Source organism: Rhinatrema bivittatum, unplaced genomic scaffold, assembly GCF_901001135.1.
Source record: "Rhinatrema bivittatum unplaced genomic scaffold, aRhiBiv1.1, whole genome shotgun sequence".
Classification (NCBI taxonomy): Eukaryota; Metazoa; Chordata; class Amphibia; order Gymnophiona; family Rhinatrematidae; genus Rhinatrema; species Rhinatrema bivittatum.
Genome location: NW_021820258.1, coordinates 1 through 53,567, shown reverse-complemented (window position 1 = coordinate 53,567; position 53,567 = coordinate 1). Strand labels below are relative to the sequence as shown.

General features: G+C 47.3%; 1 protein-coding gene across 1 annotated transcript; it reads left to right on the top strand.

Annotated features, from left to right (window-relative positions):
* Positions 1–19,349: 19,349 nt before the first annotated feature.
* On the top strand, positions 19,350–51,199 carry LOC115081297 (elongation factor 1-alpha 2-like). The gene is given in 8 exon segments (XM_029585789.1): positions 19,350–19,509; positions 20,546–20,754; positions 26,794–26,973; positions 28,262–28,558; positions 41,333–41,483; positions 42,536–42,792; positions 50,926–51,114; positions 51,116–51,199. Coding segments are annotated over 7 exon segments (1,287 nt in total). The 5' UTR covers positions 19,350–19,509; positions 20,546–20,610; the 3' UTR covers positions 51,185–51,199.
* The last annotated feature ends 2,368 nt before the right edge of the window (positions 51,200–53,567 follow it).

Sequence of the window (53,567 nt, the reverse complement as noted above, 5' to 3'; positions counted from 1 at the left end):
AGAGCTGGTCTAAATGTTTTTATCTTCTGCCTGCAGACATACAAACCAGCCTGCTGGCGGTCGGTTATCAGGTGAACTGGCTTTAAACCACTGTCCTGCGCTTCACTGGTCGGCTGATGCTATTTCTTTAGCCTACGCTACCTATTCTTACCCAATCGGGAAGGGCTGGGTAGATATATGCTGATTGCTCTATATGTTGGCTGTCCCCATAGCGTCTCTTAAAATTTCGGTTTTTTGTGAGAGTAAAGGCTCGTTGGTCTCCCAGGATTGGGTGGGGGGGGGGGGGGAGAGATGCGAAGGGTAGGCTGCGGATGAATGGGATGTACGAATGGAGGAGTGCTTGGATGGTAGTGAGGCTGGACAGTCGCTGGACTGCCCAGTGAGTAAGCCTGGGTTGAGAGGTTGATTTTCCTACAAAATGAAGATTTGCAGGCTACTTTATATAGGACCGGCATTTGGCCTGGGACATGGTTGCCGTTTCAGTTTTTATGCTATATATGCCCTGTCTCTGTTTTCTTGATTTGTATGATGTACGATACTGTTGTGCCCTATGTGTTGGCACATCTTCTCAATAAAAATGATTTTGTTAAAAAAAATAAAATAAAATAAAGCCTATATTACAAAGTTAGCTAAGGCAGGGCAGGATCTTCTCTCACCAGCCTCTTACTGACCAATCTCCCTGTTGTGATCTGAAGATCTGTGCTAAAATCTTAGCAGATAGGCTAAGCCTGGTCATTCCATCTATTGTGTCTTCTAATCAGGTAGGTTTTGTTAAGGGGACAGCCGCTTGCTCCAATACCGTAAAACTTACTTTAGCTATGTCCATTTGCAAATCTAACAGGTTTCAGGCTGTTGCAATAGGCTTTGGCTCAGAAAAGGCCTTTGATTGGGTCTCCTGGCCTTATACATTTTCAGTTCTGAAAAGGTACGGGATAGGGATGACTTTTTTAAGGTATTTTGCACTGCTGTATCATTCCCCTATTTCTAATATCATAGCTAATGGTCATAAGTTGAAAGACCTTTGCATTTCCAGAGGTGAGACAGGGTAACCCTCTCGCTACTCTATTGTATATTCTCTCAATAGACTCCTTGCTGAGGATAATTGAAATGGATGACACAATACTGGGATTGAGCAAGGGTGGGCAGATGTTTTAAAATAGTGGCTTTCACTGATGATGTCCTGGTGTTCCTCACGGAGCCCCGGGAGTTGACTGGGAAAGTCTTGAGAGACCAATTGGACCTTGGTGCATCAGTTCCTTCCGTCGGGGCCGGCTGCTGCGTTCCTCAGTGGCATTCCCCAGCTGCAGCGCAGGCTGACACACGCCACGTCATGACTCCTCCCACCGTGCCACGTCATGACTCCTCCCACCGCGCCACGTCATTGCTTCTCCCGGAAGTCCCTGCGTTAGCGCGGGAAAGAGGGCTATTTAAACGCCACTCTTCAGCACAGCATTTGCCTCGGCTACAGGCTTGCTCTCAGATTGCTGGTGACCTGTCTCGCTGATCCGGATTGGACCTTGGACCTTCTCTTGCTTGTTACCTGCCTCACTGACCCAGATTGGACCTTGGACCTTCTCTTGCTTGTTACCTGCCTCACTGACCTGAATTGGACCTTGCTTGTTACGTGCCTCATTGACCTGGATTGTACTTTGGACTTTCCTCTGCTGGATACCTGCCGCTAGGACCGTATTGTCATCTGGACCTTCTTCATCGACTACCAACCCAGGGGTACTGAATTACGCCCTTGACTGGGTTTCTGGCTGTGGTCCAAGGGCAAGTCCAGGTAAGGCTGTTACACTATCTTGGATCCACTAATTAGACTGTGACAGCGGGCTTAAAAATCAATCAAGATAAATCTGAGGTGTTAGATATTTTAGGCTCCTTAAGAGGCCAATGGGTAGGCAACTTCCCAATACAATGTGTAGAAGGGGAAATGAGGTATTTAGGGATAAAGATCCCTTCAGATATTGTCAGAATTTATTATGTTAATATCAAACTGCCTGTTTTTTTATTTATTTATTTTTAATTTAAGGTTTTTTTATACCGGCATTCATGAAGCGCTCACATCATGTCGGTTTACATAAAAAACATATTTAAAGGCTTTTATATCCTGATTGCCGTTTGCACATCTTATCAGTTTACAAAGAATACAGCGCTTCTAGAATGGAGCATAACAGTTACAAAGAATACAGCGCTTCTAGAATGGAGCGTAACAGTTACAAAGAATACAGCGCTTCTAGAATGGAGCGTAGCAGTTACAAAGAATACAGCGCTTCTAGAATGGAGCGTAACAGTTACAAAGAATACAGCGCTTCTAGAATGGAGCATAGCAGTTACAAAGAATACAGCGCTTCTAGAATGGAGCATAGCAGTTACAAAGAATACAGCGCTTCTAGAATGGAGCGTAACAGTTACAAAGAATACAGCGCTTCTAGAATGGAGCATAGCAGTTACAAAGAATACAGCGCTTCTAGAATGGAGCGTAACAGTTACAAAGAATACAGCGCTTCTAGAATGGAGCGTAGCAGTTACAAAGAATACAGCGCTTCTAGAATGGAGCATAACAGTTACAAAGAATACAGCGCTTCTAGAATGGAGCGTAGCAGTTACAAAGAATACAGCGCTTCTAGAATGGAGCATAGCAGTTACAAAGAATACAGCGCTTCTAGAATGGAGCGTAACAGTTACAAAGAATACAGCGCTTCTAGAATGGAGCATAGCAGTTACAAAGAATACAGCGCTTCTAGAATGGAGCATAACAGTTACAAAGAATACAGCGCTTCTAGAATGGAGCATAGCAGTTACAAAGAATACAGCGCTTCTAGAATGGAGCGTAGCAGTTACAAAGAATACAGCGCTTCTAGAATGGAGCATAACAGTTACAAAGAATACAGCGCTTCTAGAATGGAGCGTAGCAGTTACAAAGAATACAGCGCTTCTAGAATGGAGCGTAGCAGTTACAAAGAATACAGCGCTTCTAGAATGGAGCATAGCAGTTACAAAGAATACAGCGCTTCTAGAATGGAGCGTAGCAGTTACAAAGAATACAGCGCTTCTAGAATGGAGCGTAACAGTTACAAAGAATACAGCGCTTCTAGAATGGAGCATAGCAGTTACAAAGAATACAGCGCTTCTAGAATGGAGCGTAGCAGTTACAAAGAATACATCGCTTCTAGAATGGAGCATAACAGTTACAAAGAATACAGCGCTTCTAGAATGGAGCATAGCAGTTACAAAGAATACAGCGCTTCTAGAATGGAGCATAACAGTTACAAAGAATACAGCGCTTCTAGAATGGAGCATAACAGTTACAAAGAATACAGCGCTTCTAGAATGGAGCATAACAGTTACAAAGAATACAGCGCTTATAGAATGGAGCATAACAGTTACAAGCATCATATTGGTTTACAAAGAACATAGCGCTTATAGTACGAAGCATAACAGTTACGTGGAGCAAATTGGTATCATCTAGGTGTAGTATAAGTAAGAAGTATTTAAATCAATCAAATTATAAACTATATACAACTCATCGGTTTACAAAGAACATTGAGCTTATTATACTGAGGTATAACAGTTCCATGGAGCGGTTGGAATCATATGGAGATAGAATCAAAATAGGTAAATAAATCAAACAGAATGGAAACTAGGTTCAGGAGGGTAGACAGGACATGATAGGGGGGCCAGAAATGTAGATTGGTTAAAAGCTAATTTCATGAAATTAGGGAGGTGGAAGAGTAAGATTCACATGTAAGGGAATTACAATATGGCGGAAAATCAAAGGGAGTAGGTGATATGTGGATTTGAGATGGATTCGCAGGGGGGAATAAGGAGGGTGGTGTTAGTCGAATGCTTGTTTAAAGAGCCATGTTTTTAATTTTTTTTTTAATTTCTGTATGATTGGCTCTATGCGGAGGTCAGGGGGCATTGTGTGTTCCACATTGAAGGACCTGCTATGGAGAATGCTCGGGCCCTTGTGGAGGAGAGGTGTGTGAGTTTGGGAGAAGGTATATATAAGATTCCTTGGTAAGCTGATCTGGTGGGTCTGTTAGATTTATGAAAGCGGATAAGGCTTTTGAGGGAAAGGCTTTTGTATTGAATTCTCGAAGTGATTGGGAGCCAATGGAGGTCTCTCAGAATGGGAGGAATATGGTCTTTTTTGTGTGTATTTGTGAGAATTCTGGCTGTGGCGTTCTGTCGCAGCTGAAGGGGTTTGATGGAGGAGGTGGGGAAACCAAGGAGGAGGGAGTTACAATAGTCAATTTTGGAGAAAATGACGGTTTGAAGAACCATTCGAAAATCGGAGATATGAAGAAGTCTCATTTTCTTTAGTACATGTAGTTTGAAGTAGCAATCTTTTAAGATGGATTTAATGAATGGTTTTAAGTTCAATTGATTGTCATTTGTAACGCCTAGGTTACGTGCATGTAGGGAGATGGGTTTAAGGGAGGGTGAGGAGATGGAGTAAGTGTGGTTGTTAGGGGATATGACGAGGATTTCTGTTTTGCCAGGGTTAAGTGCAAGGTTCATGTTGGTGAGGAGATGGTTGATGGAGGTGAGGCAATTGACCCATGTCTTTAAGGTCGTAGGTAAAGAGTCAGAAAAGGGGATGAGTATTTGGACATCGTCCGCGTAAATGTAGTGGATGATGCCTAGGTTAGTTAGAAGTTTGCAGAGAGGTAACATGTAGATGTTGAAGAGGGTAGAAGATAGTGAGGAGCCTTGGGAAACACCACAGGTAATGTTGATAGGTAATGTTGATAGGTAATGTTGATGAAGATGGAGAGTTCTCTTCAAAAATGGCAATTTCTTCTGCTTTCTTTGGCCTGGATTCATCATTCTTTCACAGAATGATGAATCCTGAGAAAACGGGGGGCGGGGGGGGCTAATGGGGGGTGGGCATGCAAAAGCCCGCAGCCTTCGCACCATGGCGGTGCGCCAGTTGCCGGATTTTGCACCGAATAGCACCACCGTGAAAGGTAGTGCTATTCGGTGTGCTACTGCCGACGATAATGTTACTAACCTTATCGCCGGCAGTGAAGACACCACTGACTCCGCCCCCTCCCCACCCCGACTCCTCCCCTCCCCGCCCCGACTCCTCCCCTCCCCCTAATTTCCATGATATTGCATGCGAAAAGACCATTTTCGCATGCGATAAGCCTTTAGAAAATAACCCCGTTTAATAGGTAAAATCTATCTCCTCAAAATGATGGAAGTCCCCAAATGGTTGCATGTTCTTCAAATGCTCCCTGTTTGGCTCAGTAAGACAGATATGGTAGAGATTAATAAGAAGATTAGACATTTTCTATGGCCAGCTAAAAAAGCAAGAATTTCTTTAGATTTTCTGATGAGTGATTCCAGGAGGGGTGGACTGACATGTCCAAATTTTAGAACATATAATGCAGCATGTGTGCTACAACTTCTTCATGACTGGTTGTTTCAAACTTCTAGATACTCTGCATATGAGTTGATACAAAGTTGGTTGGGCCCCTTTTCTTTGAACTTGTGATTCAAATTCCAGAGAAAGATGTCCTGGGCGATATTAAAGATCACCTTCTTCTGTGTTCATGTCAGAAAGTCTGGGGGTTCCTGTGTAAGTTTTTATCGAGAGAAGGAATCATTTCTTCCTTTATTTCTATTCAGGCAAACCCTCAGTTCCCCCCAGGCTGGAAGAATCAGGTCTTTACCAGATGGAACTCAAGCTCGCTATTTCCTTTGTGGGTGACTCCCAGATTAAAGAGTTTCCAAGAACTACAAGCTAAGTATGAGATACCACATAAGGGGGCAGATTTTAAAAGCCCTGCGAGCGTAAATCCAGCCGGATTTGTTCACGCTGGGTTGCACGAACAAATCTACGCCCGCGCATAACTTTAAAAATCTACCCCAAAGAGTTTTATGCATTTCTACAGGTGAGACATTATCTTTGTGAATTGCTTCAAAAGAATTCTGAGTTTCATAAACCAGGGGTACTAGAGAAAGTTCTGGTGGGGAGTAGGAAAGAGGAACCTTCTTGTGCTAGATTCAATTGGGGGTGTAAACAGGAGACTATCTGGCACAGATTACTAAGCAATGGAAGAAATGGTCAGCCTTTACATTCTCTGAGGAAGAGCTGAGACAGTGTTTTAAGAAAATACATAAACTATCTGAAAATGTAATCCTAAGAGACACTCAATTTAAATTTCTCTCTCAAATGGAGGTGAGCTTTTCATGCATCATTAAGTAAAACACCCATTTGTCAGAAGTGTGTTTTGGAGATAAGAGATTATTTTCATAGTTTTTGGCAATGCCCCAAGATACGGGAGTTTTGACTCCAGATTCAGAACCTTGTTGAGTCTATCTGGAAATTTCGGTTACCCCAAATTTTGGCTTTTTGGCACTTATGATAATGTTTCTTGTTATGTAGATCGGATGGCCTCGGAAGGCCTTGCAGTCTGTTGTGAGGCACGGGTATTTGTGTGCCCTTGGGTCTCAGCTCGACCCCAGATGGATCCAGGACCGAACCGAGGGTTGGCGACGTGTCCCCGCATGGAAGAACACGGTCTTACCCTCTGCCGGGCCTGCAAGCTCCCAGAGCCAACAACAGGATGATGTTGGAAGGAGAATGGTCCTCCGACCGTTCCAAGCCCTTTCGGACCTGCCGCTTGGATCGGCATGGAGCAGCAGGCCGGCCTGAGAATGAGGGCAGATGGAGGCCTTGACACGAAGACATGACACCAAGGTTGATGCGACGGCATCACAGACAAGGGCTAATGCGAAGACATGACACCAAGGTTGAAGCAAAGTCATGACACCAAGGCTGATGCGACGCATCAGAGACAAGACAAGGAACTTGACGAAGTCCTGACAAGACGAGAAGCTGGGAAGGTAGACATTGGCACTATCTCTCAGGGTGCCCTACTCAGCCCACCTTCATGGGTGGACCCAATGGGCTGGTCACAGACCACCCTGTCCCACTGCGTGCCCTACACAGCCCGAGGAGGCTGGCCATGGACCACGTGGAGAGCGGGACAAGCACAGGAGAGGATCTAGTCGAGGTAGGACTTCGACGACGAAGCCGATGTCATCCGAAGCACCACAAAGGCTGGCAGGACAGGACGGTTCAGGAGCACAGGACATCAGTCCACTGCCGGCATCTCCCAAGACGGAGAAGCGTCACCTGGAGATCCACGGCCGGCAGAACAGAAGGCTCCAGAGCAAGAACAAACACCAAGGAGGGCTGGAACACCAGGAAGTGAGACATCAGGAGATGAGACACCAGGATACCTGGACGGGGACCTCAGGCAACGAAGACTTGGCATGACGCAGCAAGACGAGACGAGGAGCTCCATGACGAACACAAGGACCTGTCAGAGTGCTGGAAGGGAGAATCCTCCAGGACGGAAGTAACTCCAATGCAAGGCCCAGACGTAGTGCAAAGACAGCCCTTTTATAGGGCTGATACAGGAAATAGTCACAAGGTGGGGCCAGGGCATATCTGGCCATGGGCCCTTTAAATCTTGAAGAAAGGCACGGCTGCGCACCTAGGAGCAGGAAGGAAGCTGTGCAGGACCGTGGACAGCGGTCCTGCACCGACGTTAGCGACACAGCAGCTGGGCTGGGCCTGGAGACACGCCCCGATGACGGCAGCGGCTCCAGCCGCTGCAGGAGGCCCCGAGGGTGGCTCCAGCCGCCAATCCAGCTCGGGGCTTGCGGCCTCCAGCCGCAAAGATGGCAGAGACGTCGGCGGCAGCTCCAGCCGCGTAGAAGGCAGGGAAGTCCGCGGCTCCGGCCGCGATGAAGGCAGAACAAGATGGGCGGCCTCCGGGCCGTAAAAGGAAACGAGTCCGCGGCTCCGGCCGCGGGGGAAGGCCTGACTTCGGCGGCGTCCGGCCGCATCGGGCAGCAGCATGGGAAACAAGGTGAGTGCCTGCTTGCGGGGAATAGCTCTGCGGGCAGGGTTCATAACATTTCTCCTGCACTGGGGTCTGGGGTTTTCCTAGATAAAGTTTTTCATTGTGGCAAAGAAACCTATATTGTGCTCCTGGATACTAAGTGACAGTCCTAAACTAGCCAATGGAAAGCAAGGATGAATAAACTTCTCACTTTTGAGATATTTATTGGCAAAAAATACTTATCTATTTATTTATTTGCTTTTATTATTTTGTATACCAATATTCTGATATCAATCATAATGGTTCACAACGTCAATATAAATAAACTTACAAACAATAAATATAAAAGCTACAATAATACAATTAAAATTAGTCCTAACCTAAAAATAAAATTAAAAATACAAATCATTTAATAAAACAATAAATATAATCATAATTAAAAAAAAATTAACCTCTCAAAGCTCAGCCCTTAATAAACTACGACTCCCTTAAGTTAAATCATCTCCAAACGCTTGGGTAAATAACCATGTTTTTAGATCTTTTTTGAATGTCTGATAATTTGACTGTAATCTTAAATGAATAGGAAGGGAAATTTCATAACTTGGGCCCAGCTAAAGATATCGCTCTTTCCCTGACTTTACTCAAATGGGCAGACCTAACCGAATGAATAGCTAACAAACCTTTATTCACTGATCGTAGATTGCGCTGAGGAGTATGAATCCGCAAAGAAGTATTTAACCATTCTATATTCTCACTGTTTATTGATTTGTGTATTAAGCAAAGGACTTTGTACTCAATTCTATATTTTATCAGTAACCAGTGCAAATCTTTTAAGGTAGGTGTAATATGATCATATTTTTTAACACCAGTTAGAATTCTTGCAGCTTAGAAGACATCAAAACTTGTAAAACTCTTCTAAAATCATTAAATATAAAAGCGGTTTAAGTCTTTTTAAAATATGGAGTTTCTTAAAACCAAATCTGATCACATTCCTTATAGTTATTTTCATATTTAGTTCACTGTCCAAAATGACCCCTAAACCCCGAACAGAATTAGTTAACCTAAAGTCAGAAGAACCAGGTCGAAGAGAAGCCCCGGTAGTGATAAACTGTTTTTAATCTGTAAAGACTGTAAACTCTGATTGGCAGATTATTTGCTGTCCTGGCTACTTTGACTTTCAGATAAAATAGATATTCCCACCTCAGGGAGCTGTGTTCCCCTAAATCCTAAAACATATAAGGCAATGGTTATCTTACAAGCAATACTTATTTGGGTAAGTCTAACATGTTAAAGCTTAGATTTAAAGATACAACAAACTGCTCTACCCTCTGGATAACTTAATGGTAAGATAACCATAAGGTATTATTATATAGGCGGATAGATGGAGAATTTTCCTGCTGGGGAATAGAGGAGGGGGGGATATCAGACAAGAGTTGGTTAAACCTATCTTTGCTCATGTTATTCATGCGGTTGTATTCATTATATATCTTATACATTTCATGTCTTTCTTTTAATCATTTTAAACTTTACAGAAAGTCAACAAACTTAGGGCCTCATTTTCCAAGGAGTTACCGCGGGTGATAATTCCGCAAATCGCGCTAACAGCCGTTTACGCGATTTGCGAATGCAAATTTTTAATTTTGTATTCAGGGGGCGGAGCAAATGTAAAGTAGGGAGGATTTATCGTGTGCCGCGAAACAGCCGCAGTATTAGCGCGACTCCTAACGCGGCCAATAACTACACCTCTTTGGCCGGTAAAGGTTTATTGCGGTTCACGATGTTTCCGTATCCTGGGGTGGGGAGAGAGAGAGAGAGAGCAATTCACATATAAGACAAATCATGTGGTATACTGTATAGTATGCTTCTTCTATGATATCCATGAAAGAAATGATCATCAGCATCCAAAGGTTTTTGTTGACATAAATTGCAATCGCATGCGCAAGGTTCCAATGTCTCTTGAACTAGAAGATAATTGCTGGACTGAACTACCTGGTCTCAGATATTTTGAGCTCGAGAATTTGCAATGTGTAGATGAGTTGAAAAAACCGGATGAACGTCTTGTAAAGACCGCCAATTTTTTTGAATAATCTTACTTGCAGCTGCTGCTAATGGTGAATGTCTCATAACCATAGTATGGTTAGAATCCTCAGATGCTGGTTCCAAAAAAAGGTTGTCTCGGTTATTATACAATGCTCTACGATATGCATTGCATACACAGGAAGGCGGATAGCTCCTGTCCAGGAAACGGACAGCCATGTCCCTGGCACGATCTTTGAATTCCTGTCTTTCAGTGTACAGCCACCTAAGTCGAAAGAATTGGCTGACTGGCAAGTTTCTTTTGAAATTTGTTGGGTGTGCACTGTCGAAACGCAATAAATTTTTGCATTCCGTAGGTTTATGGAAAATACTAGTTTTTAACAAGTTATGATGTTTACTAATCAGTATGTCTAAGAAAACAATTTCAGATTCGTGATAAGAAATCGTGAACCGGAGACACGTTCAAAGAGAATTTAACAATTGAAAAAAATCGAGTAAGATTGAAACTGAGCCTTGCCATATGACGAATATGGCAAGACTCGAATATGGAATATGGAATATGCGAAACATGGCACCGTGTTGGGCATGAATTCATTTCGACTAATGGGGAAGTAGTGCACTTTTTAAAAATAATTTATTGTGAAATGCTTTAAAAAAATCCTTAAAAAATTGGACCAATGATTAAAACCGTACCCCTTTGATTTATTGATGGAGCATATTTAATGCTCTAAAAGATATTAAAATCTGGGGTTTATATGATGATCCCATAGAAGAAAATCATTTATGTGTTATTTTTGGTGAATACGTGTTTGTTGTATTTTATTACTTTTTCGTATTATCCACTAAGGCTTTTTCTATACTATTGTACGTTCCATTGGCCTCTACAATGTCTCATATACAATGGGAAAGCACTTTAAGTTTTTCTCAAGATCATTTGAATGAAGCTCTCAAGGGAGTGTCCTTGTTTTCTGATAATTCTCTTGAGGAGTTGGCTCCTAGCAGGTCTGAAATGGTGGCCTTAAAGAAGCAATTGGTCCACACTGATTTACATAGTGCAACTTTAATTGAATATTTGAAGCATTAACATATACCTAGAGGTCTTCGCATTGTAAAATAACCTAAAGTATATACTGAAGTTCCTGAATTTCTTGAGAAATGGTCCTTTATTTTGAATAAATGCTCTATGGACCTTATGCTTTTAATTGTTGAACAAGCGCAGAAAAATTCAGAGGAACTACGTATTAAGACACAAGAAATGATGGAAACTCAAAAAGGATACGGTCCTTGATACTTTTGATACTAGTCTTCAGGAGTTTCAGAAAACAATGGACAAATTTAAAGCAGAGGTTAAAATGATGAAGATTACTAAATTTAGAAGAGATGAGGCTGATTATAAAAGGGGCCAATCTATTCATGGTTGGTTCCTAAAAATCCACAAGGTGGAAAACATGTGACATTCAACCTCTCAGACAGTTCATCGGGAAGCGATGAAGAATTACCATCGGGGGACTACTATCAACCAACCCAGAAGAGGGTATGGATCTCGGAACAGAAGACAGGGTATGCAAAATCAACCATCTTCCGAGTGGGAGAAACCCAAGACGAGATCACAGCATCAGTCGGATTACTCCATCGAATGGGAGAAACTGGAAACGAGATCTCAACATCAGCTAGATTATCCTCCACCATAGATAAATCTCATAAACAAATGAACTCAATGTCCAGGACAGCTGTTTTCAATATTTCTGGACTTCCATTGTCAGAGCAAGAAGAAGAGATTCTTTACAAAGGGCTTAATTTTGTTCCCTCGTCCAAACACGATCTTTTCTTGTTTCGCTGTAACTTCTTTCAGTTCATTCGGCAACTTCACTGTGCAGCATTTTTTGATAGTATGCTTGAACACATGAATAAACAAGCACAAGAGGTGTCATTAGTAAAAAATAAATCTACATGGTGTCCACCGGTGTCGGGTGACTCAACAATTGTTACTTTTCAAAAACTGGACTTGCGAGATATGGAAGTATTAGAAAATAAAAAACAACATATATATTTCAATCTATCTCATGAAGAATTTTCTACTCTACAGGAGATGGGCTGACGAAGAGACATTGGGCCTCATTTTCTAAAGTATCGCAGGCCTGCGGGACTTTAGAAAAATGTGGTAATGAGGGGCGGGGGGCCGAAACGGGGGGGGCGGTCCTGCACTAGCCGGCAGTGATCGCACCTCTGCGGTGCGATCGCTGCCGGCATCGTGCCCAATAACTACACCATAAAAGGTGTAGTTATTGGGTGCGAAATAGGCAGTGAAAAGGCTTCTTACCTTTTCGCTGTCTGCGCCTTCTTCGCAGGGTCGGCCCCAGTGATGCCCCGACTCCTCCTCTTCTGGGGCTGACTTTGCCCCAATGACGCTAGCGCACGTTTGCACTAGCAGCGCAGCACTAGCGTTAGAAAATGAGGCCCATTGTGATTAAATCGGCCGATAAGGGCGGCGTGGTTGTAGTCCTTAGCGAATCTCAATACTCGCAGGAAATCCTATGCCAACTCTTTGATGCTCGATTTTATCAACCTATTTCCAAAGATCCAACATCATCAATTATGGAAGAGGTGGCGCATTTGGCTAAAGAAGGGTTTGAAGAAGGATTTCTAACTAAGGCCGAACATGATTTTCTGACTAAGAAGCATCCACGAGTACCAGTACTGTATATAATATATAAAATCCATAAGTCTTTGGATAACCCGCCGGGACGTCCGATAGTCTCGGCGAATGATTCAGTACTGGAACTAGTCTCGATTTCGCTGGACAAAATACTGCACTCTTAATTCCACTGGCACCATCGTTTATCAAAGATTCTTCCACCATGATTCAGTTTCTTGATTCCTTAGAAATAGATCTGAATTCAGTCCTAGTCACTCTGGATAATCAGTCAGGGGTAGATTTTAATAAAGTACGCCCGTGCGTAGTTTTGTTCGCGCACCAGGTGTGAACAAGAGTACGCCGGATTTTAATAGATACGCGCGTAACCGCGCATATCCTTTAAAATCCAGGGTCGGCGCGCGAAAGGCTGTGCAAAATCGGCAGCCTGCGCGCGCCGAGCCACGCAGCCTGCCTCCATTCCCTCCGAGGCCACTCTGAAATCGAAACGGCCTCGGAGGGAAGTTTCCTTCCCCCCCCCCCGCACCTTCCCCTCCCTTCCCCTACCTAACCCACCCCCCAGCCCTATCTAACCCCCTACCTTTATTCGAAAAGTTACACCTGCCTCAGGCAGGCGTAACTCGCGCACGCTGGCCAGCTGGCCGGCGCATGATTCCCCGGCCCGGGAGCAGTTTCGGAGGCATCGGTCACGCCCCCAAAACGCCCCTGGGCCGGAACCATGCCAGCGGCTCTGCCCCTGGACGACGTGCCGCTGCGACACATCCCCCGACATGCCCCCCCAGAAAAGCCCCGGGACTTACATGTGTCCTGGGGCTTGCGTGTGCCACCAAGCCTATTCAACATAGGCTCGGCGTGCAGGGGGAACTTGGGGCAGGTTTTCAGGGGATCCGCGCGTATCTTACGCGCGGACCCCTTTGAAAATCTGCCCCTCATTGTATACTGTTATTCTGCAAGATGAAGCTTTGCTAGCAGTGAAGAAAGTTCTATCACAGAGGTCACCTCCACAACGTATTCCCACAGAATATGTTTTGAAATTATTGATGCTAGCATTAAGCAAGAATTATTTTGCATATAATGGCCAATGTTTTTATAAAATTTGCGGCACCGCAATGGGTGCTGCAATGGGCCCAGATGTGGCCAATATTTTTGTGGAAGACTTCGAGGAAACATATTTACATAACACTCCTTGGTCATCTCAGCTCATGTGTTGGAAGAGCTATATAGACGATGTATTCGTCTATATAGCACTTTTTTTCAATAGTTAAATTCTCTATCAACCAGTCTCTGGTTCACGATTTCTTATCACGCATCTGAAATTGTTTTCTTGGATATATTGATTAGTAAATATCATAACTTATTAAAAACCAGTATTTTCCATAAATCTACAGAACGCAATAATTTATTGGGTTTCGACAGTGCACACCCAACAACATTCAAAAGAAACTTGCCAGTCAGCCAATTCTTTCAACTTAGGCGGTTGTGCACTGAAAGACAGATATTCAAAGATTGTGCCAGGGACAAGGCTGCCCATTTCCTGGACAGGGGCTATCCACCTTCCTGTGTACGCAATGCATATCGTAGAGCGTTGTATAATAACCGAGATAACCTTTTTTTGGAACCAGCATCTGAGGATTCTAACCATCGTACTATGGTTATGAGACATTCACCATTAGCAGCAGCTGCAAGTAAGATTATTCGAAAACATTGGCGGTCTTTACAAGACGTTCATCCAGTTTTTTCATCTCATCTACACATTGCAAATTCTCAAACTCAAAATATCTGAGACCAGGTAGTTCGGTCCAGCAATTATCTTCCAGTTCAAGAGACACTGGAACTTTGCGCATGCGATTGCAATTTATGTCAACAAAAACTTTTGAATGCTGATGATCATTTCTTTCATGGATATAAAACTGTACCACCTTCAGAATTCACATATAAGACGAATCATGTGGTACACTGTATAAATTGCTATATGTGGTATACTTGTAAATTGATATATGTAGGAATGACACAGCGGAGCTTTCGAGTCCGAATGACAGAACACAAATCTCGCTTGAAAACACGAAAGGTGGAAGCCCCATTGGTTGAACATTTTCTGCAATTCGATCTTCAGATTCAAGATTGTAAGTGGACAATTTTGAAGAAAGTGTTACCTCATTGGCGAGGTGGAGATAGAGCTACTCATCTCTTTCAACAAGAGCAAAAATGGATTTTTAAGCTTCGTACTGTGGTCCCTCGAGGACTTAATAAAGAAATTGAATGGATGGCGTTTCGTTGAAAGTGTCTTTTCATTTTTTCTTAAAAGTCCTTCAAGTGATTTCTCATTAATGATTGTTTTGGACTTAGTAAGTTCTCTTTCAGGTAGTTCTGTGAATGCATCTTTCATATCCCTGCGCATGGAGTCGCCATGCTTACGTCAACACGTAAGTTCTCTGTCAGGTAATCTCTGACAGCCCTTTAAATTCTCCCTGGTAGAGCGTATCGTAGTTATGTCATCACGTACAAAATTCAAAAATTGACTCGTCAACTTAGTAAAAACGTTGAGTTTGTAGCGGTTAAAAATGCTTTCTGAAGAAACAAGCAGCCACGTCAATTCATATACATTTTTTCCTATTATAAACCTTGTTTACATTATTGAGACATTAAAACATACGTCTATTGTCAAACACTTCAAAAAATCCCTAAAAACACATTTATTTCAATCTGCTTTCCATATATCACACACTAAATAACATAACTACTTCTCCATCACACAGGGCACAAAATTATTATATATTGATTTATTTTTTATGTAAACTATTCATTGTTTTAGATTTTTATTTTTATTGTATATTTTTGTAATTTTGAGCTTTTATAATTTGATAATCTTTATGTTCTTTTAAATTTAAATCTTTATTTACATTTGTTTTTTTATTTAGTTATGTAAACCGTTTTGATTAAACACTGTTTGTAAAGATGGTATACAAACACTTTTAAATAAAATAAATAAATAATAAAATACAGAAAAATTTCAGGACTGAAAAGAAAAGAAAGAACTTTTTGGACTCTGAAATATGCTGATTCCAGTCCCTGAAGCAGCAGCTCTGCGAAACATGGTACCGTGTTGGGCATGAATTCATTTTGACTAATGGGGAAGTAGTGCACTTTTTAAAAATAATTTTTTGTGACATGCTTTAAAAAAATTCTTAAAAAATTGGACCAATGATTAAAACCGCACCTCTTTGATTTATTGATGGAGCATATTTAATACTCTAAAAGATATTAAAATCTGGGGTTTATATGATGGTCCCATAGAAGAATATCATTTATGTGTTATTTTTGGTGAATACATTTTTGTTGTATTTTATTACTAGCTAACATGGAATAGACTTAGTTTTTGGGTACTTGCCAGGTTCTTATCGCCTGGATTGGCCACTTTTGGAAACAGGATGCTGGGCTTGATGGACCCTTGGTCTGACCCAGTATGGCAGGTTCTTATGTTCTTATGAGTCAGGGTTATTGATACAGGTGAGGCACAGCTGGTGGAGGTTCCTTGGTGTTAATACAGGAAGATACAGAGACAAAGAGGTAGAGTTAATAAACATGTGGATAAAGGTGAACCGGTAGATGTAGTGTACTTGGATTTTCAGAAGGCGTTTGACAAAGTTCCTCATGAGAGGCTTCTAGGAAAAGTAAAAAGTCATGGGATAGGTGGCGATGTCCTTTCGTGGATTGCAAACTGGCTAAAAGACAGGAAACAGAGAGTAGATTTAAATGGGCAATTTTCTCAGTGGAAGGGAGTGGACAGTGGAGTGCCTCAGGGATCTGAATTGGAACCCTTACTTTTCAATATATTTATAAATGATCTGGAAAGAAATACTACGAGTGAGGTAATCAAATTTGCAGATGATACAAAATTGTTCAGATTAGTTAAATCACAAGCAGATTGTGATAAATTGCAGGAAGACCTTGTGAGACCGGAAAATTGGGCATCGAAATGGCAGATGAAATTTAATTGGATAAGTGCAAGCTGATGCATATAGGGAAAAATAACCCATGCTATAGTTACACAATGCTAGGTTCCATATTAGGTGCTACCACCCAAGAAAGAGATCTAGGCGTCATAGTGGATAATACATTGAAATCGTCGGTTCAGTGTGCTGCGGCAGTCAAAAAAAGCAAACAGAATGTTAGGAATTAATAGGAAGGGTATGGTGAATAAAACGGAAAATGTCATAATGCCTTTGTATCGCTCCATGGTGAGACCGCACCTTGAATACTGTGTACAATTCTGGTCGCTGCATCTCAAAAAAGATATAATTGCGAAGGAGAAGGTACATAGAAGGGTGACCAAAATGATAAGGGGAATGGAACAGCTCCCCTATGAGGAAAGACTAAAGAGGTTAGGACTTTTCAGCTTGGAGAAGAGAAGGCTCAGGAGGGATATGATAGAGGTGTTTAAAATCATGAGAGGTCTAGAACGGGTAGATGTGAATCGGTTATTTACTCTTTCAGATAATAGAAAGACTAGGGGGCACTCCATGAAGTTAGCATGTGGCACATTTAAAACTAATCGGAGAAAGTTCTTTTTCACTCAACGCACAATTAAACTCTGGAATTTGTTGCCAGAGGATGTGGTTAGTGCAGTTAGTATAGCTGTGTTTAAAAAAGGATTGGATACGTTCTTGGAAGAGAAGTCCATTACCTGCTATTAATTATGTTGACTTAGAAAATAGCCACTGCTATATTACTAGCAACAGTAACATGGAATAGACTTAGTTTTTGGGTACCTGCCAGATTTTTATCGCCTGGATTGGCCACTGTTGGAAACAGGATGTTGGGCTTGATGGACCCTTGGTCTGACCCAGCATGGCATGTTCTTATGTTCTTATGAGTCAGGGTTATTGATACAGGTGAGGCACAGCTGGTGGAGGTTCCTTGGTGTTAATACAGGAAGATACAGAGACAGAGAGGCAGAGCCAGGGTTATTGATATAGGTGAGGCAGAGCTGGAAGAGGTTCCTTGGCATTAATACAGGAAGGTACAGAAACAGAGAGACAGAGTCAGGGTTATTGATACAGGTGAGGCACAGCTGGAAGAGGTTCCTTGGCATTAATACAGGAAGGTACAGAAACAGAGAGGCAGAGGCAGGGTTTTTGCTACAGGTGAGGCACAGCTGGTGGAGGTGTTAATAACAGGAAAATAGAGAGAGAGAGAGGCAGAGCCAGGGTTATTGAAACAGGTGAGGCACAGCTGGAAGAGGTTCCTTGATGTTAATACAGGAAAGTACAGAGACAGAGAGGGAGAGTTAGGGTTATTGATAGAGTTGGGGCAATGCTGGTTTTGTCCCCTTTGAGTAACAATAGGAATGTACAGAAATAGAGAAGTATAGTCAGAATTATTGTTAGAGGTGGGGCATAGTTTGTGGAAGCTCTATGGAGTTAATAACAGGAAGGCTCAGAGACCAGAGGCAGAGTCATGGTTACTGACAGAGGTGGGGCACAGCTGGTGGAGATTCCTTGGTGTTAATACAGGAAGGTACAGAGACAGCGAGGCAGAGTCAGGGTTATTGATGCAGGTGATGCACAGTTGGTAGAGGCTCTTTGGATTTAATAGGAGGAAGGTACAGAGACAGAGACGCAGAGCCAGGGTTATTGACAGAGATGGGGCATAGTTTATGGAGGCTCTTGGAGTTAATGACAGGATAGCACAGAGACAGAGAGGCAGAGTTATTGTTCCAGGTGAGTTAAAGCTGGTGGAGGCTCTTTGGAGTTAGCACAGGAAGGTCCAGAGCCAGAGAGGCAGAGCCAGGGTTATTGACAGAGGGGAGGCACAGCTGCTGGGGGCTCGCTGAAATGTTCCTGATCTCACTTTGATGTCAGAAGTTTATTTTTAGTTTCTGGCTTCAGTCTTGAAGCCTCACTGTAACTGAGAAGAGTATTTGCCCTCTCTCCTCTCAGGCTGCGTTTATACCGCTCCTGGAAGTCGGAAGCTTGCCAGATAGGAGGTTTGTGGTCTCCTCTCAGTCCTGCCCGCTTCGCCTGTTTGGGCCTCCTTATCGTAGTAGCAGGGGGGGTGCAGAGCTGTGCCCGTGCCCCTCGCTCCCCAGTAAGCTCTTCTGTCCGGGGATAAGAGAGGCCGCGATGCTCGGTAGCTTGGAGTGATTGCCCCTGCCTCCCCTGTCAGAAAAGCAGGCGGAGCGCCTCCGGTCTCTGTCCCAGAGGTTGGCAGGGATGCAGTGAGTGGAGAGTCGCGGAAATCATTAGCTGTGATGATTTCCAGAACATCAGCTTATGATGGCAATGACCTTTCACTCGAGCAGCCTGCCCCAAGCTAAGCCGGGTCCTTTCGTGGCCGGAGAAAGAACGAATTGCACTGCCGCTGGCAGCAACGCGTCTTAAACGCCCGCTGCAAAATAAAGCTTTCTCGCAAGTGCGCCGGAATTGGACGTTTTCTGCAATGGAGTCGCGGTTTTCCCGAAATGGACGGCACCAGGGTTTCCTTGCACGGGCCCCGCTTTCCGAACGCGCCTCCATTTCTCGGAAACGGGAGCTGGGTCGGGAGGGGAGGGGAGGAGAGGGCAGGGGGAGCCCTAGACATGAAATAAGAGAAGAAGGGGGTAGCAGGCAGGCACCTGCCGTGCTGCTCGGGGGCCCCCCCAGAGGGCCCCCAGAGGGCGGAGGGCTGGCGCTCGGCTCCCGGGCTGTAGGACAGGAGCGCGCCCTCCGGCTCCGGGCTCCCGCACGGGGGGGGGACGGGGCAGGCTGCGCTCAGCGCTCAGCGCTCCTCTCAGCAGCGCCGCCGGACCTCCCTCACCCCCCTCCCTCCCCCCCGCCCGCTCCGTACCGCATTGCCGTGGTGCAGGGGGTGACTGCATTGCGCTGGGGCCGTCAGTAGGTGGACCCCCTCCCAGGGAAATAAAACAACCCGAGCTGCAGCTTGAAGCCCCTGCTGTCTGCGAGCACAGCCCAGGTAAGAGCTCCGGCCACCCTGGCACTGCCCGCCCGCCCCGGTGCTTGGCATCGGGGGACGAGCGCCGCTGCCAGGCTGCTCCCTGGGAACGCCGGGGTCGGCTCCGGGGATGGCGGAGCTTGCAGCGCCTTTGCAGAGAGGCTGCTCCCGGGCTCTGCGCTCCGCTCGCTGCCCGCCCAGGCCCCCCCCCCGACCTCCCCGGGCTTCTCGGCTCCTTTCCCCCCGTGGGGGTGGCCCACGTGCAAGGTCCCTGGAAGCGCAGCGGGGCTATTTTGGGCTTCTTCCTTTTCGGGACTGGGCACCCCAGACAGAGCCGTGCATCGGGCCCCTCAGGGGAGTAGCACTGAGGATTTGGGTGGATGCCATGAAAAAACTTTTTGTTTGGGGGGTGGGGGGCGTTGGCTTCCAGCTCGGTCAGAACCGGCCCCTTTACCCTTCATTTGCAGCCACATGGGCTTCCTAACTCCTGCTTCATATCCCCTCCCAGCTCACCAGCGCTGTTACTGCAGGGATCCTCCTGGCCACGGAGCCTGCTCACCACTAGTTGTCGCTGTTCAGCAAGGGCTGGGCTTCCCCTCTCTCGGGGGGTGGGGGGGCTGTGAAAATCGCCTTGGCACTGACAGCGCCCCCAACCCCCACTGGTCCAGGAAGCAAAGCCCCGATCTGGGGGTGGAAGCCAGCAGCTGGTAGGGGGCTCTGGACCTCAACTTAGCAGAGGCATCGCCTGGTGCCGGAGCCTGCCCTAATCTCCCAGACGTGACTGTGGCAGCCCCCACCTCACAGCATCCCCTTTAGCTATAAAGCCCTCTCAGTACAGCTGATACTTACAGTGAAAGCCAAGGCGCATGGACATTTCTTTAAAAGTGTTTACAGATCACGTGGAAGTGCGACCCTTTCTAGAGAGGACCCGAAGCCATCGCAGCCCTTCATTTCAAGAGGGTTAAAGGAAGGATTTCTTTTGGGCCTTTATAGTCTCTGGTGTATTTTTTTTGTTTTTTTATCTCTTACATCGTCTTCTCTTTCATCCCCATCACAGCCTTCGCAAACCTCTTGCATCGTCTTAGCTCTTGTCATCCCCAGAAAGGAAACAGCTGGGAGAGGATGGGGAAGGAGAAGACGCACATCAACATTGTGGTCATTGGCCATGTGGACTCCGGCAAGTCCACCACCACTGGGCACCTCATCTACAAGTGTGGAGGGATAGACAAGAGGACCATCGAGAAGTTTGAGAAGGAGGCAGCCGAGGTGAGTCCTCTCCTCACACTACCCTGGCAGTGCAGGAGGCTTTGCTCTTCTTTTGTGTGCAGCTAGAAAATGCCCCAAGAAGTACCTCCCATTCCACATCTGAAAATCAGCTTGGCCAAGGCTTAGGTTTTCTTGTGTCCTTTTCCCTGACAGTTTCATTCACTGCTCCCTTCCCTCAGCCTAAGGGAATATGGGCTTCCCCGCAGTGGAACATGGTCCTGGGGGTGACCATTGGGTGCACAAGGCTTCAGAAATGGAGAGAGCATGATGGGATAGTCGTCAGGGCTTCGTACCACCAAGCTGGAGACCTGGACGGGACAGTGGGCTGGGGTTTCTTTTTCTGGTGTTGCTAGGGCTGTAGTGCTATTGAAAGACTGGGTAGACCTGGCAGGGTGGGCCGGTCTTTATCTGCTATCATTTGCTGAGTTACTACGGGTTCTGGCAGGGGGGAGGGACAGCCAAGCACTGCTCTGATGGTGGTCCCTGGTGCTTGGCCATTTGGCCCATAAGCTTGGGAAGGCCAGCACTCACTGACCGATGCATGAGAGATCCAAGAATCAAATGGGAGGGAGTAAGGACTGAAAGATGCCTTGCAGTGCAGGCTAAACAGAAGAAAATCATAAACTGCAGCCTAGAGCTGTTGGAAAGCCCCATCCGAATGCCTTTACAGTGACCGGCGCCTGATAACGCCATCCTGTCAGCTTGCACTCATGAACCAGTGGGACCTCTGACCTGTGTTGTCTCATAGGAACATAGAAAACGAGTGAAGACAGAGGCAGCAACGGCCTCTGCAGGCTGCCCATCACCATCTCCTACCTCTCCGCACCTTTCCCTGCCTTCTCAATCCTTTTCCTATCCTTGCCCTTCATCTCTGTCCTTGGCAGACCCAAAATTCATGGCATTGATGTTCCCCACCTCCTCTGCAGACCCTGAGCTCTTCAACTTTGCTTCCTACAGAAAAAACCAGGTCCCCTTCCATGTTAAAACCAGACTTCCTCATACTCCTCTAAGTTTAGATTTTAAGCACAGTCTCTCTCTCCATGCAGGCCCCCTGTCCTGAGGGATTCATCACTCTGGGCAGCTCACGCTCATGCTCTCTTGCAAGGACCGTGCAGTTGTGCCAGGTCTGGAGCTGTAACCACTACCTTGAGCAGGTTACCCCCAGTGCCTGCTTGGAATAACAGTGCAGTCCTGCCGTGTTTGGGGTGTAACTGTTGTCCTGTACAGGTTACCCCCATTCCTGCTTGGAATAACAGTGCGGTCCTGCCGTGTTTGGGGTGTAACTGTGGTCCTGTACAGGTTACCCCAATGCCTGCTTGGAATAAGAGTGCGGTCCTGCCGTGTTTGGGGTGTAACTGTTGTCCTGTACAGGTTACCCCAATGCCTGCTTGGAATAAGAGTGCGGTCCTGCCGTGTTTGGGGTGTAACTGTTGTCCTGTACAGGTTACCCCAATGCCTGCTTGGAATAACAGTGCGGTCCTGCCGTGTTTGGGGTGTAACTGTTGTCCTGTACAGGTTACCCCAATGCCTGCTTGGAATAACAGTGCGGTCCTGCCGTGTTTGGGGTGTAGCTGTTGTCCTGTACAGGTTACCCCCAATGCCTGCTTGGAATAATAGTGCGGTCCTGCCGTGTTTGGGGTGTAACTGTGGTCCTGTACAGGTTACCTCAGTGCCTGCTTGGAATAACAGTGCGGTCCTGCCGTGTTTGGGGTGTAACTGTTGTCCTGTACAGGTTACCCCAGTGCCTGCTTGGAATAACAGTGCGGTCCTGCCGTGTTTGGGGTGTAACTGTTGTCCTGTACAGGTTACCCCAGTACCTGCTTGGAATAAGAGTGCGGTCCTGCCGTGTTTGGGGCGTAACTGTTGTCCTGTACAGGTTACCCCCAATGCCTGCTTGGAATAACAGTGCGGTCCTGCCGTGTTTGGGGCGTAACTGTTGTCCTGTACAGGTTACCCCCAATGCCTGCTTGGAATAACAGTGCGGTCCTGCCGTGTTTGGGGCGTAACTGTTGTCCTGTACAGGTTACCCCCAATGCCTGCTTGGAATAACAGTGCGGTCCTGCCGTGTTTGGGGCGTAACTGTTGTCCTGTACAGGTTACCCCCAATGCCTGCTTGGAATAACAGTGCGGTCCTGCCGTGTTTGGGGCGTAACTGTTGTCCTGTACAGGTTACCCCCAATGCCTGCTTGAAATAACAGTGCGGTCCTGCCGTGTTTGGGGCGTAACTGTTGTCCTGTACAGGTTACCCCCAATGCCTGCTTGGAATAACAGTGCGGTCCTGCCGTGTTTGGGGTGTAACTGTGGTCCTGTACAGGTTACCCCAATGCCTGCTTGGAATAACAGTGCGGTCCTGCCGTGTTTGGGGCGTAACTGTTGTCCTGTACAGGTTACCCCAATGCCTGCTTGGAATAAGAGTGCGGTCCTGCCGTGTTTGGGGCGTAACTGTTGTCCTGTACAGGTTACCCCAATGCCTGCTTGGAATAACAGTGCGGTCCTGCCGTGTTTGGGGTGTAACTGTTGTCCTGTACAGGTTACCCCCAATGCCTGCTTGGAATAATAGTGCGGTCCTGCCGTGTTTGGGGTGTAACTGTTGTCCTGTACAGGTTACCCCAATGCCTGCTTGGAATAACAGTGCGGTCCTGCCGTGTTTGGGCTGTAACTGTTGTCCTGTACAGGTTACCCCAATGCCTGCTTGGAATAACAGTGCGGTCCTGCCGTGTTTGGGGCGTAACTGTTGTCCTGTACAGGTTACCCCAATGCCTGCTTGGAATAACAGTGCGGTCCTGCCGTGTTTGGGGTGTAACTGTTGTCCTGTACAGGTTACCCCCAATGCCTGCTTGGAATAATAGTGCGGTCCTGCCGTGTTTGGGGTGTAACTGTTGTCCTGTACAGGTTACCCCCAATGCCTGCTTGGAATAACAGTGCGGTCCTGCCGTGTTTGGGCTGTAACTGTTGTCCTGTACAGGTTACCCCAATGCCTGCTTGGAATAACAGTGCGGTCCTGCCATGTTTGGGCTGTAACTGTTGTCCTGTACAGGTTACCCCAATGCCTGCTTGGAATAACAGTGCGGTCCTGCCGTGTTTGGGGTGTAACTGTTGTCCTGTACAGGTTACCCCAATGCCTGCTTGGAATAACAGTGCGGTCCTGCCGTGTTTGGGGTGTAGCTGTTGTCCTGTACAGGTTACCCCCAATGCCTGCTTGGAATAATAGTGCGGTCCTGCCGTGTTTGGGGTGTAACTGTGGTCCTGTACAGGTTACCTCAGTGCCTGCTTGGAATAACAGTGCGGTCCTGCCGTGTTTGGGGTGTAACTGTTGTCCTGTACAGGTTACCCCAGTGCCTGCTTGGAATAACAGTGCGGTCCTGCCGTGTTTGGGGTGTAACTGTTGTCCTGTACAGGTTACCCCAGTGCCTGCTTGGAATAAGAGTGCGGTCCTGCCGTGTTTGGGGCGTAACTGTTGTCCTGTACAGGTTACCCCCAATGCCTGCTTGGAATAACAGTGCGGTCCTGCCGTGTTTGGGGCGTAACTGTTGTCCTGTACAGGTTACCCCCAATGCCTGCTTGGAATAACAGTGCGGTCCTGCCGTGTTTGGGGCGTAACTGTTGTCCTGTACAGGTTACCCCCAATGCCTGCTTGGAATAACAGTGCGGTCCTGCCGTGTTTGGGGCGTAACTGTTGTCCTGTACAGGTTACCCCCAATGCCTGCTTGGAATAACAGTGCGGTCCTGCCGTGTTTGGGGCGTAACTGTTGTCCTGTACAGGTTACCCCCAATGCCTGCTTGAAATAACAGTGCGGTCCTGCCGTGTTTGGGGTGTAACTGTTGTCCTGTACAGGTTACCCCCAATGCCTGCTTGGAATAACAGTGCGGTCCTGCCGTGTTTGGGGTGTAACTGTGGTCCTGTACAGGTTACCCCAATGCCTGCTTGGAATAACAGTGCGGTCCTGCCGTGTTTGGGGCGTAACTGTTGTCCTGTACAGGTTACCCCAATGCCTGCTTGGAATAAGAGTGCGGTCCTGCCGTGTTTGGGGCGTAACTGTTGTCCTGTACAGGTTACCCCAATGCCTGCTTGGAATAACAGTGCGGTCCTGCCGTGTTTGGGGTGTAACTGTTGTCCTGTACAGGTTACCCCCAATGCCTGCTTGGAATAATAGTGCGGTCCTGCCGTGTTTGGGGTGTAACTGTTGTCCTGTACAGGTTACCCCCAATGCCTGCTTGGAATAACAGTGCGGTCCTGCCGTGTTTGGGCTGTAACTGTTGTCCTGTACAGGTTACCCCAATGCCTGCTTGGAATAACAGTGCGGTCCTGCCGTGTTTGGGGCGTAACTGTTGTCCTGTACAGGTTACCCCAATGCCTGCTTGGAATAACAGTGCGGTCCTGCCGTGTTTGGGGTGTAACTGTTGTCCTGTACAGGTTACCCCCAATGCCTGCTTGGAATAATAGTGCGGTCCTGCCGTGTTTGGGGTGTAACTGTTGTCCTGTACAGGTTACCCCCAATGCCTGCTTGGAATAACAGTGCGGTCCTGCCGTGTTTGGGCTGTAACTGTTGTCCTGTATAGGTTACCCCAATGCCTGCTTGGAATAACAGTGCGGTCCTGCCATGTTTGGGCTGTAACTGTTGTCCTGTACAGGTTACCCCAATGCCTGCTTGGAATAAGAGTGCGGTCCTGCCGTGTTTGGGCTGTAACTGTTGTCCTGTACAGGTTACCCCAGGGCCTGCTTGGGAGCACAGTGCTGTCCTGCCGTGTTTGGGGTGTAACTGTTGTCCTGTACAGGTTACCCCAGGGCCTGCTTGGAATAACAGTGCGGTCCTGCCGTGTTTGGGGTGTAACTGTTGTCCTGTACAGGTTACCCCAATGCCTGCTTGGGAGCACAATGCTGTCGTGTCATTTTTTGGCTAGATCATGTTCCAGAGATGCATTTTCTTATTGTTCATGCAAACCCACCCTAACTAACGTCAGGCTGCTATGTGACAGGGGGCACCAGAAGCCCCCTCCCGCCCATTCAGGGCCCAGTAGCAGAGGGAGGAGGCAGGCTGGAGGGCTGTGCATTCAGGCCGGCCTGCCAGGATCGGCAGGGAACGTCTATTAATAGTCTATTGACTCCGAGCACAGCGACTCCATTTTCTGATGCCGTGTGCTTGGAGAGCTTTCCTCACTGGCTGGCAGTGCTAGGAAATGGAGGGCCTGCCTGAGAGAGAGAGAGCAGCCACGGCCCGTTCCCCTCCCCCTCCTCCCCTGCATGATCTGCCATCTCAGGAGATCACCAGGAATATCAGGTGTCCCCTCTGAGGCCTAACCTTTCACAGAGAATGCTATTGTGCAGGGCTGGATACAAGAACCTGGGGCAGGGGGAAAACGGTAGATGTTTCATCCACAGCTGGACCTGCAGCTGGACCTCTGCCGGGATTTGGTGTCAGGCAGCCTCCCCGACTGAATCCTGAAGCCACACATTTACTTTTGATGGGGGGGGGGGGGGGGGGGGGGTGTGTGATGCTGAGCTCGGTGTGACAGCGGCACTGGGCACAGCAAAGCCATGTGGGAGGCTGAGGACAAAGTTTAAAGGAGAACTGCCTTTCTCAGAGGCTGCGTCCAGCGGGAGAACGGATCCTTCCAGCCCTTCCCAGCAGTGAGATCATGCCCCGCCGGTAAGATCCCTCTGTCCTAGAGCCTTCTGAGATTCCCAGCCAGCCATGGCTCCGCACATCTGTACACCTCTTGCCTTGAGTCGCCACAGCTGGATTTGGCCCTCTAAGCACCGGGCAGTATCATTTCTCAGGGAACGGTTTGAATCTCCTCCTAGGTGCAATCATGTATTTATTATTTCTTTAGTCAGCAGATCTTTTTATTATTCTGTCTCATGCCATGAATTTCTCAGTGACAGAGGCAGAGAAGACAGGACGGGCTCTGTTAAGAGGACAGCCAGCTGTGAGGCACCCTGTCCAAGTTACAGAACTGATGTTGTGCTGGGGAGGTGGAAGGCTAGAAGGATTAGAGCAGCTTCGTCTTTTACTTAATCCTCTCTTTTCTGACCTGCAGATGGGTAAAGGTTCCTTTAAGTACGCTTGGGTACTGGACAAGCTAAAGGCCGAACGGGAGCGAGGTATTACCATTGACATCTCCCTCTGGAAGTTTGAAACCACTAAATACTACATTACGATTATTGATGCACCTGGACACAGAGACTTTATCAAAAATATGATCACCGGCACCTCTCAGGTGAGACACGAAACCATCTGAGGCATGCAAGAGAGTAAGTCTTTCTGAAGCAGAGACCAGAATGGGAGGAGATTCCCTGTAGGGCTGTGCAGAGTAGGAAAGGCGAGAGTCTCTGTACTAATGTGTGTGTCAGTGCAGGAGGAGAGAGTCCCTGCAGCGCTGTGTGTGGCAGTGCAGGAGGAGAGAGTCCCTGCAGCGCTGTGTGAGGCAGTGCAGGAGGAGAGAGTCCCTGCAGCACTGTGTGTGGCAGTGTAGGAGGAGAGAGTCCCTGCAGCGCTGTGTGTGTCAGAGTAGGAGAAGAGAATACCTGCAGGGCTGTGTGTGTCAGTGCAGGAGGAGAGAGTCCCTGCAGCGCTGTGTGTGGCAGTGCAGGAGGAGAGAGTCCCTGCAGCTCTGTGTGTGGCAGTGCAGAAGGAGAAAGTCCCTGCAGGGCTGTGTGGCAGTGCAGGAGGAGAGAGTCCCTGCAGCGCTGTGTGTGGCAGTGTAGGAGGGGAGAGTCCCTGCAGCTCTGTGTGTGGCAGTGCAGGAGGAGAAAGTCCCTGCAGGGCTGTGTGTCAGTGCAGGAGGAGAGAATCCCTGCAGGGCTGTGTGTGTCAGTGCAGGAGGAGAGAGTCCCTGCAGGTATGTGTGTGTCAGTGCAAGAGGAGGATCCCAACAGGATTTTGTGTGTCAGTGCAAGAGGAGAGAGTACCTGGAGAGCTGTGTGTGTCCGTGTAGAAGGAGAGAGTTCCTGTAGTGCTGTGTGTGTCAGTGCAGGAGGAGAGTCCCTGCAGGGCTGTGTGTGTCAGTGCAGGAGGAGAGAGTCCCTGGAGGGCTCTGTGTGTCAGTGCAAAGGGAGAGTCCATGCAAGTTTTTGTGTGTCAATGCAGGAGGAAGGAGTTCCTGTAGTGCTGTGTGTGTCATTACAGGAAGAGAGTCCCTGGAGGGCTATGTGTGTCAGTGTAGGAGGAGAGTGTCCCTAAAGTGTTGCGTGTGTCAGTCAGAAGGGAAGAGTCCCTGCAGGGCTGTGTGTGTCAGTGCAGGAGGAGAGAATCTCTGGAGTGCTGGGGTTATCAGTGCAGGAGGGTGTATTGAGCTGCTTTTATTTACATTGAGGAAGGTACATATGGGAAGCTGGAGGGCTGGAGAGGCTGTAACTGGTGAGAGTCTGTTTTTGCATGTTATTGTGCCCCCTGAGTGCAGTACACATACACAGTGCATGGTGGCATGCATGCCCTTGTGAGTGCCAGGGTCCTCCCATTGTTCAGCACCAGTGCCCCTCACCCCTGCTCATTGGTTTCCTACCTAGGCAGACTGTGCTGTCCTGATCGTTGCTGCAGGCGTAGGAGAGTTCGAAGCTGGTATTTCCAAGAATGGGCAGACCCGGGAACATGCCCTGCTAGCCTATACCCTGGGGGTCAAGCAACTCATTGTTGGAATTAACAAGATGGACTCAACTGAGCCGCCGTACAGCGAGAAGCGCTACGATGAGATTGTCAAGGAGGTCAGCGCCTACATCAAGAAGATTGGCTATAACCCATCCACCGTGCCCTTTGTGCCGATCTCCGGGTGGCACGGGGACAACATGCTGGAGCCCTCTCCCAACGTAAGTGCCTCGGTTCTCTAGGTCATTGTGCTAGACATGGGCTTTAATCAAGGGGGCATAACAATTAATTAATTAAAGAACGTAAGTGGACCCCTCAGAGAAAGTGAGAAAGGACTTGCGGACTCTCGACTTCCTTCTTCTTTTTTCTTTGTGCTTTCATCGTGTTCCCTGAGATGACTCCCAGCTGGGGTAAGGGACAAATCTAAAAAGAGACGGAAGCTGTGTGGGCCTACATTAACCCCCCACCCCCCATGGTTCTGCTTGCAGGCTGGCATCTACGGTGCAGCCTCACCGGGCTTTGCTCCCCTACGTGCACGCCCCCTGCCTCTCCCAGCCGACGAGCTGAAACCACGCGACCCAAAGCCCGTACGATGACTGGCAGTGCGTCCCTAGCTTCAATAGATGCGCAGTCATTTTGTCGTTGTAAGCCATAGCTGGCATCCGAGGATGCCACTGAAAACATGGGTTGCCATGGAGATTCCCAGCCGTTTATCTGCACCATTAATGACTCCTGCAGCACCTCCCCTTCCCCCAGGGTAGCTGGGTCAGGAGCCTCCTTTTCCAGTCTGCTCTGGGATTTTGTGCCGGTACTGGCCAGGGAAGACAGACTCGTTCCCTGGGCGCAGAGAGCGCCGCTCATGAATGTCTGCCTGAACGGGTGGGGGCTGGGTGAGACCCTCGATAGCAGGAGGGGCAGGGTCAGCTTGGCAAGCACTCAGTGCCATTTCAGGCCCCTCAGATGAGAATGACGCATCTGCCCCATTCAGCAAGAGGCAGCAACTGGAATTCAGAGCCGGGCAGCTGCTGGAAGGATCTGGAAGGACTCCCATTCTGTGCCTAGCTGGGAGTCCTAGGAAGCAGAATCCATTGTGATTATCATCAGTGTTCCTATTCTTTCCTTCCTCTCTTAATTAACAATTGTTTAGGAAATGCTAGAGAAATACAAGGGAGGGCCACCATATCAGGAGACTGATGACCCTTTCATGGTGTCAATATTCAAAGGTTAAGGCACTTTTTCCATGGATAAAAATAGGCCTTCCTGGTTCAGTAGGTTTATATATAATAGAAAATAATGTGTGGCAAACAATATATTGGTCAATATATACTAAGAACAGATTTTTATTTGTGAATGCACACACATCAGTGGTACATAGTGCCAAGCACAAAAGGATTCAATCAAAGTGTGAAATAAGGACCCCCTTAAAAAATCTTTTGTTAATATATATTGACCAGAATATTGTTTGCCACACATTGGAAGAAGGATCCATCTGAAGAAAATAGGATAAAACATAAGCATTGTCAAGTTAATTGTAAAACATTGATAAGACAGGCGAAGAGAGAATTTGAAATGAAGTTGGCCATAGAGGCAAAAACTCATAATAAAAATGTTTTAAAATATATCTGAAGCAAGAAACCTGTGAGGGAGTCAGTTGGACCATTAGATGACAGAGGGGTTAAAGGGACTCTTAGGGAAGATAAGGCCATTGCAGAAAGACTAAATGAATTCTTTGCTTCCGTGTTTACTAATGAGGATGTTGGGGAGATACCAGTTTCGGAGATGGTTTTCAAGGGTGATGAGTCAGATGAACTGAGGGGGGATATGATAGAGGTCTTTAAGATCATGAGAGGTCTTGATCGAGTAGATGTGACTCGGTTATTTACACTTTCGAATAATAGAAGGACTACGGGGCACTCCATGAAGTTAGCAAGTAGCACATTTAAGACTAATCGGAGAAAATTCTTTTTCACTCACCGCACAATAATGCTCTGGAATTTGTTGCCAGAGGATGTGGTTAGTGCAGTTAGTGTAGCTGGGTTCAAAAAAGGTTTGGATAAGTTATTGGAGGAGAAGTCCATTACCTGCTATTAAGTTCACTTAGAGAATAGCCACTGCTATTAATTGCATCAGTAGCATGGGATCTTCTTAGTGTTTGGGTAATTGCCAGGTTCTTGTGGCCTGGTTTTGGCCTCTGTTGGAAACAGGATGCTGGGCTTGATGGACCCTTGGTCTGACCCAGCATGACAATTTCTTATGTTCTTGTGTTCTTAACTGAAACAAATCACTGTAAACCTGGAAGATGTAGTAGGCCAGATTGACAAACTAAAGAGTAGCAAATCACCTGGACCGGATGGTATGCATCCTAGGGTAATGAAGGAACTAAAAAATGAAATTTCAGATCTATTAATTAAAATTTGTAACCTATCATTAAAATCATCCATTGTACCTGAAGACTGGAGGGTGGCCAATGTAACCCCAATATTTAAAAAGGGCTCCAGGGGCGATCCGGATAACTATAGACCAGTGAGTCTAACTTTAGTGCCAGGAAAAAAAAATGGAAACTATTCTAAAGATCAAAATCGTAGAGCATATAAAAGACATGATTTAATGGGACACAGTCAACATGGATTTACCCAAGGGAAGTCTTGCCTAACAAATCTGCTTCATTTTTTTGAAGGGGTTAATAAACATGTGGATAAAGGTGAACTGGTAGATGTAGTGTATTTGGATTTTCAGAAGGTATTTGACAAAGTTCCTCATGAGAGGCTTCTACGAAAACTAAAAAGTCATGGGATAGGAGGCAATGTCCTTTCATGGATTACGAACTGGTTAAAAGACAGGAAACACAGAGTAGGATTAAATGGTCAATTTTCTCAGTGGAAAAGGGTAAACAGTGGAGTGCCTCAGGGATCTGTACTTGGACCAGTGTTTTTCAATATATATATAAATGATCTGGAAAGGAATACAACAAGTGAGGTTATCAAATTTGCGGACAATAAAAAATTATTCAGAGTAGTTAAATCACAAGTGGATTGTGATACATTACAGGAGGACCTTATAAGACTACAAGTTTGGGCATCCAAATGACAGATAAAATTTAATGTGGACAAGTGCAAGGTGATGCATATAGGGAAAAATAACCCTTGCTGTAGTTACACGATGTTAGGTTCCATATTAGGAGCTACCACCCAAGAAAGAGATCTAGGCATCATAGTGGATAACACATTGAAATCGTCAGCTCAGTGTGCTGCGGCAGTCAAAAAAGCAAACAGAATGTTAGGAATTATTAGGAAGGGAATGGTTAATAGAACGGAAAATGTCATAATGCCTCTGTATCGCTCCATGGTGAGACCACACCTTGAATACTGTGTACAATTCTGGTCGCCGCATCTCAAAAAAGATATAATTGCGATGGAGAAGGTACAGAGAAGGGCAACCAAAATGATAAGGGGAATGGAACAGCTCCCCTATGAGTAAAGGCTGAAGAGGTTAGGACTTTTCAGCTTGGAGAAGAGACGGCTGAGGGGGGATATGATAGAGGTGTTTAAGATCATGAGAGGTCTTGAACGAGTAGATGTGATTTGGTTATTTACACTTTCGAATAATAGAAGGACCAGGGGGCATTCCATGAAGTTAGCAAGTAGCACATTTAAGACTAATCAGAGAAAGTTCTTTTTCACTCAACGCACAATAAAGCTCTGGAATTTGTTGCCAGAGGATGTGGTTAGTGCAGTTAGGGTAGCTGGGTTCAAAAAAAGGTTTGGATAAGTTCTTGGAGGAGAAGTCCATTAACTGCTATTAATCAAGTTTACTTAGGGAATAGCCACTGCTATTAATTGCATCAGTAGCATGGGATCTTCTTAGTGTTTGGGTACTTGCCAGGTTCTTGTGGCCTGGTTTTGGCCTCTGTTGGAAACAGGATGCTGGGCTTGATGGACCCTTGGTCTGACCCAGCATGGCAAGTTCTTACGTTCTTAAAGGATACAATTACCTTCTATTTGAAAATCAGTCTGATTTGTGTGCGACACATGAGGCTGTAATACCAGGAAGAGCTCAGCTCGGGAGCAGTGATTGTGGGACACATGAGGCTGTAGTGCTGGGAAGGGCTCAGCTTGGGGGCAGCGAGTGTGTGACACATGAGGCTGTAATACCAGGAAGAGCTCAGCTCGGGAGCAGCGAGTGTGCGACACATGAGGCTGTAATACCAGGAAGGGCTCAGCCTGGGGGCAGCGAGTGTGCGACACATGAGGCTGTAATACCAGGAAGGGCTCAGCTTGGGGGCAGCGAGTGTGCGACACATGAGGCTGTAATACCAGGAAGGGCTCAGCTTGGGGGCAGCGAGTGTGCGACACATGAGGCTGTAATACCAGGAAGGGCTCAGCTTGGGGGCAGCGAGTGTGCGACACATGAGGCTGTAATACCAGGAAGGGCTCAGCTCGGGAGCAGCGAGTGTGCGACACATGAGGCTTTAATACCAGGAAGGGCTCAGCTCGGGAGCAGTGATTGTGGGACACATGAGGCTGTAGTGCTGGGAAGGGCTCAGCTTGGGGGCAGCGAGTGTGCGACACATGAGGCTGTAATACCAGGAAGAGCTCAGCTCGGGAGCAGCGAGTGTGCGACACATGAGGCTGTAATACCAGGAAGGGCTCAGCTTGGGGGCAGCGAGTGTGCGACACATGAGGCTGTAGTGCTGGGAAGGGCTCAGCTCGGGAGCAGCGAGTGTGCGACACATGAGGCTGTAATACCAGGAAGGGCTCAGCTTGGGGGCAGCGAGTGTGCGACACATGAGGCTGTGGTGCTGGGAAGGGCTCAGCTCGGGAGCAGCGAGTGTGCGACACATGAGGCTGTCGTACCAGGAAGAGCTCAGCTCGGGAGCAGTGATTGTGGGACACATGAGACTGTAGTGCTGGGAAGGGCTCAGCTCGGGGGCAGCGAGTGTGCGACACATGAGGCTGTAGTGCTGGGAAGGGCTCAGCTCGGGGGCAGCGAGTGTGCGACACATGAGGCTGTAGTGCTGGGAAGGGCTCAGCTCGGGGGCAGCGAGTGTGCGACACTTGAGGTTATAGTGGTGGGGAGGGCTCAGTGCAAGGGCAATGAGTGTAGGACTCATGAGGCTGTAATCCGGGGAAGGGTTCAGCTTATGGTGGGGGGGTCATGTGGGACCCAGGAGCTTGTAGTAGTGGGAAGAGCTCAGCTCAGGGGCGGCTCAGTGAGGGTAGGACCCATAAGGTAGCAGCTGTGGGGGGACAGGGTCTCACCAGAAGGGCAGTGAGTGTGGGTTGGTTCAGCCTGGGGATGGTGAGTTTGGCACTTTTAAGACTGTAGCTCATGGGAGGGCTTAGCCCAGAGGCGCTGCGTGCAGAATATTCTACCCGTGCAATGTACGAGGTCTCGCCAGACGTTAGCAGTTTTGATTTAACATAGAAGCACAGAAATGTGGCATCAGGAAAAGGCCGCTCGGCCTACAGTGAGTCTACCCGTTCTCCCCAACTAATTCAGCTTTGCAGTCCCCATCTCTCCATCAGAGACCCCCTGTGCTTGTCCCAGGCTCTCCTGGGTTCAGATTCTCTCCTCGTCTCCACCGTCTCCATGCATGCAACAGCTTTCTGTTAGGAAATATTTCCTGATATTACTGCTGAGTCTATCCCCTTTCCCCTCCTCGGGCATGGATTCCTTGGAGGTATGTGAATGTCTCTCTCATATTTCCCCATCTCGCCTTCCCCCTCTGCATACACGCTGTGTTCTCTCTGGCAGGGAGAGAGAGAGGGAGACGGAAAAACAACGAAGCTCTAATTCCAATCCAGAAGACCAGATATGCCACAGAAAGTTAAAACTTTCTCACAAACTCTCTTTCACTCCTTGTATTATCTTGTTCGGAACTGACCCTTGCGATGTGCAAATCTCCCCTGCTGGAAGCCTATTCCTGCATCACCTGATACCATTGCATTCCCTTTTATAAAAAGAACATGGCTGCCAGCCAGGCCATCTCAGCCGTGCTGCCAGGAATGTTCCAGAAAGCTGGCCCTGCTCCTGCCTCCACCTACCCCTTTCTATTCTGCCCTCAGGAAAAAGGGTTTGGGGGAATGGAGGTCAGACAGCGTCCCATGCATGGTCAGTAAGCTTCCCATCCGCTCTGTCTATACTGAGTGTATGCAGGGCTGCCACTTTCTAGTACACTGCAGCTAAAATTCTCTGCAACGTCTTATTTTTCCTGTGTGAGGTTTGAGATTGTCCTGCTGTGTCTCTGAACAGTGGCAGTAGTCCTCCTCATGGGGTGTGTGTGTGTGTGTATATATATATAGTGTAGAGTTCTCCGGGTCTGTGCCCAGTGCTGTGTTTGGGGATTTGATATGGGAAGGGGAGCTGCCACAACGAGCATACAGATACTCGGCAGCACAGGCCTACGGTGCTGGTACTTGTAGGGCCCTGAGAGTCCTGCCTTTCAAACAGTGCTGGGATTAGGAATCGAGGCCGAGACTGCCTGTTGTGAATGTCAGGATTTAGGGACACTTCGAACGTCGCACAGTCCCTGGAGCAGAGTTAGATGCGAGAGAGAGAGAGCCATGGTGATGGTGCAGTCATTTCTGCTGGCAGCAGGCGAGGTTTCATGCCGTTGCAGCTGTCTGCAGTGTGGTAACTAGGGGAGAGGGGCAGGGATACGCACACAGTGCTGGACACATCACGCAGAGGCAACGATTCCTAACAATTGGCTGCCATTGTCACACGGTGCTTTTCAACAAGGCACGATCTCAGATTCTCTAGAACAGACAGACAAACAGCCATACTCAACAGTAAAACTCAAGTTACAGTGTCTAACAGTGCTTTTCTGGTGCCTGATCAGTTTTCAAATGCCTGCGAAGCAAATCTTTTTACCTATTTATAGCTGAGATTAGAGTGAATCTGAGTTACAAGGAAATGACGTGACCTGCCCAAGGTCAGAAAGATGTATATGGTGGACAGTAGAGCTGAGGGACGGGGAGAAACAGAAAATGTTGACAGCAGTAAAGACCAAAATGGCCCTTCCAATCTACCCAGTTTGCATAGATGCACACTGAAACTCCCTTATACAACAGTATACCAACTCTCCCTTCCTCATAAGAAATTGCCATACTGGGTCTGACCAAGGGTCCATCAAGCCCAACATCCTGTTTCCATCATTGGCCAATCCAAGTCACACGTACCTGGCAATTACCCAAACACAAGAAGATCCCATGTTACTGTTGCCAATAATAGCAGTGGCTATTTTCTAAGTCAGCTTGATTAATAGTAGGTAATGAACTTATCCAAACCTTTTTTAAACACAGCTATACTAACTGCACTAACCACATCCTCTGGCACAAATTCCAGAATTTAATTGTGCGTTGAGTAAAAAAGAACTTTCTCCGATTAGTTTTAAATGTGCCCCATGCTAACTTCATGGAGTGTCCCCTAGTCCTTCTATTATCTGAAAGGGTAAATAACCGATTCACATCTACCTGTTCTAGACCTCTCATGATTTTAAACACCTCTATCATATCCCCCCTCATCTGTCTCTTCTCCAAGCTGAAAAGTCCTAACCTCTTTAGTCTTTCCTCATAGGGGAGCTGTTCCATCCCCTTTATCATTTTGGTCGCCCTTCTCTGTACCTTCTCCATCACAATTATATCTTTTTTGAGATGCGGCGACCAGAATTGTACACAGTATTCAAGGTGCGGTCTCACCATGGAGCGATACAGAGGCATTATGACATTTTCCGTTTTATTCACCATTCCCTTTCTAATAATTGCTAACATTCTGTTTGCTTTTTTGATCACCCACAGCTCACTGAGCCGACGATTTCAATGTGTTAGCTCTATGCTTTCTGTCCTGCCTCTCAAATTCCCACCACCACTTCCATCCAAGCATGGCCAAAATCTACCAGAATGATACCTTCCAGCACCTCTGCTAGCAAACCATCCTGGGTCTTGTTATTCCCAACCCTGTTTCCCATAAGACCAACACCTAAATCAACAGCCCAGCCCCCTTCCATGCCCCATTACATTTTGTAATAATCCCCAATCCTTACAGCCACTAAGGTTAGTGAGGCTGCTGTAAAAGGTTCAGCCGAGCAGTCCCGGGGTTTAAACCATGGTCCTTCCATGCAGGTCACCCCAGTCCTCTTGGAAGGCAGATGCTGTTGTATTACAGCGCTTTCAGGCTGAAGCAATCTCGTGCGCTCAGGCTAGCGCACACATTAACCCGCAGTTGGATGCGCATTTTGGATGTGTGTCCATAACCCCTGATACAATAAGGGGAGCAGTGCATCTAAAACACGTGAAGCTAATAGCACTCATCACACGTAAATGCCAATTTGAAGAGGCTCTTAGCTAGTACCATCCAAGCTAAAAAAAAAACTTGCACCCAATGCACACATTTTAACCCTTAAAAATGAATGGCAACCCCGGAGCTGGCATTAAGTCTTGAGGTGCTCCAAAACCTGAACAGCAAAGCAGAAAATACTGCTTTTCCGTGGTTCCTCTGACTTAATATTATTGCGATACTAAGTAAGAGGAAACACAGAAAGCAGCAACATGAAAGAAAGAAAAAAGTCTTGGCAGTGGTCAGGTTAGGAAAACGGACGCTCAGTTTACGAGCATCCACGTTCCTGGCTGTGGCTGTGCGTGGCTTAGGGAAACGGACGCTCAGTTTACGAGCATCCACGTTCCTGGCTGTGGCTCCTCATGGCTTAGGAAACGGACGCTCAGTTTACGAGCATCCACGTTCCTGGCTGTGGCTGTGCCTGGCTTAGGAAACGGACGCTCAGTTTACGAGCATCCACGTTCCTGGCTGTGGCCGTGCATGGCTTAGGAAACGGACGCACAGTTTACGAGCATCCATGTTCCTGGCTGTGACTGTGCGTGGCTTAGGGAAATGGACGCTCAGTCTATGAGCATCCACGTTCCTGGCTGTGGCTGTGCATGGCTTAGAAAACGGATGCTCAGTTTACGAGCATCCACGTTCCTGGCTGTGGCTCCTCATGGCTTAGGAAACGGACGCTCAGTTTACGAGCATCCACGTTCCTGGCTGTGGCTGTGCATGGCTTAGGGAAACGGACGCTCAGTTTACGAGCATCCACGTTCCTGGCTGTGGCTGTGCATGGCTTAGGGAATGGACGCTCAGTTTACGAGCATCCACGTTCCTGGCTGTGGCTGTGCATGGTTTAGGAAACGGACGCTCAGTTTACGAGCATCCACGTTCCTGGCTGTGGCTGTGCATGGCTTAGGGAATGGACGCTCAGTTTACGAGCATCCACGTTCCTGGCTGTGGCTGTGCGTGGCTTAGGGAAACGGACGCTCAGTTTACGAGCATCCACGTTCCTGGCTGTGGCTCCTCATGGCTTAGGAAACGGACGCTCAGTTTACGAGCATCCACGTTCCTGGCTGTGGCTGTGCATGGCTTAGGGAAACGGACGCTCAGTTTACGAGCATCCACGTTCCTGGCTGTGGCTGTGCATGGCTTAGGGAATGGACGCTCAGATTACGAGCATCCACGTTCCTGGCTGTGGCTGTGCATGGTTTAGGAAACGGACGCTCAGTTTATGAGCATCCACTTTCCTGGCTGTGGCTGTGCATGGCTTAGGAAACGGATGCTCAGTTTACGAGCATCCACGTTCCTGGCTGTGGCTCCTCATGGCTTAGGAAACGGACGCTCAGTTTACGAGCATCCACGTTCCTGGCTGTGGCTGTGTCTGGCTTAGGGAAACGGACGCTCAGTTTACGAGCATCCACGTTCCTGGCTGTGGCTGTGCATGGCTTAGGGAATGAACGCTCAGTTTACGAGCATCCACATTCCTGGCTGTGGCTGTGCGTGGCTTAGGGAAACGGACGCTCAGTTTACGAGCATCCACATTCCTGGCTGTGGCTGTGCATGGCTTAGGGAAACGGACGCTCAGTTTACGAGCATCCACATTCCTGGCTGTGGCTGTGCATGGCTTAGGGAATGAACGCTCAGTTTACGAGCATCCACATTCCTGGCTGTGGCTGTGCGTGGCTTAGGGAAACGGATGCTCAGTTTACGAGCATCCACATTCCTGGCTGTGGCTGTGCGTGGCTTAGGGAAACGGACACTCAGTTTACGAGCATCCACGTTCCTGGCTGTGGCTGTGCGTGGCTTAGGGAAACGGACGCTCAGTTTACGAGCATCCACGTTCCTGGCTGTGGCTGTGCGTGGCTTAGGGAAACGGACGCTCAGTTTACGAGCATCCACATTCCTGGCTGTGGCTGTGCATGGCTTAGGGAACGAATGCTCAGTTTACGAGCATCCACGTTCCTGGCTGTGGCTGTGCATGGCTTAGGGAACGAACGCTCAGTTTACGAGCATCCACGTTCCTGGCTGTGGCTGGGCATGGCTTAGGGAAACGGACGCTCAGTTTACGAGCATCCACGTTCCTGGCTCTGGCTGGGCATAGCTTAGGGAAACGGACGCTCAGTTTACGAGCATCCACGTTCCTGGATGTGGCTGGGCATGGCTTAGGGAAACGGACACTCAGTTTACGAGCATCCACGTTCCTGGCTCTGGCTGGGCATAGCTTAGGGAAATGGACGCTCAGTTTACGAGCATCCACGTTCCTGGATGTGGCTGGGCATGGCTTAGGGAAACGGACGCTCAGTTTACGAGCATCCACGTTCCTGGCTGTGACTGGGCATGGCTTAGGGAAACGGACGCTCAGTTTACAAGCATCCATGTTCCTGGCTGTGGCTGTGCGTGGCTTAGGAAACGGACGCTCAGTTTACGAGCATCCACGTTCCTGGCTGTGGCTGTGCGTGGCTTAGGAAACAGACGCTCAGTTTGCGAGCATCCACGTTCCTGGCTGTGGCTGTGCGTGGCTTAGGGAACGGACGCTCAGTTTACGAGCATCCACGTTCCTGGCTGTGGCTGTGCGTGGCTTAGGAAACGGACGCTCAGTTTACGAGCATCCACGTTCCTGGCTGTGGCTGTGCGTGGCTTAGGAAACGGACGCTCAGTTTACGAGCATCCACGTTCCTGGCTGTGGCTGTGCGTGGCTTAGGGAACGGACTCTCAGTTTATGAGCATCCACGTTCCTGGCTGTGGCTGTGCGTGGTTTAGGGAACGGACGCTCAGTTTACGAGCATCCACGTTCCTGGCTGTGGCTGTGCGTGGCTTAGGAAACAGACACTCAGTTTACGAGCATCCATGTTCCTGGCTGTGGCTGTGCGTGGCTTAGGAAACAGACGCTCAGTTTACGAGCATCCACGTTCCTAGCTGTGGCTGTGCGTGGGTTAGGAAAACAGACGCTCAGTTTACGAGCATCCACGTTCCTGGCTGTGGCTGTGCATGGCTTAGGGAAACGGACGCTCAGTTTACGAGCATCCACGTTCCTGGCTGTGGCTGTGCATGGCTTAGGGAAACGGACGCTCAGTTTACGAGTATCCACGTTCCTGGCTGTGGCTGTGCATGGGTTAGGGAAACAGACGCTCGTAAAACTGCATCCGTTTTCCTAAGCCACGCACAGCCACGTCTCTTGGGCACTGATGCCATGGACACACGAGGGATCCACTATTTATCCCTGGTACGTCCTTTGTAGCACAGAGGCTCATTTGCCTATTGCATTGAACGCCCTAGAGAGGTGAATGTGCACGCGGTAAAACACGGGCTCCCAGTTTGGATGAACTCTTTTGTAGCGCACTTTATTGCATCAGCCTGTATTTGGTTACAACTGCTGCCCCCTGCAGGTTCCCCCAGTGCTTTCTCCGAGGCCCAGTGCAATCGTACCACTGCTGTTTTGGGCTGACTTGCCATTTCATTCAGATTTCCCAGTGCTTCATTACCATCCTCTTATGATTAGGGATCAATTTGTGTATCTTCTATGCTTTTTTTGAATTGCATTGACATTTTTCTCTCCACCGTGTCCTCTGGAATGACAATCCATCACCCATTCAGTGGAAATATATTTCCTGACCTCCCCATGGGCACAGAGAGGTAGAGGGGTGTGGGCATTTGAGCTGAGGGACAGGAAGAGGGACAGAACATATAACGTAATGGCACCCCTGGTATTCAGGTACCTCCTATTATTTAGACAAAAATGTTCCAGAAGCTTCTTCAGCTTCGGGAATGGAAAAGCAGAGTACAAGTGTGAAATAGTGAGAAGACAGAGACAGGACCTGGCCGCCCGCTACACAGTCTAACCTGAAGTACGCAATGAGCTGTTCCCTTTGGTACAGCCCTGCCAGGCAGCTCTGCTGTTGTTGCACTGATGATGCGTGATGGGGAGAGCCAGTCTGAAGCAGATGCTCACTGTGGGTGGCTGGAGCTCAGGCTGGCTGTGAATGCGGCTCCCACGGAGGCAACCAGGACCTTCAGGAGATCAAAAGAAGGCACTGTCATAGTTACAACACGAACATGCTAAATGATGGCAGGGGCATTTACAAATGTATCTCCTCCATATTTATTCTGGATATCCTGAAAACTCGGTGGGGTCACCAGGACAGGTTTGAGAAGCCCTGCGGTAAATAATTCAGAATGACGTATGTACTGGGATAAAGCTGTGCACCAATGTGTCATTCTGAGTTATTTACTGGACAAGTGGAATATGAAAGCTTTTAGAGATATAAGTGTTTTCCTTTTAACATGGACATAGCTGGCAGCCCTGCTCTGCTGTGGCCTGAGATTTCACTTCAGTCTCACTTTTGTAATTCTCAGATTGCATTAGAGAGCCCTGGAGAGACTGCACCACTGCTGGCTGATGGCAAATCAGCAGAGAGAGGCTTCTTGCACTCCTAAACCCAGAAAGATGCCTGCTGCAGGCTGCAGAAATATTTAGCTGATTGGTGCACTGAAGTCACTTTCCCCTCTCTGTGTTGTAAGCGGGCACAGATTGGATCTCCAGACAATAATTAGGCACAGATAATATCTTTTGTTGCTACATGAATCAGTGTTTCCTGCAGATGTGACTTTGGTGAATGGAGCAGGGTGGGATAGAGTAGAAGGCTTCACATGTACTCTCTCTTCTTCCCTAGATGCCTTGGTTCAAAGGCTGGAAGGTGGAACGTAAGGAAGGAAATGCCAGTGGAGTGTCCCTGCTAGAGGCCCTGGACACCATCCTGCCTCCCACCCGCCCTACAGACAAGCCTCTGCGCCTCCCTCTCCAGGATGTCTACAAGATTGGAGGTGAGGTGCCAGCACATAGCCATGTATCCATCTGAGGATGGTCCTCATATCTTGTGGACAAGGCTTAACTACTGAGAGGAAAGAGCAGTGACCTACAGTGACCCTCCCTGACCCTGTCACAGAACCCACATCCCTCTAACTCTCCAAGAATAACCCTCACATCTTCTAGACATTGCTTCTCTAGAGGAAAGAGCAGTGACCTACAGTGACCCTCACTGACCCTGTCACAGAACACACATCCCTGTAACTCTCCAAGGATGATCCTCACATTTTCTAGAGATTGCTTCTCAAATGAGCAGTGGCCTACAGTGACCCTCACTGACCCCATCACAGAACACATATCCTTGAACCTCTCTAAGGATGATCCTCATCTCCTCATGACACTGCTTCTCAAATGAGAGGAAGGAGCAGTGACCTACAGTGACCCCCACTGACCTCATCACATAACACATATCCTTGTACCTCTCCAAGGATGATGCTCACATCTTCTGGACACTGCTTCTCCAGTGAGAGGAAGGCGCAGTAACTCTTAGCCCTTCCAAGCAGTACTGGGAATTTTATGGGAGTGAGACAGAGGCTCTCAGTCCAGAAAATATATTGTGGATGAATCTTATGCTAATGAGCTGGAGGATATGCGAGGCTGTGTGTAAAAATGAAAGGGATTGGTAGAAAATAATTAAATGAGTAGCCCCTTCTCCAGCTCCAAGGGATTCTCCTCCCTCTTTCCCATATCATTGAGCTTCAGATTGCATCTCTCTCTGGCTCTCTCTCTCCCTCTCCCTCCTGCTTTTTAAAATTGTTTTTAATTAAAAAACATTTACAAGCAACAATCACAATGCATTTCCAATATGAAGGCTGAGCCACAATTAAAATATCATGGAAGATGCTACTTTACTGCAGAGCCCAAATTTAGTGCCACTAAATATTACTATGACTGGGGATTAGGATGCACATCCAACTGTTTGAGTGTTTGTTCTGTGACCCCCGCTTCCTGCACATCCCTCTCTAACCTCATAAGTGCCTCTTATTTCCCTATTGCCCCACTCTTGCAGGTATTGGCACAGTGCCAGTGGGCCGTGTGGAGACTGGTATCCTGAAACCTGGCATGGTTGTGACCTTTGCTCCAGTGAACATCACCACAGAGGTGAAGTCCGTAGAGATGCATCATGAGGCACTAAGCGAGGCTATGCCTGGTGATAACGTGGGCTTCAATGTGAAGAATGTGTCTGTGAAGGACATCCGTCGAGGCAATGTCTGTGGTGACAGCAAGAGTGACCCACCTCAGGAAGCTGCCCAGTTTACTTCCCAGGTCAGTCACAAACAGGCAAGAAACTATCCCAGCCCAGAGAAATATACAAAGAGAAGACTAGGAATAGGCAGAGAGAACAGAAGAAGAGAAGATTAGGAAAGACTGGCTAGATCACACACAGAGAAGACTAAGAATAGCCAGAGAGACCAGAAGAAGAGAAGATTAGGAATGAGTGGCTAGATCACACACAGAGAAGACTAGGAATAGGCAGAGAGACCAGAAGAAGAGAAGATTAGGAATCAGTGGCTAGATCACACACAGAGAAGACTAGGAATAGGCAGAGAGACCAGAAGAAGAGAAGAATAGGAATGAGTGGCTAGATCATACACAGAGAAGACTAGGAATAGGCAGAGAGACCAGAAGAAGAGAAGATTAGGAATGAGTGGCTAGATCACACACAGAGAAGACTAGGAATAGGCAGAGAGACCAGAAGAATAGAAGATTAGGAATCAGTGGCTAGATCACACACAGAGAAGACTAGGAATAGCCAGAGAGACCAGAAGAATAGGAATGAGGGGCTAGATCACACACAGAGAAGACTAGGAATAGGCAGAGAGATCACATGAAGAGAAGACTAGGAATGAGTGCTAAATCACACACAGAGAAGACTAGGAATAGGCATGGAGATCACATGAAGAGAAGACTAGGAATGAGTGCTAGATCACACACAGAGAAGACTAGGAATAGGCAGGGAGAACACATGAAGAGAAGATTAGGACTGAGTGGCTAGATCACACACAGAGAAGACTAGGAATAGGCAGAGAGACCAGAAGAAGAGAAGATTAGGAATGAGTGGCTAGATCACACACAGAGAAGACTAGGAATAGGCAGAGAGATCAGAAGAAGAGAAGATTAGGAATGAGTGCTAGATCACACACAGAGAAGACAAGGAATAGGCAGGGAGACCAGATTAAGAGAAGACTAGGAATGAGTGGCTAGATCACACACAGAGAAGACAAGGAATAGGCAGAGAGATCAGAAGAAGAGAAGAGTAGGAATGAGTGGCTAGATCACACACAGAGAAGACAAAGAATAGGCAGGGAGACCACATGAAGAGAAGATTAGGAATGAGTGCTAGATCACACACAGAGAAGACAAGGAATAGGCAGAGAGATCAGAAGATTAGGAATCTGTGGCTAGATTATACAGACAGAAGACTAGAAATAGGCAGAGAGATCAGAAGAAGAGAAGATTAGGAATGAGTGCTAGATCACACACAGAGAAGACTAGGAATAGGCAGGGAGATCAGAAGATTAGGAATCAGTGGCTAGATCACACACAGAGAAGACTAGGAAGAGAGATCCGAAGAAGAGAAGATTAGGAATGAGTGGCTAGATCACACACAGCAAAGTCTAAGAATAGGCAGGTAGACCACATGAAGAGTAGATTAGGAATGAGTGGCTAGATCACACACAAAAAAGACAAGGAATAGGAAGGGAGACCACATGAAGAGAAGACTAGGAATGCGTGCCTAGATCACACACAAGGAAGACTAAGAATAGGCAGGGAGATCAGAAGAAGAGAAGATTAGGAATCAGTGGCTAGATCACACACAGAGCAGACAAGGAATAAGCAGAGAGATCACATGAAGAGAAGACTAGGAATGAGTGCTAGATCACACACAGAGAAGACAAGGAATAGGCAGGGAGACCACATAAAGAGAAGATTAGGAATGAGTGGCTAGATCAAACACAGAAAAGACAAGGAATAGGAAGGGAGACCACATGAAGAGAAGACTAGGAATGAGTGCCTAGATCACACACAAGTAAGACTAAGAATAGGCAGGGAGATCAGAAGAAGAGAAGATTAGGAATCAGTGGCTAGATCACACACAGAGCAGACAAGGAATAAGCAGAGAGATCACATGAAGAGAAGACTAGGAATGAGTGCTAGATCACACACAGAGAAGACTAGGAATAGGCAGGGAGAACACATGAAGAGAAGATTAGGACTGAGTGGCTAGATCACACACAGAGAAGACTAGGAATAGGCAGAGAGATCAGAAGAAGAGAAGATTAGGAATGAGTGGCTAGATCACACACAGAGAAGACTAGGAATAGGCAGAGAGATCAGAAGAAGAGAAGATTAGGAATGAGTGCTAGATCACACACAGAGAAGACTCGGAATAGGCAGAGAGATCAGAAGAAGAGAAGACTAGGAATGAGTGGCTAGATCACACACAGAGAAGACTGGGAATAGGCATGGAGACCACATGAAGAGAAGATTAGGAATGAGTGGCTGGATCACACACAGAGAAGACTAGGAATAGGCATGGAGACCACATGAAGAGAATATTAGGAATGAGTGGCTAGATCACACACAGAAAAGACTAGGAATAGGCATGGAGACCACATGAAGAGAAGATTAGGAATGAGTGGCTAGATCATACACAGAGAAGACAAGGAATAGGCAGGGAGACCACATGAAGAGAAGATTAGGAATGAGTGGCTAGATCACACACAGAGAAGACTAGAAATAGGCAGAGAGATCAGAAGAAGAGAAGATTAGGAATGAATGGCTAGATCACACACAGAAGACAAGGAATAGGCAGAGAGATCAGAATATTAGGAATCAGTCGCTAGATCACACACAGAGAAGACTAGGAAGAGAGATCCGAAGAAGAGAAGATTAGGAATGAGTGGCTAGATCACACACAGAGAAGTCTAAGAATAGGCAGGGAGACCACATGAAGAGAAGATTAGGAATGAGTGGCTAGATCACACACAGAGAAGTCAAGGAATAGGCAGGGAGACCACATGAAGAGAAGTCTAGGAATGAGTGGCTAGATCACACACAGAGAAGACATGGAATAGGCAGGGAGATCAGAAGAAGAGAAGTCTAGGAATGAGTGGCTAGATCACACACAGAGAAGACAGGGAATAGGCAGGGAGATCAGAAGAAGAGAAGTCTAGGAATGAGTGGCTAGATCACACACAGAGAAGACAAGGAATAGGAAGGGAGACCACATGAAGAGAAGACTAGGAATGAGTGCCTAGATCACACACAAGGAAGACTAAGAATAGGCAGGGAGATCAGAAGAAGAGAAGTCTAGGAATGAGTGGCTAGATCACACACAGAGAAGACAAGGAATAGGCAGGGAGACCAAATGAAGAGAAGATTAGGAATGAGTGGCTAGATCACACACAGAGAAGTCAAGGAATAGGCAGGGAGACCACATGAAGAGAAGTCTAGGAATGAGTGGCTAGATCACACACAGAGAAGACATGGAATAGGCAGGGAGATCAGAAGAAGAGAAGTCTAGGAATGAGTGGCTAGATCACACACAGAGAAGACAGGGAATAGGCAGGGAGATCAGAAGGAGAGAAGACTAGGAATGAGTGGCTAGATCACACACAGAGAAGACTAGGAATAGGCATGGAGACCACATGAAGAGAAGATTAGGAATGAGTGGCTAGATCACACACAGAGAAGACAAGGAATAGGCAGGGAGGTCACATGAAGAGAAGATTAGGAATGAGTGGCTAGATCACACACAGAGAAGGCTAAGAATAGGCAGAGAGACCACATGAAGAGAAGATTAGGAATGAGTGCTAGATCACACACAAGGAAGACTAAGAATAGGCAGGGAGATCAGAAGAAGAGAAGATTAGGAATCAGTGGCTAGATCACACACAGAGAAGGCTAAGAATAGGCAGAGAGACCACATGAAGAGAAGACTAGGAATGCGTGCCTAGATCACACACAAGGAAGACTAAGAATAGGCAGGGAGATCAGAAGAAGAGAAGATTAGGAATCAGTGGCTAGATCACACACAGAGCAGACAAGGAATAAGCAGAGAGATCACATGAAGAGAAGACTAGGAATGAGTGCTAGATCACACACAGAGAAGACAAGGAATAGGCAGGGAGACCACATAAAGAGAAGATTAGGAATGAGTGGCTAGATCAAACACAGAAAAGACAAGGAATAGGAAGGGAGACCACATGAAGAGAAGACTAGGAATGAGTGCCTAGATCACACACAAGTAAGACTAAGAATAGGCAGGGAGATCAGAAGAAGAGAAGATTAGGAATCAGTGGCTAGATCACACACAGAGCAGACAAGGAATAAGCAGAGAGATCACATGAAGAGAAGACTAGGAATGAGTGCTAGATCACACACAGAGAAGACTAGGAATAGGCAGGGAGAACACATGAAGAGAAGATTAGGACTGAGTGGCTAGATCACACACAGAGAAGACTAGGAATAGGCAGAGAGATCAGAAGAAGAGAAGATTAGGAATGAGTGGCTAGATCACACACAGAGAAGACTAGGAATAGGCAGAGAGATCAGAAGAAGAGAAGATTAGGAATGAGTGCTAGATCACACACAGAGAAGACTCGGAATAGGCAGAGAGATCAGAAGAAGAGAAGACTAGGAATGAGTGGCTAGATCATACACAGAGAAGACTGGGAATAGGCATGGAGACCACATGAAGAGAAGATTAGGAATGAGTGGCTGGATCACACACAGAGAAGACTAGGAATAGGCATGGAGACCACATGAAGAGAATATTAGGAATGAGTGGCTAGATCACACACAGAAAAGACTAGGAATAGGCATGGAGACCACATGAAGAGAAGATTAGGAATGAGTGGCTAGATCATACACAGAGAAGACAAGGAATAGGCAGGGAGACCACATGAAGAGAAGATTAGGAATGAGTGGCTAGATCACACACAGAGAAGACTAGAAATAGGCAGAGAGATCAGAAGAAGAGAAGATTAGGAATGAATGGCTAGATCACACACAGAAGACAGGAATAGGCAGAGAGATCAGAATATTAGGAATCAGTCGCTAGATCACACACAGAGAAGACTAGGAAGAGAGATCCGAAGAAGAGAAGATTAGGAATGAGTGGCTAGATCACACACAGAGAAGTCTAAGAATAGGCAGGGAGGACCACATGAAGAGAAGATTAGGAATGAGTGGCTAGATCACACACAGAGAAGTCAAGGAATAGGCAGGGAGACCACATGAAGAGAAGTCTAGGAATGAGTGGCTAGATCACACACAGAGAAGACATGGAATAGGCAGGGAGATCAGAAGAAGAGAAGTCTAGGAATGAGTGGCTAGATCACACACAGAGAAGACAGGGAATAGGCAGGGAGATCAGAAGAAGAGAAGTCTAGGAATGAGTGGCTAGATCACACACAGAGAAGACAAGGAATAGGAAGGGAGACCACATGAAGAGAAGACTAGGAATGAGTGCCTAGATCACACACAAGGAAGACTAAGAATAGGCAGGGAGATCAGAAGAAGAGAAGTCTAGGAATGAGTGGCTAGATCACACACAGAGAAGACAAGGAATAGGCAGGGAGACCAAATGAAGAGAAGATTAGGAATGAGTGGCTAGATCACACACAGAGAAGACAAGGAATAGGCAGGGAGACCACATGAAGAGAAGTCTAGGAATGAGTGGCTAGATCACACACAGAGAAGACATGGAATAGGCAGGGAGATCAGAAGAAGAGAAGTCTAGGAATGAGTGGCTAGATCACACACAGAGAAGACAGGGAATAGGCAGGGAGATCAGAAGGAGAGAAGACTAGGAATGAGTGGCTAGATCACACACAGAGAAGACTAGGAATAGGCATGGAGACCACATGAAGAGAAGATTAGGAATGAGTGGCTAGATCACACACAGAGAAGACAAGGAATAGGCAGGGAGGTCACATGAAGAGAAGATTAGGAATGAGTGGCTAGATCACACACAGAGAAGGCTAAGAATAGGCAGAGAGACCACATGAAGAGAAGATTAGGAATGAGTGCTAGATCACACACAGAGAAGAATAGAAATAGGCAGGGAGACCACATGAAGAGAAGTCTAGGAATGAGTGGCTAGATCACACACAGAGAAGACTAGGAATAGGCAGGGAGATCAGAAGAAGAGAAGTCTAGGAATGAGTGACTAGATCACACACAGAGAAGACAGGGAATAGGCAGGGAGATCAGAAGGAGAGAAGACTAGGAATGAGTGGCTAGATCACACACAGAGAAGACTAGGAATAGGCAGAGAGATCAGAAGAAGAGAAGTATAGGAATGAGTGGCTAGATCACACACAGAGAAGACTAGGAATAGGCAGGGAGAACACATGAAGAGAAGATTAGGAATGAGTGGCTAGATCACACACAGAGAAGGCTAAGAATAGGCAGAGAGACCACATGAAGAGAAGATTAGGAATGAGTGCTAGATCACACACAGAGAAGAATAGAAATAGGCAGGGAGACCACATGAAGAGAAGTCTAGGAATGAGTGGCTAGATCACACACAGAGAAGACTAGGAATAGGCAGGGAGATCAGAAGAAGAGAAGTCTAGGAATGAGTGCTAGATCACACACAGAGAAGACAAGGAATAGGCAGGGAGACCACATGAAGAGAAGATTAGGAATGAGTGGCTAGATCACACACAGAGAAGACTAGGAATAGGCAGAGAGATCAGAAGAAGAGAAGTCTAGGAATGAGTGGCTAGATCACACACAGAGAAGACTAGGAATAGACAGGGAGATCACATGAAGAGAAGATTAGGAATGAGTGATAGATAACACACAGAGAAGACTAGGAATAGGCAGGGAGACCACATGACGAGAAGATTAGGAATGAGAGGCTAGATCACACACAGAGAAGACTAGGAATAGGCAGAGAGATCAGAAGAAGAGAAGTCTAGGAATGAGTGGCTAGATCACACACAGAGAAGACGAGGAATAGGCAGGGAGACTACATGAGGAGAAGATTAGGAATGAGTGGCTAGATAATAGAGATGTGAATCGTGTGATCGATCGTCTTAACGATCGATTTTGGCTGGGAGGGGGAGGGAATCGGATCGTCGCAGTTTGGGTTTTTTAAATATCGTGTAAATCGTGTAAATCGAAAACCGGCACACTAAAACATCCCTAAAACCCACCCCGACCCTTTAAAATAAATCCCCCACCCTCCCGAACCCCCCCAAAATGCCTTAAATTACCTGGGGTCCAGAGGAAGGGTCCGGTGTGTGATCTTTTACTCTTGGACCTCCTGTGCGTTGTAGAAATGGCGCCGGCGCTACCTTTGACCTGTCATATGACAGGGCAAAGGTAGCGCCGGCGCCAATTTGTTTTTTTTGTCCCCTGACGGCAGGAGCGTAGGAGATCGCTCCCGGACCCCCGCTGGACCCCCAGGGACTTTTGGCCAGCTTGGGGGGGTCTCCTGACCTCCACAAGACTTGCCAAAAGTCCAGCGGGGGTCCGGAACGACCTCCTGCAGTCGAATCGTGTTGCCGTACGGCCGGCGCCATTTTCCGTACGGAAAAAACGATTCGCGTGCAGGAAGTCGTTCCCGGACCCCCGCTGGACTTTTGGCAAGTCTTGTGGGGGTCAGGGGCCTCTGCTTCAGTTTGGCCTTTGTTTTTTGGTTTTTTTTTTGTAAGTATTTGTCTTAATGTGAAGCAGGCAGGATAAGACTGAAATGGTTTGTGGTGCTGCAGAGAGTCCTGAGAAATCCAACCTGGACAAATACCCTGATCAGTATCTCTAGCAGCCCTGCTAGTCTCCCCTGTTCCTCCAGGAAGGAGGATGGTTTATAGAACAAATTATCAGAATGTAGGAAGGCTCTGAAGACTTGCTTGATTAGACAAGCTTTCAATTCTGAAGCTTAGTGTAATTATTCAATTAATGTTTTGCACAGGAATTAATGCTGCTTTGTGCATGTGCCTGAGATCGTTTGGGTTTTAGCATTGATTTTGGGGATGGAGAACTTTCACTTTCACTTTTGATTGTGTTTATGCTGGAATGTTTCAAGTTAGCTTGTTTTGTTTGGGACTGCTTGTAGTTCAGAGGATGAAATATTAATTCTCTTGTATTGTTTATTTCGTCTATGGGCCAGATTCATTAATGCTTTTTTTCTCATTTTGTATCTATGGGAGAAACCCTTAGTGAATCGGGTGCTATGATTGTTATTTTGATGTTGATGTTCATGTTGTTGTATGCTGAATTGTTATATTAAGTCTTTTAGCTTATATATTTTTATTATAATGCAGTACATCAAATAAAATAACAAACTAATAAAATATGTCACCTAGATACCTCTCTTGGAGCTCAGTGATGACTTCGTGGCACGTTCTAGGGTAACAAACCAGGGTCTGAATTGTTTTGCAGGTGATTATCCTGAACCATCCCGGCCAGATCAGTGCTGGCTATTCCCCCGTCATTGACTGCCACACCGCTCACATTGCCTGCAAGTTTGCTGAACTGAAAGAAAAGATTGACAGGCGTTCTGGCAAGAAACTGGAGGACAATCCCAAGTCCCTGAAATCTGGAGATGCTGCCATCGTGGAAATGATTCCTGGGAAAACCCATGTGTGTGGAGAGCTTCTCTCAGTACCCACCTCTTGGTGAGAATCTGTTCATTCCCTGAATGCTGAGACTCGGCTCTAAGCCCCTCAGGCTGACCTTGGTCCTCCTGTAGGGATGTGAATCGGGCTTCGGACGATTGAAAATATCGGACGATATTTTCAAAATCGTCAGAAATCAGGGGCTCCCCCCAAAACGATAGGAAAACCCCAAGATATTGATCGTGGGGGTTCTCTTATCGTTTTGGGGGAGGGTGGGAAAAACGGCACCCAAAAATAACCCCTAAACCCACCCCGACCCTTTAAAAACTAATACCATAGCTTACCCCACCCTCCTGACCCCCCAAAAAAACCTTTTACAGGTACGTAGTGGTCCAGTGGGGGTCCCTGGAGCGATCTCCTGCACTCGGGCCATCGGCTGCCAGTAATCAAATGGCGCCGAAGCCTTTGCCCTTACTATGTCACAGGGGCTACCAGTGCCGTTGGTCAGCCCCTGTCACATGGTAGGAGCACACAGATGGCGCGGGCCATCCAGTGCTCCTACCATGTGACAGGGTCCGGCCAATGGCACGGATACCCTGTCACATGGTAAGGGCAAAGGGCCATCGGCACCATTTTGATACTGGCAGCCGACGGCCCGGGAGCAGGAGATCGCTCCAGGAACCCCCCACTGGACCACCAGGTACCTGTAAAAAGTTTTTGGGGGGGAAGCTAAGGTATTAGTTTTAAAGGGTCGGGTGGGTTTTTTTGTTTATCGGCTCGGGCGCAGCCGATAAAACCGCGATCGGGCCCTGATTGAAAAAAAATCCACATGTGAATCGGAACCAGAATCCGAACTGATTCCGGTTCCAATTCACATCTCTATCCTCCTGCATTAACTGGAGATAGGATCCAGGGACTTCCATAGAGAGGGGTCCCGGTGATGATGAATGAACGCTAAAAACATCTCTGAAGGAGTTGCACATTTTTGGTGATAAAATGTGCAGCTTTCATATTTACTTATCCTTGCAGATATATCCACTAATTGTGATCCTGCCAGGCACTTGTGACCTGGATTGGCCGCTGCTGGAAACAGGGATACTGGGCTTGATGGACCCTCGGTCTGACCCAGTGTGGGGAATTCTTATGTGGGCTATTTTTATGTAAAAGAAAACATGATTTCACACAGTTTCTTTGACAGGTGCTCCAGGTGTTTGAGACTTAATAATACGCCATAAAGTGTTCTCAGTAGACTTGCCTGCAGCATGGGATATTCACATAACATGGCTTAGTGAAGACGTTAATAAGAGTATTCAGAAGCCAGGAATGAGGGCAGGCAGGGGGGTGATGCTGCACGTCCCCTTCTAATCCTCTGAAGCTGCCATTGTCCACCCACGGCCCCCGAGGGCTCAGATCCCTAAGAGGACACTCGCTCTCGGGTGTGCACTTGGTGGAGAGGAGCTCACAAGCCTGCTTGCCTCAGATTTTCACAGTCACACAAGTGGTGATTTTTGTTTATCCTTGGGATGGGGTTTATTTTATTTTATTATTAAATATAAGAATCACTTCTCTCTTCCCAGCCAAACAAATCCTGCATAGCCCTTTCCCAAGATCCCATTTCGTCAATCATACTTAGGGCATCTGGTTTACAAGTTGCAAATTTAAGGCCGGATTTTAAAAGGGCCACACCTGCAAATACCGGCAGTTGTGCACGTGGCCTGCGCACGTCGCACGCATTTTCCAAAGGGCCCAGTCATGCTCTTAACTGCTGAGACGTGCAGAAGGGCCGGGCCCCGAAAAAGGGGGTGGGCCTGGAGGCGGGCCGGGGGCGGGGTCAAGGTGGGGAGGGGCGGGGCAGGCTGGGACAGAGGCTGTTCCGGGGAAGCGCGCATCAGCAAGCGCTTCTGCTCCAACGGAGCGTAGCAGTAAGTAAAAACTTTAAAAATTCTTATAGTTAGGGGGTAGGGGTCGGAGTGGGAGAGGGAAGGGGAAGTAAGGCTAGACACGGGGTTAGGGAACTGGGGGAGGAGACCGACTGCATCGCTGTGCGCAATATTCGAAAATTCACCCTCCTTGTGCGTGCCGCCCGCACGTGCGCGTGTGGATTATAAAATCGCACATCCATGTGTGCACGCCGGAAACTGTGCGCATTGGACGCGCGGGTGCTTCTTTTAAAATCTACCCCTTAGGTGCTTGTTTTTCAGGCGATTAGGTGTACATGGTGGGTACTAAAAGTAGGTGTTTATCAGTGTTTTCACAGCGGTACTTAATGTTATTTTTTTTATTTCTAGGTGGATTTAATTTAATAAGACATAAATCAATTTATCTTCACTGCAAGATACAGTTTAAAAATGCTGTGGTGCAGGTGTGGGTGAATGGGAACGGCAGAGGGAGTGAGGGGGAATAAAGCGAGGGGCGATGTGACGGGGGTGGTTAAGGGAGGAGGGTGGATGTTAGGGGGGGGTGTGG